Source organism: Dasypus novemcinctus, chromosome 17, assembly GCF_030445035.2.
Source record: "Dasypus novemcinctus isolate mDasNov1 chromosome 17, mDasNov1.1.hap2, whole genome shotgun sequence".
In the NCBI taxonomy this organism is placed as follows: domain Eukaryota; kingdom Metazoa; phylum Chordata; class Mammalia; order Cingulata; family Dasypodidae; genus Dasypus; species Dasypus novemcinctus.
The window spans coordinates 63933185-64000470 of NC_080689.1; the positions used below are offsets into that span (position 1 = coordinate 63933185).

Consider the following 67286-nt stretch of genomic DNA (forward strand, 5'->3'; position numbering starts at 1 on the left):
CAGTAGACTGATTTGCAAGATTTTAAACCTCCAAGTCTTTGTGACAAGTGCTTCTAGCCAGCAGTCATCTCTGGAGAGCAGGTGGAAGTATGGGAAACTCAAGCAGCATGAATGCTAGGTGGTTTCTAAGGTGGCTCAGTGACCCCCACCTCCTGGCCTTCACATCCTTACAGAATCCCTCCCGAGATGCCAGCAGGACCTGTGACTTGCTTCTAACCCATAGAATGTAGCAGAGGGAATGGGATGTCAATTCTGTGTAGGTTACATAAAATTCATCATCCTGTCACACTCTAGAGCCCGTTGGCTTGTATGCCTTGGTTAGTCCAGTGGTCATATTGGAAAGGCCGATGTGGCAAGGAACAGAGGGTGATTTCCAGCCATCAGACAGCTGGAATCAGAGGCCCTCAGCCACAGAGTCCCAGAGGAAGTGAGTTTTCCCATTTACAACTCCAGTCACCCCTTTAGACGAGACCCCAGCTAAGACTGACACCTTGAATTTTGCCTTGTGACAGATCTCAGAACAGAGGATGTAGCTAGACTGATCAAACGGACTCCTAACCCACAGCAGCTGAGATAAATCACATTGTTTTAAGCTGCTAAGATTGTGATTGATTTCAAAGTAGTAGCTAATCTTGCCTAGATCTGAGGGTGACAAGGCCCTACTCTGACTGGCCTTCCCCCAGAGCAGGCTGGAAGTGCTGGAGGAAGCCACATGCCCTGGGATCTGGCCAAGTTCAATGACGGTCAGGCTTAGTACACACCTGGCTTCCTCATCCCTGAGTGCTGAGGGGACAACGCTGGGGCACGTTCCACAGTGCCTCCCAGAGTTGCCCACAGCAGTAGCCTGCTCAGGTATACATCTTTGATGGGTTTTTCCTCCCTCTGCCCTGTTGGTGCTTCACGTAATAACTACTACTTAAAGCTCTGTCTCAGAGTCTGCATTTGAGGGAACTCAATTGAAGGTTAAGAAGGCTAGAAGTGTTAATGGGGGGTAGTATATGGGAACTCTTCAGCAGGATGTAAGCCTACAACTTCTCTAATAAGAGGCAAGACAGTGCTTTCAAACCAGACAGTGGCTAATTCTAAGTCTAGATGTCCTAGAGACACCACCCTCCCGATAAATGAACATTCAACCAACTCTGTGGTGAGGCCTGTGGAAAGAACAGAAAGTCCAGAGCCTGGAGCCCCAGACTCAGTCCCAGTGACTTTATGGCATAAGGAGAAAGGGGTAACAGTGCCTGCTCTCCTCCTATCCTACTCCCCAGCATTGTCATAAACTGGTACACCAAGTTCTTATGGTTTAATTACTAATTAAAGTGAGACAATGAGCAACTGTAACTCCAGCCATATCAGAGAAAAACCAACAGGCTCAGGGACAGGGGAGCGGGAGTAAGAACCCCCAGATCCCAATTGTCACCCTCATGGAAGCTCTAAATGTCAAGGGCTATAGCTAGAACTGTATTCAGCCTTCAAGATACAAAAGTCTCTCATGGCATTGGGAGTGGGATCTAGGCTAAGTCATTATTAGTTCCTCCTTCCCAGTCCTTTGGAAGCTACAGGAAGGTTTCAGAAAGGAGACTTTTCCAGTGATGACTTGCCCAGCAGGACTTACTATTCCAGAGCTGTTACTCTTGGAGTCAGTGTTGAGCCTTAGGGCTAATGCCTCCGAACAAAAGACCAGAGCATTTTGTTCCCAGGACTCTGGTTCTCTTAGTTCCCCAGTGCCCTCAGTAGCCTAGAACCAGCAGACTGGTCTCATTCCACAGATCCCACTTAGGGCATATGACGTCAGTAGGGGCCTCCTTGTCCTTGCCCTGAGACCCAGGGACACACAGTCCCATGATCAAAAGAACTCCCACTTTCAACACCTTGAGAAGTTTTGCAAGTCTTCATCCAGCTTAGTCTTATACCATCAGGAACCCCTAGCCTTCCTCCTCCCTTCCTTTCTTCCGTGGACAGCACCATTTCTTCTCTAATGAAGAAAATTGGCCTCTCACCAATCCTTCTTCCATTCTTTTCTGTTTCTATTCACTGCCCCCATGAAGACAAAGGCCCCAAATCCAATAGATAGAAAACCAAAAATCCCGCATTACAGGTAAGGCTGGAGGGAATGTTAAATTTAAGGCAACTGTAGGTATTGCCACAGATGATGCATTTGGAAATTTAAACAGGGGGTAGGTGTTATGAAATAAATTGCCACTTTATATATGACCTTGTGCAAGTCTTTCAGCATTTCTGTTACCATTCTGTACCCATTAAAGTCCCATCACTTTAATATATCCCGCTGCTGGCTAGGATGTGAGGAGGTCAGTAGCCTTTTGGTATTAGAAGGTGGTATCGTACATCAAGTCATAGGGCGTACCTACACCCCACGACTCAGGAGTTCCACTTCTCAGGATCTATCCTGAAAAACAAAAGTACACATGGAGTAAGGGCTAAACATGTCAAGTTATTTGCCATGTTTGAGAAGAAAACAAGCCAGTTTGAATGGCAGAGAACTGTCTATTTGGTGGACTTCTAAAATTTGTTAGCGAGGTTACATAAGTAGCCTCTGAACATGCCAATGATAAAAGAAAACAGGACACAATGTTATGTACCCTAAGAAAACTTAATTCTGTTGTATAGGGAAAAAACCAACATTTAGCATATTTCCATCAGTGGTTCTACCAGGGTGGTAAGATCACTGAGTCTTCTCAATTTTCTGAAATTTCAACTTGAAAAGTGAATCCATGACTAAAAGGACAGTCACTCAAATCATAATCAGGCAGTTCAGATATTGAAACCATGAAGAAACTCACTGATAACAGTCAAATGCTTTAACTCAAATTTTCTAGTCCACTAGTTTACACTGAGGGTAGTTTGGCAGAATAAAGTGGTTCAAAGGTGTAACATGATGACCACATCCTCTACCCAACACATCACTGACTCTCATTCCAGCCTCCGTGTACAAATACTCATCACTGGAGTGAGGAAAGAGAGAGGATGCTTAAGAGGCAAAGAACCCCCACAAGGATTCAGACATCGAGTTTAAATCCTGAACATGGTTCTTTATTTACTCAAAGATGATGGGCCTTAAAGGGGCAAGATAGAGGTTCCTATCATCTGAATTATGAGGGTTTATTAGGGAACTCATTGACAAGCTGAGGATGGTACAGAAAATAAAGTTACATTTCTTCCCATCTAAGTCATGTTCATAGCTGACAATCCTGCTTTGGGTGCATGAAAGTCCAGCAGGAACCAGAGACCAAAACCAGGCATTGTGGCCACAGCCAGGCCTTCGCACATCCAGAGGGAAAGTCTCACAAATGATCCTTCCCCAAACCCGTCATAACAAGTAGGCATTTGGCCACCAAGCCTGATAGAGCCTTAGTCTCTTCCTGAGGTCCCGGTCCAGATCTCACAATGCTGGGGGACTCTGCCACTTGGTTCCTCTTCCCCCAAGTCTCCCCAACAAAGCAGATGCCCCAGGCCTGTCTTCCACACCTGATTTGCCTGAAGGACACATTCCAAAAGGGAAAAGTGGGAAGAATACTTGGCTCAAAGGATAGAGCGTCCACCTACCACATAGGCGGTCCAGGGTTCAAACCCCGGGCCTCCTAACCTTGTGGTGAACTGGCCCATGTGCAGTGCTGATGCCCACAAGGAGTGCAAACCATAAAGAGAGCTGCCCTATGCAAAGAAAGCGCAGCCCGCCCAGGTGTGGCCCTGCACACATGGAGATCTGACGCAGCAAGATGACAGAACAAAGAGAGACAGAGGTTCCCGGTGCCGCTGACAAGAATACAAGCGGACACAGAAGAACATATAGCAAATGGATACAGAGAGCAGACAACAGGATAGGGGGAGAGAAATAAAATAAAATAAATAAACCTTTTATTAAAAAAAAAAAAAGGGAAAATCTTTCCAAAGAGAAAGGAAGTGATACAAAGAAGACCAGAAGAGTCCCTAAAAGAACCTACTTTTTATAAACCCCTTCTCCTCTCATTAAAAGATCTGCCATTAACATGGTCCATGGAGCCATTTTGTCCCTGATCTGTCCTGGACACCACAGCTATACCAAATGAGACATGCCTTTTATAAAGCCTCTCCTAGTGTCTCCTAGAAACATTTCCTCTAGAAGCCACTAGGATGGATGAGGACTAACTTCAGTCAACTTAACCACCAGGCCCAGGATGTCAGAAATAGAATTTTTGGCTCTTTTGAATTATGCTCAGCTCACTGACAAGCTTGGGCAGCACACACCACTTAGAGTTCTTGTCCAACATGCTAAACTTCATACCATAAACAGACTCCACAATGATTTCAATTTTTCCCCATAGAAAAATGAGTTCCAACAAAGGGAATCTCCCTCTCAGGTTCAAGAGATAGAAGCCTGTGTTCCCTCTGACATTTTCTTATCTCAGTCAGATTCAGCCTTAAGAGTCTCCCTTGGGTGTCTGGTTTCATCGCTTGCTCAGTGGCACCAGCCTGGAGAATCCACCATTGGAAGGGGCATCACTCCAAGGTTACTTCCATCCCATCTACCTGCTCTGGATCCCCCACCTTTTCAAACTGCCAGACAACTTCCAGAGCACATACCACCCCAGCACCAGCCCTTACACCACCCCCAAGGATTGAGAAACAGTCAAGTCTCAGAGCCCAGTGAACCACTTCCCTCTGAGCCCTAACGTCTTTAGTCCAGGGCACAAAGTTAGATATCTGAACAAGTTAGAATGGGCTAGTGAGATATAATAAGGGGTGCGTGGGGACTCTGACAAGCCAGAGAACATCTCCATCAAAACAAAATTCAGTTTGGAGTACTCTTCTACCCAAACTCCTCAGAATATGCCCTGTGAGCCTCCCATGGTCAGAGATTCTTAACTTTTCCTGTTCCATGGACCCCTTTGCTAGTCAGGTGAAAACCACAGACCCCTTACGAAGTCCACACTATACTGTGTACTATTTAATAAATATATCACACCCACACTGACATATCCCCACAGGAAGGTTTGAGGTTCAAGTTCTCAGGCCCCTTGTTAAGAAGCCCTGCCCTGAGGGAACGCTGGAGCAGATGAGACACTCCCCAAGCAGAAGCCTAGGGCAGCTTCAGTGGGGAAATTCTCCTGTCACAAGTAGCTCCTACCTGGGGAAAATGAGAGACAAGAAGGCTTTGGGGTATTTCCAGGGTGCTAATAAGTTTATCCCAACTATCTAGGCCATCTCATTTCAGAGCTTAAAATGTTAAAGGAAGTTTCCCAAGTGATCAGTTTTATGCACCGATGATCACAACCTGAGGAGGGGGTTAGTGGGACTCCAGCACCCACAGAGCAGCCTTCTCTCAGCAGCTTTCCAAGGAAGCTCCTGTGACATGCCAACCCTTCAATCTTTGACTCTGCCTTATCCAGGCCCCACACATGGTCTTCACCCATATGTGCCCCCCAGCTCTCATGGCATCTCACTCCAAAACTGATAGGTTTTATTTATTTATTTTTGTTGAGATTTATTTCTCCCCACTCCCACACTGTTTGCACTTGTTGTGTGCTGTGTCTTTAGAAGGCACACAGGAACTGAACCCGGGACTTCCGGTATGGGAAGGCAGTGCCTACTCTCTTGAGCCACCTCCATTCCCTGCTTTGTCTCTCTTAATGTTTTTTCTTCTTGTGTATCTTGTTGCATCATCTCATTGCATCAGCTTGCTGTGCCCACCAGTCACGTCATCTTGTTATCTTGCTCATTTTCTTTAGAGGCAAAGGGAATCTCTGCTCCAAGATTTTGTTGTGTCTTTTGTTATGTTTTTTTCTTCTTATATCTCTTGTTGCATCATCTTGTTATGTCAGCCAGCCCCGCCTATCCATCACACCAATTCCTGGTATTCTGCAGTGAACTACAGACCTCCCATGTGGTAGGCAGGGCTCAGTTGCCTGGGCCACATCCACTTCCCACGTGTCCCTTTTCCAGAGACACAGCCTCAGCAATATCACAGACAATTCTGAACAAAAGATTCACACTCTTGAATGATGAGAAATACCCATGTCATAGCCGTGCACGACAAAGAAAAACAAAGTGAGGCAGCAAACACCTTTACCACCCAGCAATACCCAACCCCTACATGGCAAAAGCCTCCATCCTGAAACTCCACCAGTTCTACATGAGCCTCTCCTGGACTTTTTTAAATTCCCATCTCTAGCAAAACCACATGCTGTGGTTACACACAGCTCTAGTCCCTCTATCAGGACACATCCTTGCCAATTCAATCGCCAAGTGAACCTGCTCTGGCCACACAAGTCAATCTCTATCCCTGCCATCAGTAAATTCTAATATACTTTAAGGACTTTGCATTCCAGGGATGTTGATTTTGTACTACCTGTTTTTACCCCCAGCCTCCCAAAATAAATTCCCATCCTTGCCAGCACCAGGATTCTACTTCCCAGATCCTCTCCAATGACAGGAAGAGGAAACTACTCTGCAAACTGCCTCCCAAATCTTAGGCCCTTCTGCACACCAGCATTCAGTCCAATGTGTCATATCAGCTGGCACTGGGTCTCCAGTTAGGGTATCTGACCAGGATCCTGAAAACCTTACATAGCCACCCCCTTTGGATAAGCTGGACAGGACTCTAACCAGAGCCAGGAACCTTTAGTCAAATAAAGGGCAGCCAGAGAATTGTGGGAAGATGGCGAAGCAGGAAGCTTCTGGGAACTATTAGACAGTAACTGTCTCAATCAACTATTTCAAAACTCTGGAGTCCAGTAGAATACCATACAGCATCTAGGGAACAATAGGGAGAAAATTCTGGTACATGGAAATAAATGCCAGAGAATCACATTTACAGCACAGCTGTTACAACTACCCAACCCCCAATCTCGTGGCAGGCAACAGCGGGGTCCAGCCCTTGGCATAATTTGTTGGTGCCAGAAGGGGACAAAAGCTAGTTCAAAGATCCAGGGGTTGGGAGGAAGAGAATGGACCAAATGCTCCTTTGGAGGGCGGTGGACTTGGCCCAGTGTTTAGGGCATCCATCTACCACATGGGAGGTCCGCAGTTCAAACCTAGGCCTCCTTGACCCGTGTGGAGCTGTCCCATGCACAGTGCTGATGCGCGAAAGGGGTGCCCTGCAACACCGATTGTTCCCCGCATAGGGGAGCCTCATGTGCAAGGAGTGCACCCTGTAAGGAGAGCCGCCCAGTGTGAAAGAAAGTGCAGCCTGCCCAGGAATGCTGCCGCACACACGGAGAACACACAAGATGACGCAAGAAAAAGAAACACAGATTTCCTTGCCTCTGACAACAACAGAAGCGGACAAAGAAGACGCAGCAAACAGACACAGAGAACAGACAACCGGGGTCGGGGAGGGGGAAGGGGAGAGAAATAAATAAATAAATCTTTAAAAACAAAAAAGAAATGCTCCTTTGGATTAGCTACTTCAAACTGCTGGGCATCCAGTGCTGAGAGCTGCCAATGTTCTAACCCACGTTGGACAGAAGCAGTAAAAGAGACTTGAAAGACGACATACTTCTTCAGAGCTGCGGGAAGACAGTGGAGGGGATGCATTTGGTAGGCAAATGCCAAGTCAAGAAAGCACAGCTTTGGGGAGCCATAGAAGCAGCTGAAGGCACCCAACCTGGCTGCCCCCTCAGGGCAGTTTGGAGCCAGCCAGTGCTCCCTTCCAGGGGCCCTGGCCTTGCTCCAGCTGGGAAAGACTAAATTAGGAAATTCCTCTCTGGTGTTTCCCTACCTCTTCCCAGAATGTGCCCCCCAGGGAAAAGCAACTGGAGACTACAAAGGCAGTGAGAGAAACCATGGAGGCCAGTGGCTGGGGCAAAGGCTGCCAAGGCTGGCCTGCTTTACCCCCTGCAGGGGAACACCAGGGAGAGGGAGGATGTCTGTGGCCTGAGAAGTAGAGGACAGGGAGCTTTCACACTCCATAAACAGGGAACCCCTAACACCACTAGCAAGCACAAGCCCAGCACAAGACACAGGCCAGAAGAGACAGGGAGGCCCCTGCACTTTGCATTCACCACGGGCTGACCTCCCTGATAAGAAGACTCACCCCTGCAGAGAGTCCAGCCAATGCATATCCAGTTTGCAAACTGCTGAAAGGGTTTCTGCTAAGGTTTATTTGGTTTTCTTAGCTCCTGACACACAAGAAAACCTGTCCTATCATGAGTTGGATAGAAACTCAAGAAACAGGTCAAGGAATAAGACTGAGCTAACATTAATATATGAGTATGTATAGTATGCCATGAGAAATCAAAGAAACTGGAAACAATGATCCATTCAAAGAAAAGAGATACAAATCCAGAAGACAATGAAGGTGACCTGACTGTGGATGTACTAGACAGACTTGAAGTGATCTTCAGTTTGCTCAAGGAGATGAAGTTGGCTGGGGGGGGGGGGGGGGGAGGAAGGAATGAAAGGTTTTCAGGGATTTAAAAAAAAAAATGAGCATGGGAATCTCAAAGAGCCAGAAATTTTAAAAAGGAACCAAACAGAACTACTGAAGACCACAATAATGAATATGAAAAATTCCCAGGAGGCTTTCAATAGCAGATCAGAGCTGGCTGAAGAATGAATCAATGAACCTAAACACAAGACAAGTGAGTCAGGTGGAGAAGAATTCAAAATAAAAAATAGTCCAAGAGACCTCTGGGATACCATCAGGCATACCAATATTTGCATTCTGGGGGTCCCAGCAGAAGAGGGGAGAAGGAATGTTCAAAGAAACAACAACTTCCTAAGCTCAGCAAGAGATGTTAATATGAACATCCAAGAAGCTCAGAGAATACCAAGCAGGATCAAGTGGAAGAAATACACCCTGTCAAATCCTGATCAAACTGTTGAAATACTTAGCGGGCTGCAAGATGACAAATGCCAACCAAGAATTTTATATTCAAAAATGAGGGAGAAAATAAGATTTCCAGATAAACAAAAGCTGAGGGAATTCACCCCCACTAGACCTGTCCTACAGGCAATGCTAAAGGGAGCTATTTAGAGTAAAAGGGAAGGACATTAGACAGTGGTTCAAAGCGGCATAGAGAAATAGAGACTCCTGGTAGAGGTAAGCATAGGGGCAGTTACTCCAGTAGTGTTGTATTTTATGGTAGGCAACTCTAAATCTTACCGCGGCAGCTAAAATGCAAATTAATAAGGACAGAGTGGGAAGTGGACTTGGCCCAGTGGTCATGGCATCCTCCTACCACATGGGAGGTCCACGGTTCAAACCCCGGGCCTGCTTGACCCATGTGGAGGAGGCCTATGCGCAGTGCTGATGCGCGCAAGGAGTGCTGTGCCATGCAGGGGTGTCCCGTGTAGGGGAGCCCGACGCGCAAGGAGTGTGCCCCGTAAGGAGAGACACCCATCCCGAAAGTAAGTGGAGCCTAAGAATGGCACCGCCCACATGGAGAGCTGACACAAGATGACTCTACAAAAAGAAACACAGATTCCCATGCCACTGACAACAACAGAAGCGGACAAAGAAGTAGACACTGCAAATAGACACAGAGAACAGACAACTGGGGTGGGGGATGGGGGAAGGGGACAGAAATACATAAATTAATAAATCTTTAAAAAACAGTAAGGACAGAGATCTAGAAGATAGATACAGGAATGGTACATGCGGATGTTATTGAAGTAGGTACCAAATTAAATGATTGATAGGGTTAAGATGCTAAATTTCAGCTCCACAGGTAATCACCAAGTAAGCAAATGGAAAATATCTTCAAAGAAATGTTTTTCAAAATGGCGTAGTACCGAAAGCCAAATATGAGAGTAGGAATTAAAAGAATTGAGGGTCAAAAAAGTATATATATATAAAACTTGCAAATTCAAAATAGAAAAATGGCAAAAGAAAGTTCTGCATTATCAGCAGTTACTTTAAATGTAAGTAGATTCAACTCCCCAGTCAAAAGGCAGATTGGCAAAAGTGGATAAAGTATTACCTAACTATATGATATCTACAAAAGACTCATCTTAAATTCAAAAGTCATGAATAGGTTAAAAGTAAAGTGACAGAGGAAAATATATGCCATGAAAGTAGTAATATAAAAAAAGGGGGAGGGAGGAAAATATACGTGATTCAAGTGGTTGACCACCTGCTTTCCACATGGGAGGCCCCAGGTTCAGTACCCAGTACCTCTTAAAACAAACTAAAACTCAAGCAAAACAAAAAGTCAACTCAGGATAGCCAATGAAGCTCACTGGTTGAACACCGGCTTCCCACATACAAGATCCTGGGTTCAATCTCTGATACCTCAAGAAAAAACCAAAAAACAAAAAACAAAAAAAACAGAGCTGGTATAACTATACTAATAACATAAAATAGACCTTAAGTCAAAAGCAGTTATGAGGGACAAAGATGGCCATTAGATACTGGTAAAGGGGTCAACGCAACTAGACAGGTATAAATACATACATACACTTAGCAGCAGACTCCTAAAATATATTCAGCAAATTTTGACAGATTTGAAGGGAGAAATAAACAAAATAAGCAATTCTACATTAGGAAATTTCAATATACCACTTTCAATAATGTCTAGAACATCTAGATGGAAGACCAATAAGGAAATAGAAGAATTGAACTATACTCTCAACCAACTAGACCGAACACACATACAGAGAACACTTCATCCAACATCAGAATATACATTCTTCTCAGATACAAATGGATTATTCTCCAGGGCAGGCCATATCTTAGGTCATAAAAGAAGTCTCATTCAAAAATATTCAAGTCATACAAGGTATCTTCTGTGAACATAATGGAATGATACTAGAAATATCCGAGGAAGAAATGGCAAATTCACAAATGTAGAAATTAAAAACCAATGGGTTGAGCAGCCTGCCCAGGAATGGCGCCGCCCACACTTCCCGTGCCGCTGACGACAACAGAAGCGGACAAAGAAACAAGACGCAGCAAATAGACACCAAGAACAGACAACCAGGGGAGGGGGGGAAATTAAATAAATAAATAAATCTTTAAAAAAAAAAAAAAAAAAAAACCAATGGGTTAAAAAAGAAGTCACAAGGAAAGTTAGGAAGTATTTTGATGTGAATGAAAGAGAACGCATGACATACAAAAACTTAAGGGATGCAAAGGCAGGGCTGAGGGAAATCTTTAGCTCTAAATGCTTAAATATGAAGAAAGGTCTTAAATCAGAGAACTTACCTCAAACTCGAGATCTAGAAAAACAACTAATCTCAAAACAAGGAAAAGGAAGGAAATAGACATTAGAGTGGAGTATATGAGAATTAAATAGAAATCAACAAGAAGTTGGTTATCTGAAAAAAAAACCCAAAAAAACATTTATCTATAAGGGGGAGGGTAAGGGGGCAGAAAGGGGTGGAAAGAGGGAAAGAGGGGAAGAAAATCTGAAATGAAAAAATACCACTAGCCCACAGAAATGAATAGTAATACCTAGATGAAATGAACGAAGTCCTAGAACACAAACTACCAACACTGACTCAAGAAGAAATAGATAGCAGTGAACCAATAACTAGTAAAGAAATCAGATCAGTAAGCATCTCACAAAGAAGAGCCTAGGAGCAGGTGGTTTCAGGGGAATTTTACCAGTGTTCCAGAACAATGAACACCAAACCTGCTCAAACTCTTCCGCAACCCCCCCCCAAAAAAGTGAAGAGGAAGGAACACTCCCTAACACATTGGAAGCCAGTATCATCCTCATATCAAAGCCAGATAAAGATACTGTAAGAGAAAACTATAGACCAATATCCCTTATTAATACTGATGCGGAAATCCTCAAAATACTAGCAAGCTGAATCCAACAGCATATTAAAACAATTATACAGCATGACCAAGTGGGATTCCTACCAAGTATGCAAGGGTGGGTCAACATAAGAAAATTAATTGAATATACCACATTAACAGAATAAAGGGGGGGAAAGCTAAGTGATCATCTTAATTGATGCAGAAAAGGCATTTGGTAAAATCCAGCACTCCTACTTCATAAGCACACTCAAAATTAGGAACAGAAGAAAACTGTGACACAAAAGGAGGCACCCATGAAAAACTCACAGCTAATATAATTAATGGTGAAAGACTGAGAGCTTTTTCCCCTCTAAGATCAGGAACAAGACAAGGATGTCCACTTTCCCACCTGTTAATTCAACATTGTACTGGAAATTTTAGCCAGAGCAATTGGGCCTTAGAAAGAAAGGCCGTCTAAGTTGAGAAGGAAAAATTAACTTTCCTGATTTGTAGATTTCATTATCCTATATAAAAAAAAAAAAAAAGCTGGGGGGGACAGGGGAGGGAAGAACCATAGAGCTGCTAGAACCAATAAATGAATTCAGCAAAGTAGTAGGGTGCAAGATAAATATGCAAAAGGCAATAGTGATTATATCCACTAGTAATGAACAATCATTCAATAGCAGCCACAAAAATCAAATATCTATGGGAAAGGAAAAAAAAATATCTAACCGAGGATGTAAAGGATTTATACAGAAAACTTTAAGACACTGCTAAAAAATCCAAAACGGCCAATGGAAGGGCATTCTGCGTTCATGCATTTGAAGACTAAATGTCATTAATATGTCAATTTTACACAAAGAAATTTACAGATTCAAGGCAACCCCAGTCAATTTCAACAGACTTCTTTGTAGACATGGAAAAGCCAATCGCCAAATTTATATACGAGGGTAAAGGCCCCTGAATAGACAAAACCATCTTGAAGAACCACCAAGTTGGAGGACTCACAGTTTCGAATTTTAAAATTTATTACAAAGCTACAGTCATCAAAGCATCATGTTATTTACAAGAATAAAGACTATGGAATCTAACCCAGTTCAGAAATTAACCCTCACATCTATGATCAACTAATTTGACAAGGATGCCAAGTCCTGTCAATGAGGAAAGAAGAGCCTCTTCAACAAATGATTCTGGGAAACCAGGATGTCCATGTGCAAGAGAATGAAAGTTCACCCCAATACCTCATACCATATACAAAAAAAACTCAAAATGGACCACAGACCTAATATAAGAGCCAGAACTACAGAACCCCTAGTAGGAAACATAAGAAAGCATCTTCAGGACTTTGTGTTAGACGAAAGTTTCTTAGACTTTACACTCAAAGTACTAAAAGATAAATGGAACTTCATCAAAATTAGTTTTTGTAGAAAGGACTTTATCATGAAAGTAAAAATATAAACTAGTCAGGGGATAAAATATTTAGAAGCCACATATCTATCCAACAAGCGTTTAATATCTAGAATATATAAAGAAATCCTACAACTAAAAAAGACAACCAATTTTTAAAATGGGCAAACTACTTGAATAGACATTTCTCCAAGAAAATATACGAGCGATCACAAAGCACATGAGATATTTAACATCAGCCATTAGGAAAATGCAAAGCAAAACCATAATGACATACCATTTCATACCCATTAGAATAGCTACTATTAGAAAAAAGGAAAACTAAAAGTATTGATGATTGGAAAGAGGAAAAAATTAATTCATTGCTGGTGGGAATGTAAAACGGTGCAGCCACTGTGGAAGGCAACTGGTAGTTCCTCAAATTACAGAGCTACCATGTGACCCAGCAATCTCACTTCTGGTTCCATAACCAAAAGAAATGAAAGCAGGGACTCAGATATTTTCATACCCGTGTTCATAGTGGCATTATTTACACTTGCCCAGAGATGATAGCAACCCAAGCATCCATCCACAGATGAAGAAAAGGGGGTACATAAACAATGGATTATTCAGCCATAAAAAGGAAATTCAGATACATGACACACACGGATGGCCCCTGAAGACATCATTTTAAGTGAATAAGCCAGACACAAATGAATATTGAATGATCTCATGGATATGAAAAAATTAGAATAAAACTCAGTCAATCTAGAATATCATTTACCAGGGGATGGGGTGGGGGTAGGTAATACTAGGAGGCAATGCTCAAGATGTACTCATTTTCTCGTTGGGATCATGAGAAGTTTTGGTAATGGATGGTGGTGATTGTAGTAATTAGAGCACAACATTGTGGACATAACTACATACTTGAATAATTAATAGGAAACTTAAAAATTAAAGAATAAAAATTTTTAAATTTATTGGACTTACCACACTCAGCTAAGATGGAGGTGAAGAAGGACAACCACCACACCATGGAGCCTAGAGTGATTACAACTGAAAATGGGAGGATTGCATCCAGCATCCAGGTGGAATCTGAGCCTCCTCTTGACATAAAGGTGCAATGGACACAACCAATCCAGTGTCCACATAGAAGAGGTGGCATTGGATTGGGAAAAGTGGACATAATGGACAAAGGGTATGGGGAAAGGCAGGAAGAGATGAGAGGTGGAGGCGTCTTCGGGACATGGAGCTGCCCTGGATGGTGCTTCAGAGGTAATCACCGGACATTGTAAATCCTCACAGGGCCTACATGATGGAATAGAGGAGAGTATGGGCCATGATGTGAACCAATGTATATGAGGTGCAGAGGTGCCCAAAGATGTACTTACCAAATCCAATGGATGTGTCATGATGATGGGAACGAGTGTTGTTGGGGGGGGGGAGAGGGGGGGTGGGGGGGTGGGGTTGAATGGGACCTCACATATATATTTTTAATGTAATATTATTACAAAGTCAATAAAAAAAAAAAAAAAAAGGAGACGTTTTAGGTTATATGCATGTTACTAGAATAAGAATTTTTTAAAATCCAAGGAACACAGTGAACCCCAAGTGAAATCATGAACTACGGCAAGTAGAACAATAACATAGGTGTGCTTTCATCTATTTTAAATGGATCACACCAATGCAAGGTGTGAACAGCATGGTAAATTTTCACAAAATTGTTGTAATGTTTTAGCATGGAAATAGCCACACTTCAAGTTATAGATGTTGACACCTAGATGACTTTAAGAAGGAACACTTGACCAGTCTCCTGATGGGGGAGATAACTCTAGTTGTAGGCAGTATGCTCTGGTAACAAGTGCATGCTGAGTCACCACTGCCACCCTCTGCCCAGAGCCTGTTCTCGTTTTTCAAGCACACCATACAGCTGGCAGGCAGGGTGGTGCTTCTGGATGATTCTCTATGCACAGATTTATGGGGTGCAGAAGTATTGTTGCTATAGCTCAGATCATCTGGGTCTTGTTTCTAGAAACCATATTTGGTATCAAACAGTATAATTTGAGAGACTTTGGCGATTTAAATCAATATATCTCAGATGTTTAACTGACCAAGTTTCATTAAGTAGTTAGGGTGATGTTGAAGGTATGGAGAGAAAAGTATTACCCAGTCGACTATAAACTTACGATCTTCTATACTGGGCAACTAAATATTACGGCAGAGGAAAATCTTAATTGCTCTGTCTTTAAGCAGAAAAAAAAAATCATTTCTGTTGCACAAAACACAAGGAAAACCTAAGGCAGCCACCTGCACAAGTCTAAACACTATGTCTACACCACAACCCAACCATTCACTTTGGCCAATAGACAATCCATCCCCATTGCAGGACGTGTCCTCCCAGCACCACCTGACCAGTACTGGGGGACAAGCAGAAGGAAAGAACCAATTCAGCAATACATTGTACACCTGGCTGTTTCTGCCCTAACTTGACATACTATTTCTCTTCTCTTCTCTCTCTCTCCTCATCTGTCTTTAAATACAAACCTATGACCTTCACTTGATCTGACGGCTTTTCTCTTGCTTCCATTCTTTTGATCCCTCTTCTAACAGACTTGCAGGTTGACTGGAACTTGAACTTTGTGACTTCTCTCTGTTTGGACACCAAATCTTTACCAATAATAGTCCCTCAACCTTCTCCCTACAAGTTGACTTCCAGCCCACTCCTCTACTATCAAATGCTGAATCTGGTTGCTTCCTCAGCACCCCTGTAGCTTCTCACAGCTTCCCATGGTGGCCAAAACTCCTCCTTGATCTTTTGACCCCACCTTAGCTCCTCTGCCTTCTTTCTCATGGCTCCTCCGTCCTCTAGCCAACAGGTGTTCCCTGGGGCTCACTTCTAAGGTCTCTCTTCTTCCCTTTATTGATTCATTTTCACACCTTCTGTGGAACAAGCCCATAAAACCAGCCCAGCCTTCCAATGCCTTTTGGACACTTCTGAGCTATGCCACCCTGATAATGGCGGTAATCCCAGGGATTTCATTTTGCAAAGCAGGCTCTCTACATGCCAAGGTTCAGTTAAATATTTAGCAGTTATCATCCAGGTGCCCTGGCAGTGACAAGAGCCAAGTATACAGATGGTTAGGAATGTGATCAAAGCTCATGTAAACCTGGATTCAAATCCCAGCCTTGACATTTCTTAGCTCTGTGGGCTTAATTTTAGTTGCTCCTTCTATAAAACAGGCATTGGAACTAGCTGACGGGATCATCAGACATGAACTGGAAGTATACATCAAGTACCAGGCACACAAAAAAGGCTCATTAGATGATAGCTAGTGACATTCTGAATTCTTAAGCCTTTACCTCAGCATCTTTGGCTCCTTCCAACACATCACTGAGAATTTGTATGTATTCAGTTGCCCCTATAAGGATATCAACTTTGCTAGGCTTCCTGCTTTGTGGAGGAATGGCACAAGTGCCTTCAGTTTGGCAAAACCACAACTGAGATTTTTTTATCTAGTAAACAAAAAGGTACAGTGACACAGAGAAGCTAATTTGTACATATACCTCCCCAAACAACGGAAAGGGCTTGTGAAGCTCATTTCTACAGCCCTTTTATCTAGCTGGCGAATCTAAGCAGGCGTATTCTGAAGAGCAGTAGTTCCACTGGCAGAAACTTTCAGGGCAAAAGGAGCAGCAAAACTCAGCACTGTGGGTGAACCAGGGGGTACGTCTACATCGTCCCTTGACCGTCCCCCACCCACTGGAGAGTGCACCCGCTGCACTGTAGCGCTGCACTGTAGTAGAGAAGCACTAGGAAGTCTTTGTTAAAAACTCCAAGTCAACTACACCAGGATGGAAAACCCCCTCCCCCATTCACTACCTTTATAAAGCCTGTAGGGTATTTAATCACTCAGCCTCAGGTTGTTTATCTGCAAAGTGGAGAACACCAACCCTGTAGCTTTTTGTGGTGAACAATGTAATGGACACACAAAAACACCTCACTAAGCATCACACACTTAAAAGTCATCAGTAAATGGTACTGATGACTAAAATGGACACACACTTGTCTACTCAAACACTGTGCCACCAACCCATCAAGCTTTTCTAGCTGAGCTAATATTATAGTGGCCAAAGAATCTCTAGTTGATGACACTTGAAACCTAGCATGAGGTGCCTCATTTTTTTGTCAGACAGGTCCGAGGCCCTGGGCTACCAGCACCTCATTTCTCTGGATTGTGACACCTCACCACCCTCTTTCCCAGCTCTAAAGTCCTCAAACTCTGACGACCTTGCCCCTGGAGGATACAGGCCTTAGAAGAACTGGCTCCCTGTGGACACCACCAGGAGCTGCTTTGACACCGAGTTGTGGAGGAAAAGGTGGAAGGGGGCGTCCTTTGCGACCTGAGCACTGGACCAGCCCACAGGGCCGAGAAACTGAGGCTCAACGCACGTGCACTAATGAGCTCTATAAAAGCACCTGTCGGTGGAGACATTTTTGCAGCTGTCGGGAGCCTCAGCTGTCCCCCTTCAGGACCCGGTTCCCGCGAAAGCCCAGGCGGTGAGGAGCCCACACGCGGGGCGCACAAAAAGCAGCCGGCTATGGTAAGGGCACCAAAGCCACCATCACTCCCCTGTCAACCAGGCGCAGGAGGCGGACCTCAGGAGGTCCAAAGCCGCGGGGAGCGCGGCCGCCCGGGGAGGCTGAGAGGGCAGGGCCAGCCCGCCCGCGGGAAGGGGTCGGAGGCGGCGGAGCAGCGAAGGCCCTGGACGCCCGCGCTCCTTGGCCTTGGCCCCGCGCCGCTGCTCCAGCACCAAGTGCACGTCCCGGGTCGCCGAGGAGTCGCCGAGGTCAGACGCCTGAGCCGGCAGGTGGCAGCCAGCTGGGCAGCGGCCCGAACTGCTCCCGCAGCACGTCCTGCAGCACCTCGGCCTCCGGGGCGTCCAGGAAGGCGGCGGCGCCGGGCTGGGCCCTGACGGCTCAGGCGCAGCGTCCATGGCTGAGCGCGAGGCCGGGCCCGCCCCCCACAGCCCCTGCCCTGCTGGGCAGAGGAGAGGCCGCGCTCAGGGAGAATTGGGCCGCCAGGGTTCAAGGCAGGAATCGGTTTTTAACTAGCTCCACCTGTGATTACCATGAGCCTTGACTAACAGCACTGGTTCCCGACCTTGACTGCACCTGCCATCCCCCGGCGGGGGGCGGGAGGAGGGAGGGAAGCAAGTCCAAAATAGACGATTCCAGCCCTATTTCTACATGTGTATTCAAAAAGACACCGGTACATATGCATAAATTCACATACATGTGCACGTATGCAGAGATGCAAATTGACTGCATATGCAAATTTTTAAAAATCCATTTTCAAATAAATGTTGTAGAAAAGGTGAAAGAATAATAACAAAGAGCTCCTGCCTCCACTTCTCTCTACTATTTAATCACATTTGCTCCATCACCCTTTTCTATGAATAGTCCCATTTTCATTATTCTTTTTCTGGACTATTTTAGTTGCAGAAATGATGTTCCAACAGGGAGGGAGGAAGGAAGAGGAAGAAGAAATTCTCATTGTGTCTGGCCTATGCTGATTCCAGAAATTCATGGGCCCATACTGATACGAATTGGAGAAGGGAAAGTACTCTCTCACTATAGAATGCCACCAATTTGGCCACCATCAGGGAGTCAACACGGACACCAAGGAGTTGCTCCTCACGAAATAGTTCTCAATGACAAAAGGAAAACTAGTCAGTTTAGGGTGAAACCACCTGGCAGGCACCCCTTTGACCAGGTGATCAAGGTTAGCATCAGCAGTGGGGGCACAGGTAACATCGTGCAACTCCTGATGAGATGCACGGAGAAAAGCCGAGCACCGTTTCTATGGGATCCCTGCCAAGAAGGCCTGACCTAAGTCTCCACATGAGGAAACACTGGGCAGATTCAGCCAACAGAAGGCTTGTGTACTTACCCGTATACACTTATATCTACATCTATGTGTGTGCATATCTTATGCATGTGTTTATTTTTAAAGCCATGAGTGCACATTAATAATTTCAGTTCCAACCCAACACCTCAGATTTCTCTCTAGTCTTCCCCCTTTCCTTATTTTTAATTCCCTTTTCCAACAGTGAGAATCCTGACACCCATTATCCTCAATATATTGATTTATTGGCCCAGTCGCTGTGCATAGCCAATTTCCTAAGCACACCAGCCACTCCCTTGGCTCCCTGCCATCTACTTGGCCCCACCTCCTGCCCAGCTCCCAGCCATGCCACTCTCTAAGGGAAGGGCAAAGGAAAAAGAAGAAGACACACCAAATTGTAAACCATAGTTCCTGAGCAGTGAGTCTGGGAGTGAGGTATGATCTGTGTGTCATGTCTTTTACATTGTTCACATTTTTCACAGTAAACATCAGGCACTTTTGTAAAAAAAAGGATTTAAGAAAAACAAGTTTGTTTGGCCTAGGTACATTTGATGTTATCTTCTGGTACGCAGATAGAAGACAGCAAGAACCATTTATGTAGGAATGAAGCTTAGAATGGAGACAGTTCAGCTATTCACTTAGTTTTCCTTGACAACAGCAAAAATATCATTATTCTATTTTATTACCAAACCCTTGAGTGGGCAACCTAGTGTACATCAGGAGTCCAGTGTAAGAACTCCAGACTTTACTCATTCTTCTTTTCTGTTTTTGAGATTTATGTACTAATTTCTCCCTTCCCCCATTGTTTTTGCATTCACTATCTGCCTTCTGTGTCCATTGGGTGTGTGTTCTTCTGTGTCTGCTTGTCTTCTCTTTAGGCCGCACCGGGAACCAATCCTGGGACCGTCCAGAATGGTAGAGGGTTGCTCAATCTCTTGTACCACCTCAGCTCCCTGTCCTGCTGCATCTTTTATTGTCTCACCTCTGTGTCTCTTTTTCTTGCATCATCTTGCTTGCATCAGCTCTCCTTGTGGGCCTGCTCGTGCCAGCTCACCACACAAACAGCTTACCTTCAGCAAGAGACCCCAGGAATGGATCCCTGGACCTCCTATATGGTACACGGGAGCCCAATTGCTTGAGCCACATCCCTTCCTTTACTCCTTCCTCCTGAAGCAACCTCAGATCTCTTCCTGGCCTCTGTGTGTTAGCCATTTGTTCTGAAGAAAAGCAATCATGAACTCATTTGAGCTAACATGTTAAACCTGAGAGTGATTTGGTGTTGATTCCTTGACACTACATAGCATTTACTTGGCAAAAATTTTCATCTGTGTCAATCTCATTGGTTCCTCATAACCCTGTGTTAAAGGGAGAAGTATAGTTACTACTAATGTATTCATTCACTCAAATATATTCATTGATGACTCATATGACAGATATTGTCTTAGGACCTGGGACATAAAGGACTATTAACTTACTCTTGAAGAGTTTGAGATCAGAGGGAGCCCACTCGCCAAATGATAATAACCCTCTGATATGATGCAATCTCCTAGAGACATGAACAAGGAAAGAAGGGACTGATATCCTCTGTGATTAAAAAAAATATCATTCAAAATCCATGGTGGGTAAGAACTGAGACACAGGAGTCTGACACTAGCCATGTGACCTTGGGCAAGTCACATACTCTCGCTGAGCCTCAACTTCCTCTTCTGAAAATTAAAACCTACTCCACAGGCATTTGTGGGACAATGAATGAGAAAGCAAATGCACGTATGATGCTTGCAGTGAAACATGGGGAAACAAGAACCTGCTTGTTCAGGCAAAATCTTTCACTTTTTTGCCACAACTACCCTGCCCCCATAATAGGTATTTGTTGAGTGAAGGAATGAAGGAATGAATGATTAGGCAGATGAGTGAATTAGACATACCTATGAAATACTGGGGGGTAAGTATCCTCTTCCAGCCTGACAACATCACTTGGCTGAGGTACACAGCTCCTATCCCAGTTGCACTCATCTCGCACTGATCTAATGGCCTACCAAAGCTTTTCTCCTTTCCAGACTGCCTGAAGTATCTGAGCACCTCTGCACCTCAGAATACATTGCTTTCACTGGGTTTGCTCCTGCCTCCAGCCCTTCCTTTTGGGTCCAAACTAATGCCATGCTCAAGTACTGCCATTTTCCATGAATCCTAAATTCCTTGCTGTCCTTTTAAATGCTCATTTACTAGAATCAGTCCTTGGGATAAGGACAGACCCACACAGCTATCTTAGTGTACGGTGCCACTGCAGACAAGGAAGGGCTGCCTAGTTGGCTGATGGTGCAGGTGCCGGGTCTTGGGGCAAAGGGGAGAAGGGTGGGAAGCTGAGGCCAAAACTTTTACCTCTTTCTGATTGGACAGAGTTGCTCTGTTTCAAAAATCAGAGTGTCCACTTGTTCCAAATCATGCTTCTTATGCCCGCTCCTGGGATATGATAGGTAGGGGTACAACTTCTCCTGTGTGTTTCCACTGCTCACTCCTGTGTGTTTCCACTGCTGCTGCCAACTTTGTCTTTTCCTCTGTCTTCCTAGCTACTTGAGAGGGAAATGAGAAGACCTTGAAGCAGGTGCCATTTTAAACAGAGTGCCCCTAGTAGGCACTTTCCAAGATACATTTTTTTTTTCCATTTAAAGCTAAGAAAGGGAGAGTTAGGCAGGCAGCAAGAAGTAACCCCTGCCTCTCCAGGGGTGAGATGCGCTGGGACTTGACACATGGTAAGCAGTAAAAAATGCTGTCGTCATGGCCAATGTTTCTCTTCCCAGATGGGCCTGCGGACATCTAAAGGAAGGTCAGGGCTGCTCTCCTTACTCAGGAACAAATAACCAGCATTTCTCATGCCTCCCCAGGCACTGCCCTGGAAAGAGGACTTGTGCTCTGGGTAGAGGATTCCATCAGGTGAGAGAAGCAGAAGCTTTGAACAATTGGGGAACTGAACACCTGGATTTGGAGAATTTGCATTTTGGTGATTGGGTTTTTTATTTCTGTTTCCCTTCGGCTTTCAAAATCTGTGGCCTATAATCAGTCAGAATGGACATCATCCCAAATCTGTCAAAACTGAGTGATGGAGAACAGGTGTGGCTCAACTATTGGGCTCCCATGTACCATATAGGAGGTCCTGGGTTCAATGCCCAGGGCTTCCTGGTGAAGGAAAACTGGCCCTGTCGAGTGCCAGCCCACGTGGGATTGCAGCCCCACACAGGAGTGCCAGCTAATGCGGAGAGCTGATGCAGCAAAATGATGCAACAAGAGACAGAGGAGAGAAAATAAGAAGACCAAGCAGAATAGTGAGATGGGTGGCACAAGAGAGTAATCACATCTCTCCCATTCCAGAAGGTCCCAGAGCCACCAATGATAATACAAGCAGACACAGAAAACACACAGCAAATGGACACACAGAGTAGACAATAGGGGGACAGGTGGGGACTGAGGGTAGAAATATAAATCTTTTTCAAAAAATCAATTAAAAAAATGACTGAGCAATGAACAAAAAGGGCTGATGGGGGAAGTGTTGACTAAACCAGATGTCCTGTTATTGCAGCTATCTTATGTTAACTGAGTAATTTTCAAAGTTACATAAAAATAAAATTTTAAAATTATAGGCTATTTTATTTGTACATAAGGGACAATGGACTCTATCCCAAATCCCAGGAGTGGGGTGACCATGTCGAGCAGAGGGAGATTATCCCAGGGTTTGGTTTTCTTTCAGGCAGAGCCTCCTTAATGGACCCCACCTTCTTCCCACCTGGAGCCCCTACCCCAGGTGTCCCCACCTCCCCAGCACTTGGAGAAGGGGTTGAGACGTCCATGAGGTGATTGGGGGCCATTTCTAAACCTGGAGCTGTCCCCCTAGAGGGCCTCCTGCCACCCAACAGCAAAGGCTTCAGCCACTCATCCCAGCTGAGGGTCGATGCAGGATCAGAACCTAGTCTGGCTATTCCAAGCAGATTCCAAGAGCTTTCGAAGGGCTTTTGGTGCTCACTCATGGGGAGGGAGGAGGTGCTGGCTCCTGCAAGACCCGGCCCTTGGATCAGCCCCACAACACCAGCCAACTGACCTGCCCTGGAGCACCTGTCTGTGATGCTGTCACTGGAGCTCTGAGCTCAAGGACATACCACCAACGCTGCGCTCCAGGTTCAGGAAGCTTCTGCCACTACAGCTGCCACCTGACACCCACAAAGCTGATGAGCGGATAAGGGAAACTTCACATCTCCAGCACCTTGCTGGTCCACAGAAAATAGACAAAAAGGCAGGAAGATGAGTCCTCCCTGGATTCCACCACCTCCTCAGTCTCACACAACTGCTTCTACTTAAATCATCTTGATTGGTGTCCAGAATCCTGGACACAAGGGATTCTGGGAAATGAAACTGAGCCTTCCTGCCTCTGCAGTGCAGAAAAACACCTTAGAGCGGGCTAAGGGGCCTGAGCCACATCCTACTCCTCTTGGAGACTCAGCGGAATTGGCTCTTCTCCTGCGCATGCCTCAGGGTATCCACCTCCTGTGTCTTTCCTCCATCCTTTGCCCTGCGGCCCAGCTGGGAGGACCAATTCCCTCAGGGGGCCACCCCCTCCCACTGATCAGCTTTGGCTCAGACACAGGTCTGGTTCTCTCCTCTTATCAGGGAAGTCATGAAAGAGTTTCCATGAAGCAGACTTAGTAAGAGAAGCAAAGAGTGATGTAAAGAAAGGATCAAGGGGAGCAGCTGTGGCTCAAGCAACTGAGCTCCTGTTTACCACATGGAGGATCAGGCTTCGACCCCAGGACCTCCTGGGTAAAAAAAATAAAGATTTCCCAGACCTGCATAGAGAGTCACAGGCTTCTGTGCAGCGAAGTGACAGAGCAAAAGAAGATGAGGCAACAAGATTTTTATAAATTAAAAAAAAAAAAAAAGTCCAGAATACCTATCTAGGTCTAGAACTCAGGTCTGTGCCTCCACTGAGGTTCTTTTCCCAGGAGGTGTGAGGGGCCTCCCCCCAAGACTGCTCCCCCAGCCCCACATTCCTGGTCCCCCCAGCCCTGCAGGCCATCCTGCTTCCAGGCTCCATATTTCACTTCCCCCAGGGCCCCTCCCACCCCGCCCCCACAGGATGAGCCAGGGTTATTGTCTTGGTGGCACCAGCAGAGTCAACTGGAGGTCAAACGTGCCTCTCGCCAAAACCAGAGAAGAACAGCAGACTTGCAGGCGCTCCTATAGGCCATTGTCCCAGGAAACCGAGAAAAGCTCAATCCCCACAGAGACTCTCAGGTCCAGACCTTCCTGTTGCTACAGCAGCCAGGAGGCCTCGAGCCCTGCCAGGATGCAGAAAGCTAACTGGCCACCCCAGGAAGGGGCAGGGGGCCGCTTACAGCCTGGAGCCTGCGTGGCCTAGAAGAAGAGCAGATGCTTAAGCAGGGTCTGGGGGCTATAGGCAGAGAGTGGACCCCTTCGCGGTCAGAGGGGAAAGAGCGTTTGCAGCACAGGGTTTCATATGCCCTTTGAGCAAGTCATCCAAATTAGTGGCCTCAGCTTCCCATCTGTAAAATGGGGTTCTAATAGAACTTTCCTCAGAGAGTCATAGCAGAGTCAATTAAACCATCAAATGAAAACAGCTAACACTTATTCAGGGGATGTATGTGCCAGGCTCTGTTCCAGACTCATCATATAATTAACTTTCTTAATCTTTACAACCCCATGAGGGAGGAACTATGCTTATCCCCATTTCCCAGAAGAGAAAACTGAGGTAGGCAGGTCAAATGACTGGCTTTTCCAGCCAGTAAGAGACAAAGCTGGGACTGGACACGAACAGTCAAACCACGGAGCCTGGGTCCATGACCGTCCACCTCCCCTGCTCACAGAAATCCCACCATATTGTAAGTGACGGCACAATGGTAATGAGGGTTAATCAGCCACATAGAAAGCCCAGAAACTCATCTATTGTACTGAGAAATCCTAGAGGACATCAGAGCTGGTTAAGGGGACACTGAGGTGCAGGGCTCAGTTCCAATAGCCCCCATAGAAAAAATAGAGCCACCTTGAAAAGGGCCTGGCATCCCAGCTCCAGAACTGGGATTGGGAAAGGCATGTCAAATCGAAAAAGGCAAGATTGCAACAAAAACAGGGCTTTGGGGGCAGATTCGAATTAGTGGCGTACAGATTGGGGTGGGGAAGACAGGGGAACCTAAGAGACAGAGCCTTGCTGTGTACACGCTGCTGCTTGGGGCCTTCTCCTGCAGAAGGAGGCTGGCATGGCCTCATGTGAGACCCAACTACAGGACCCTCTTCTATCCTAAATCGCATGGGCCCTCACACCTCAAGAGTATCCCAGGCCTCCTCAGGATTCTGTGATTCTCACCAGGGCTTGGGACTTACCATGAGTTAGGTCTCTGTGGTTGCTTGGCTTTGAACTGCATCAAGAATTGCTGGCAGTAGAGATACAGCCACCTGGCTGTTGTAAGTGAGTGCAACACGAAGACCTACAAAAAGGATTCATGCCAGTTTCCTTGGCTGCCTGGAATTTGCTCAGGTCCAAGGGTGGGTATAAGTGTTGTAAGAATTTTAGAGCACCAGAGAGCTGGGGCATTAGCTGGTAGAAGATACTCAAGGTGGCTGACTATAAGCATGTGCAGAGTTCCCTCTAAGCTAGTGATTTCCCTCATACTCAAAATGCTGTTATATCTTTCTCCAGAGTGTGTTTACTTTCTTTCCTTAGAAAGTGCTTCCCAGGCCTAGAAAACCAGGCCCAAGAGGCCATTTCTGTGCAACCATAAGTCTATGCCATCCTTCCCCGACATGAGGGTCGGGCTCTCCACTAAATCACAATGTGTGGAACTCCAACCTTCAGGTTGGGTCATCACACCCAGAAAGACTGAAAAACATAGGTCTGGGAGAAGAGGCTGTGGACACCAGGGTGGTGGCCATTGTCCATCCAGCAATCCAGAGTCATGAAGGGTGACAGCTGTGCAGGCTTCCCACAGAGGAGGCAGATGGAGCAGGCATTCCACAGTGACAAACTGACAGACTTCCCTCCAGGTCAACTGTGAAGTCACTGTCTCCTCAGACAGCTCTAGTCAGTCTACAGAGAACTTAATTCTGCCTTTCTGACATCCTCTTGGGGAATTTTCAGCATTCTTCAGAAGGAGGGAAGGGGTCAGTCCAGGCCTGAGCAGTGGCCCTGGGCCTTAGCAGGTTGGGGGTGGGGCTGGCGTCCCTCAGGCCGGCCTGCCTCTGTCCACCACCTCTCCTGGTATCTTTGGAGAGCCCCAGGCTAAGGGGGCTGGATTAATGATGCAAGCTGCCTGCTCCTCCAGACTGTCACACCCCCAGATTTCCAGCTCCACAGGCCTCCTTCCTGCGGCTCTGAGGAGGGACTGGAGCTGCTCACTACCTCGCCTCCTTATGAAACACGGGCTTCATTGGGGGCGGGGCTTTTTATCTGTTTGGTTCACTGATGAATCCCTGAAACCTAGAAGAGTGTTTGCTACATAGTAGGGGTACAATAAATATTCCTTGAATGAATGCATATTGGTTAAAAAGTAGAATTCATGAGTGCAGATGTAGCTCAGTGGTTGAGCCCATGCTTCCCATGTACGAGGTCCTGGGTTCAAACTCTGGTACCTCCTAAAAAGAATAAAGACGTCTTTAGATTTAGTGGTTATAAATCTTTACATATTAAATAGTAGCACTGAAATATATACAGCAGAATGTATTAGAAATATAAGGAGCAAGTGGCAAAATGATCATTATATTGTGAGAGTTAAAAAAAAATCCTCAGAGAAATTGATAGGTTCAGTAGACAAAACATAAATTTTATGGTAGTCTGTTTGAATAAAAATTACAATCCTAATTAATAAATATTTAGCCTATGGAGCATTTTTAGAAAATGAACATGCACTAAGCCACAAAGAAAATCTCAGTAAATGTCAAAAAGGTGGGACATGTTACTTAATGCTGGCTTCAAATGATGCAAAGCAAGAAAACCCTGAAACAAAGAAAAGAAATACAGGCCAAGAAATCAATAAACGCATCTCACTTATGGCTATTATGATGTTAGCCATGGGTGGGAGGCTGTTTATCTCTTCGAAGATAACCTGAGTTGTGCCTGTGAGAGAGTGAGAAGCTGCAGCCCTGCCCTTGGTACCCATGGCAATGACTCCAGTCCCGGGAAACAATTTAGCAATGCAAACTCTGTATACATACCAGTAAGTCCAGAAAGATTCTGAAAATAGTGATGCCAAATCTTCAATAAACTTAAACTTGGCCTCAAGGGGAAATATAATATAGCCTGTGCATGAATTCAAAATTATCTAATTCTGTAACCACAAGTGCATAGAAAACCAGTGAAGTAAGACATACACTGTAGACTTGGAATGTTCAGAAGGGATGTGTATTCAAGGGTGCATCAAGTTCGAATGTGGGTGATATGTTAGTTCAAAACCTATCTGGTACTCAGGCAAACACTTAGCTAACAAAGAAAGTCTTTTCCTTTCATAAAAGCACCATTTGTCTCCCCATCCTGTATAAAAGGAACTTGAAAACCTTGTTCAGAGCTCTGGTTTTGAACAGAAATGTCCTGAGTCCAGCCGGCCAAAAATAAATCTTTTTCCTTCCCAAGACCATTCGAGTCCTGGTCTTTCTATATGCAAATAATTGAACCTCTCTCCACTTCTACAATATTTTGGGGGGCTTGTCTGGAATTGCAAATGAAGGCCCGAGATGGTAGCATTTCACTACCCCATCTGGATCCCTGAGGAAGCTGGTAGGACTCAGGAGAACCCCAAATCTGGGTGCCCCTGGGTTAAATTTAGTACAGAAAAGATGTGGGCTCCACTGGAATTTTCCTGATGAAAATTAAGGGCAATGGAAGGTCTGAAGAAAATTCTGGGAACGAAAAAGTCTCCAAACATGGAAGTAAGTAAGACTCCCCGGGGGAGCTTAGTCAGGAAAATCATGGCTTTAATTGCTAAGTAGTGGAACCTGATCACCTGAGAGACAGCCCCAGTACCTCCGGAAATGTAGGGGGAAGCCATTCTCTTTAGGTCTGAAAAAAAAAAAGGAAAAAAGCATGGTGTTTGGGTTTTGCCTAACTGCATGTTAGAATATGGTACTGGTCTTGTCTCCACTGAGGTAACAAAGGCTTAATTATAATAGGAAGCGATGTTTATAGGTTCGAGTCCCAACATACTGGAACTTGGTCTGGATTTTGAAAAACTTGGTTACAGGAAAATGAATCGGCCCTTTTTTTAGTGACACTTGGTCTGGGTGTAAAATTAAACAGTGGAAAAGGTCTAGCTAGAAACTTTTGATATGGTACTGAATTGCAAATGAATTCGCTTTTTATCAGATGTTAATGTTAGGTGTTCTCTCTTTCTAAAGTTTGTAATGGCTGTGGGGCAGCCATGCTGAAGAAGATATATATAGAACTTATGGGTCAGATTAATGAGGTTTGTGCTTCTGTCTGTGTCAGCTCAGTGCTGGTGTTGGAGTTGTGTGGTTATGTAAAGTGGAATCTGGTTGAGCTGGAGCCCTCCCTTGCCGTTGGTGGACGAGTGAAACGATTGTAGCTTGTGAAGCAAAACCGCATGCAGAACCAGGTTCTTTTGGGCTAATTTTAGCAACTGGAGCTCACCACCACGATCTTCTCTCCCCTGGTCCCTGGGAAGGGGGAGCAGCTTGCCCCTTTCCAGTCAGTCCACACCTTCTATTCATAACCAACATTCCTATCAAGTCACTGACCAACTTGGAAGGGGGGAGGTAGGGGAAATATCTCTCTTTGTAAGTCTATGCTTTGAAATGTTTAAACTCTAAATGGGTAAAATACCTTGGTCTAAAGAAGGAGGTTATTGCCTGAAAACGATAAACCTTTAATCACTTGATAGCCCTTTTGAAGGTTTGGATAAAAGCAGTCAGCAGTAAGGGTTGTAAAACTGCAGGGGGAAAAAAAGGGATAAACCTCAAATTTAAAATCTGTATTGGACTTTTGTCAGTTGCTTGTACCAAAGAATTCAAGGTAAAAGGTAGTTTAAAAATGAATGGTTAGATGCCAGTACTCTGGTGTTGCTGGTAAATTAAATGCATCACTCGCATATGAGAATTTGTTCTGTTACTAGGAAAAGGCAGAACTTCACAGAATTATTACTGATAAAATTCTTGTAACTTAATAAAGGTGTCCAATTTGCCTTAAGGTTAAAACATAATGAAAACTGTAACTAACAATTAAGATCATTTATAGATACATTTATATTATAAAACAGTATAAGGATAATAACTGAAATTATAACTGGGTGAATTTAGCCTGAACCTACTATTCTAAGTGTAAATTCTAAACTAACCATACCTTCATTTATGATCACTTCAAGCCTAGCCTCACCCCTTCCCTTTGCTTATGGTTATTTCATACCAGCTTCTGCCCCAAAAGTCCAGGGAAAAGCAGGTATGAGACATGCCTGTCTCCTGTCCTGCTGGTATTAGTAACCCTGCTTTCTCTCATGACTCCAAGGGTGAACTAAATTGCTGCCTGGTGGAATTCTTGACCCTCGGGGTTGAGTGTCCACTGGGGTCTTTTGATCTTCTTCCTTGACTGTCAGGGCTCCTAAGAGTGGTGATTCATGAGAGAAACCAGTCTCCATGAAGCTCCAATAGCCTCTGTGACTATACATAGAATCAGTCTTGCTCATCCAAGAAATCTACTAAGTCAAAGTAAAATAGAAAGTTCTGAAACAAAAGAAAATTGTATTAAAGCATTGGGAACATTCTGGTCACAACCATTAGTTAAGAGGCAAAATTCTTGTGCAAAACTGCATGATCATAGTGCAAATTTAGAAAAAACTTTTCAGGAGCCTTTGATTTCTTTTGCAGTCACACTTAGTTTGTAAAAATATGAAAGTTTTAAAGTGACTAAGTTGTATTTCTGTGTCAAACTATTCATGTCTGCCTATTTGCTCCAATTGTTGGGGTTAAATATGCAGTTATATAAGTAATATGTATTTCTAAAACCCAAGTTAAACTAAACAGTATATATTGTAAATTATAAGTAACATCAATGATTTGTGTTGTATGCCTAACTCTATTTGGGTCTGCCTTATTTGCTCAGTGTACATCTTCATACATCGGGATAATAATATCAAATTAACAAATGAAAATTCTGAAAAGAGCTCTATTCAAATGGTTAAAAATTAAGTATGCAGTTATATATATGACTAAATATTCCTGGAGTCCAAATTAGACTAAGCAGGATGGAAAGATCATATAGAAATCTGAGTGTAGGAACTATTGGGAAAGGGCCATCTCTTTGCAAGAGTTTTGAGGGCAGGACTATGTGTGGCAGATAAAAATTATATTCTAAGCTGGGGAATTAAGAATTGGTTTGCCCTGTAATTCCCCAGTTTAAACCTTTTAACAGCCTTAAAATAAGGGTGGTTAATAATTCTATTACTAAATCTGAGTAAGTAAAAGAAAGTCCATAAAAGTTATGGAAAGATCTCTGCTAAATTATGATTAAACAAATTAAGCAATTACAATATATTTTGGAACCTAGTAGTCATAATGCCTTTAAAATTATTCACAGCTTCAGAACTTAAACAAAGAAAAGAGGTTTTAGCCTCCTGTAAAGAAAAGAAAGAGAACATTCCTTGTATAAATTGTAAGAGTTTCAATTTTATTCAGCTTGGGCATAATCTCCCTTAGTTTATAAATTACTCATTAAATAAATTAACATTATATGTACAAAACCTTTGGGGTAATGAAAATTGTTAAGTTCATGTGAACAAAATTAAGATAAAGAAAATTGTAGATATGCTCTCTTAAATGAATAGAGTAAACTTCTTTGGTTGGTATTTGTAATTTAATAAGTGTATTTAAATGTAAGATAACTAGTCTATATGGTTGTGATTAATTGCAAAAAAGTTTGTAAAAACATCTTCCAAACTGAAATATCTAAATGGTTCTAGTTCTAGAAGTCATTGGAACTAAAAACCTAGATTGATATTGATGGCAAAAAGTAACCTGGTGGTAATAAAACCTGTCTGAAAGTCACCGCAAGGCGCATATTTAAGTAAATGGTAATGGAAAGTTATCTTGATTCCATCAGGAATCTTCCATTTTCATTTTAACAATGAAAAATAGTTTTTTCCTTTATTACTACGGTACAATACCTACTATTTTCTTCATGGTAAAATTGAATAAGTAGACAAATTCATTTGATATATGATATATAGATCAGCAGATCTAAGCATCTGTTCCTGGGCCTCTTGGCTACCAGAGGTGAGGCCCTGCCAGTGGAGTCCAAGACTGCTTAAACAGCGGGGGGCGCCTCCCCGTCGTCCACCCCAGGGGTCCACTCTCTGAAGCCTCAGAATCCCGGAGAAGCCCCCAACGCTGTTAGAAAGAAATCTTCTTCGGGAAGAAAATAAGGCTCACCCGATTGTGGAGAAGAAAAGAATTTATTCTCAATCTTGCAAGAAGGGGCGCACAACCAGAAAACGTGGCTGGTGCACCAAGCAAACAAAAATGCCACAATTTATACCCCTAGGCCTAGCACGCAAGCCCTTCCTCTGTTTCTCCAGATTGGATACTTCAGAAGTGACAGCCTATCCGAGAAGATCCAACTTGCCCGTGCAAAAGTTTGTGATTCACCGCTTCCGCCATCACATTCCAACCATTTTAGTTTTTACCTGCTCCCCTTTGCCAAATAAGGAGTGGAATTTAGTTCCGAATTGGTATTGACTTAGCTCTTTCTTGGGCATCTTTTTGACTGCCTGTAGGACTGGCTTAAGCTGGTTTCCTTTGTTCCTGCTTAACCCGGGAGTGGGAGACTGAGGCAGTAGGCTGCCAGGTTACATTAAAAAATATTTTCTTCATGTGGAAACTAAACTAATCTTCATTTCTTACATTAGGTAATGACTACAACCCATGGCCAGCAGGAAGCAGTTATAGAGAAGAGAGCATCTCCCTTCAGCACCTCTTTAAGACTAAAGGTATAAACTCTTTAAGGGTAAAATAAAATTAATAGATGGATCTGGAGCGACAAGAAATCAGTGGGCTCTGGGTGGGAGGCTGTTTATCTCTTTGTAGATAACCTGAGTTGTCCCTATGGGACAGTGAGAAGCTGCAGTCCTGCCCTTGGTAACCACGGCAATGACTCCAGTCCCAGGAAACAATTTAGCAATGCAAACTCTATATACATATCAGTCAGTCCAGAGAGATTCTGAAAATAGTGATGCCAAATCTTCAATAAACTTAAACTTGGCCTCAAGGGGAAATATAATATAGCCTGTGCATGAATTCAAAATTATCTAATTCTGTATCCAACTGTGCCTAGAAATCCAATTAAGTATTATAGGCCCTTTATTTATTTTTTTTTTTAATTTTTTTATTTTTTATTGACTTTGTAATAATATTACATTAAAAATATATATGTGAGGTCCCATTCAACCCCATCCCCCCACCCCCTCTCTCCCCCCCCCCCAACAACACTCGTTCCCATCATCATGACACATCCATTGGATTTGGTAAGTACATCTTTGGGCACCTCTGCACCTCATATACATTGGTTCACATCATGGCCCATACTCTCCTCTATTCCATCAAGTGGGCCCTGTGAGGATTTACAATGTCCGGTGATTACCTCTGAAGCACCATCCAGGGCAGCTCCATGTCCCGAAGACGCCTCCACCTCTCATCTCTTCCTGCCTTTCCCCATACCCTTTGTCCATTATGTCCACTTTTCCCAATCCAATGCCACCTCTTCTATGTGGACATTGGATTGGTTGTGTATTATAGGCCCTTTAGACACTGAATGTTCAGAAAGGATGTGTATTCAAGGTTGCATCCAGACAGAATGGGGGCGATATGTTAACTCAAAACCTATCTGGTACTCAGGCAAACACTTAACTAACAAAGAAAGTCATTTTCTTTCATACAAGCACCATTTGACTCCCCACCAAGATTTTAAAAGGAACTTGAAAACCTTGTTGGGGCTCAGGGTTTGAACAGAAAGCTCTGAAGTCCACTGGTGTAAAAAAATGTTTTTCCTTCCCAAGATCATTCCAGAGACCTGGCCTTTCTATATGCAAATTATTGAATCTCTCTCCACTTCTACAACAATAAATGAAAAAACAAAAAACAGGAATGACTAAACTATCAGGAATTCAAATCCAGCAGCATACTAAAAGAATAATATACCATAACCAAATAGGTTGCTATTCAAGAATTGCAAGGATAATTCATCACTATGAAATTATTAATGTGATCAAGTATGTTCACAGAGTAAAGGATAAAGATTATTATTTTCGTAGACATTGAAAAACCATTTGGTACAATTCAACATTCAATCCTAATTTTAAAAATACACTCTTATTGATTTGGAACTGAAGGGAATTTTCTTTACTTTAAAAGGGGTAATTATCCAAAATCAACAACAAGCAATAAGCAATAGTGCAAAACTAGAAACAGCCACATTAATGGAAGGAAGGAGACAGGAAGGTCTGCTCTCTCTGCTGCCAGGCAACACTGTTCTGGAAGCTTTACCAATGCAACAGCAAAAGGAAAAGGTCTAAATTCTCAAAAAGAACAATCATCATTATCATTGTTGGCATAGAATTTTATTTATAAAGAAAACTCAATGCAATTAACTAGAAACAAATAAGAGAATGAATAAGAAATATGATGTCTATATTGGTTAAAGTGCCTACATATGAGATACACAAAAATCACTAGCTTTCCCTAGTATCCTAATATCTTATTATAAAATATCATGAATTTCCAGTTAAAAGGGCTAGATTAAATATATACTTCGTACCTGCTTCCTCCCAGAAACAATTATAATGACAGTAAAGGAATAAAGAAGAGAATACCCCATAATGATGAAGACAATGGGAGAGGAAACAACAGCAGACAAGAAATGGCAACAAAAGTTTGGAGGCTAGCAATGGGTAAATGAATGGTAAGTGATTTAGCAGTAATGGGGGGAGTGAGTAAAAAGTGGGACAATCCATGCTGTAGAACACTGGCAAGCTCACAACTCACAAGTACCCAATTCCTCTAAAGGCAGGGTAGGCTGAAAACAGGAAAACTCTAAGAGTTTTATGGAGACCATTGAGACATACCCATCCCCTCCTCTACCTCCCATAACCAGGCATTAGCCCCTTACAGAAGAGAAAGGAGGTTTATACCAGGAGAGGTTTGCACAGCCAGGCTGAAAGCAGAGGGATTCAGGAGACATCTCTATACCAAACAGTAAAATGCCATGTCTCCTTACCCCACTAGGCCAGTAGAAGACTGGCAGCTGAGCTTCTATCTTTCTAGCAAAAGACTGGAGGACTCCTTTGTGATGAAACTGACAGACTTAAGAAAAAGGAGCAATAAAGAATCACATATAGGAATGTTCCAGCCAGCCACCTGTGGCCCTTCAGTGAAATTCAGCAGTCACCAAGACCTAAACCCCAGTGGAATCTAAGCCTCCTCTTGACATAGATGTGCAATGGACACAACCAATCCAAGGTCCACAGAGAAAATGTGGCATTGGTGTGGGAAGTGGCCGTGGTGGCTCCTGGGTGTGGGGAATGGGAGGAAGAGATGAGATGTGGAGGTGTTTTTGGAACTTGGAGTTGTACTGGGTGGTGCTTCAGGGACAATTACGGGACATTGTAGATCCTCCCAGGGCCCACTGGATGGAACGTGGGAGAGTATGGGCTATGATGTGGACCATTGACCATGAGGTGCAGCGATGCCCAGAGATATACTTACCAAATGCAATGGATGTGTCCTGATGATGGGAGAGAGTGTTGCTGTGGGGGGAGTGGTGGGGTGGGGGCGGTGGGGTTGAATGGGACCTCATATTTTTTGAATGTAATATTTTTTAAAAATGAATTTAAAAATTAAAAAAAAAAATAAAGAATACTTTAAGAACAAAAAAAAAGGACCTAAACCCCAAACAGAGCTAGAAAGTTTTGAAAAAGCCAAAGGGGCTTGCCCCAGGTGATAACAAAACATAAAGCTACGATAATGAAAATAGTGTGGTTCCAATAAAGAAAAAGTGAGCTCAGTGAAATGCAGTCAAGAATCCAGAAACAAGCTCATGCATTTCATATTAGATAGAGTTGGTGTTGGAGAAAAACAGTGCTCACTGGGACACGGAGACTGATATGACCACAGGCAGAGAATTTACAGAGGAGCTCTCCCATCGGAGGGGGTCTGAAGAACAGACTTGAGCCCCAAAACCACCATGTTGGGGGTCTGAAGAGAGACTTGAGCCCACTCCTGGAAGGGGGGGAGTTGAATTTTTTAATTGATACAGAACTTTCCTAGGTGGGGAAATGATGGTCAGTAGGAGAGGGTTGAGGGACACAGTGAGGTGCAGGGGTCAATAGGAAGCCTAGAGGTGAAGATTTTCCCTTGTATGGCTAGAGGGTAGTGGCATAGGGAGTTAGGTTTTATTGGAAAGCTGGAGGACTGGCTGTTTCTTAGATCTGTAGGGAGTAAAGGGTTTCTTTATCTCCCTTTGACATGCAGGCACTGAAGGTTTTCATCTCCCTCTCACATGCACATCGCCAAGATCTCTGTCTCCCTTACTCCCACCTCTACCTGGTTTCTTTGTTTAACCTGTGGGGAAGTGCCGTGCCCTTAGACACACAGGCTTATGGGGAGGGGGGTAGCCTTTCCCCAGTGCATATGAGGGTAAATGAGCTACAGCTTGTTAATTACTGCAAACCTCTAACAGTTGGCTTTCCAAATGAGTGTAGAACAGGTTATGATTTAATGATATTTGAGAAAAAGTAGATGACAATCTCACAATAGTCTCAAAAACAAATTCCAGGTGATTAACCATATAAAGGCAAAAATAAACAAATAAACACTTAAGTAAAGGTACTAGAAGAAATATAGCAAAGTGTTATTTCAAACCTGGGACAGAAGACGAGTTCCTAAGATTGATAAAAGAAAAATCCAAGAAGCCATAAAGTAAAAGATTGATAAACATGAATACCATAGAATTAAGTTTCTGTTCATCAAAAGATATCGTAAAAGACAGAATAAATTTCCACTCCTGGTTATGGTGGAGTAATTGAACTAGCCCATTTGCTGTGAGCAACTAGGAACTAGACAAAACAGATGAAATAATTGTTTTTGGACATTGAACAGAAAGAGCAAAACTGAGACAAGGAAGCCTTCCAACCCCCTGCATTTCTTCCTGGAGGCCCTTTCTGGATCAGGTCATGCAAGAAGGGGGTTTTCAAATGGGGCATGACAGTCTCCCCGAGCTGAGGCAAGGGCCAAGTGGGATGGGAGCTTCAGGAGACTGAGAGCAGTGGAAGTTTACAGAGGAGGAACGCTGCAAAGGCTTGTCTCCAGAATTCTGCTCAGTGTTCCCTGTGCATGCACACAATGGCTATAAGAGAGAAACAAGCAAAAGCCACGGGGAGGAGCTAGAATCTGGAAGTCTATAGAAGCTGCAAGACAAAGGAGAGAGCATCTCCAAAAGATCAGAAAACCAAGGAACTTGAGGACTGTCAGCCAGCCAGAGTGCTGCTGACCCCGGAGGAAGCAAGCCTTCTAACCTCTTTTACTAGAAGTAGTGAGAAGTTCAAAATGCTGATGCATCTGCTTCCAAGTGAGCCTTTTACCTAGACAAGGTGAGAATGTCACCTGAGTTCAACCCCAAGTTTTATCCCACTCAGAACTCTGCCCTAAGCAATGGAAACAAGGCAGTGATTTAGGGGGAGCATAGCCACTTTTTCTGGGTGTCTATCAAAGACTTGTGTTTGGAACAAAAAATGATCCTTCTTTTATCAGAATAAAGTACCATGTCCTGTCAGAGATGTGCAATGTCTGCATCAACAATAATGAAATGAAAACAAGAAAAACTGCATTTTCAGTAAGGACCCAAATGTTTTATCATGTCTTTTCTTTCTTTTTTTTTTTAAAAGATTTATTTATTTATTTAATTCCCGCCCCCCCCTCCCCCCGGTTGTCTGTTCTCTGTGTCTATTTGCTGCGTCTTGTTTCTTTGTCCGCTTCTGTTGTCGTCAGTGGCACGGGAAGTGTGTGCGGCGCCATTCCTGGGCAGGCTGCACTTTCTTCTCGCTGGGCGGCTCTCCTTACGGGGCGCACTTCTTGCGCGTGGGGCTCCCCTACGCGGGTGACACCCCTGCGTGGCAGGGCACACCTTGCGTGCATCAGCACTGCGCATGGGCCAGCTCCACACAGGTCAAGGAGGCCCAGGGTTTGAACCGCGGACCTCCCATGTGGTAGACGGACGCCCTAAACACTGGGCCATGTCTGTTTCCCGATCATGTCTTTTCTAATAAAGAGAAATAGAATCAAAAATAAACAAACATGCAAAGGGCTTTCATTCATTCATCAAGTGTTTACTGAGGACCTGCTGTGTGACAGCCTGTGCTGGTTGTGGAGGTGGACCTGAGGAGCACACCAGGGCACACCATTGGTCCCCCTGCTTACATGGCGTCAATGCCTTGAAAGTGTGATCAGAGCCAGTATCGACGTCCTAAGCTTCTTCTCGAGAAAGAATTCAAGGATGAGCCACAAATTAATCAGGCAAGCAAAAAATTTATTGGGGTGAAGCAAAAGAAGGTAAGTGCACCTGCAGGGATGCAGGCAAAGGGGTGAAATGTGATGTTCTGCCCTGGGGTCCCATGATATATGGGGGTACAGGACTCCAGTTGTGCCCTGATTGGCATACTTGAGACACAGCAGGGGAACTCTACTGGGTGATCCGATTCCCTTAGCAGGTTAGGGGCTGGTTAGGGGATGCTGGTGGGTGGTGACTGGCTTCTGGCTGTTGTTCCCGAGCTCTGCAGGCTGTGCTGACCACGGGTGATCGGCCTCTGGTCACTGTCCACGAGGCAAGAAGTAACCTGAAAGTGGGTGGGGGTGAGGTGCTGCCCCCATCGCCCTGTCCCTCTTTCCGCCATGTAATGAGGTTGCCTCCTGATCACAGAGCCGCTGGGTGTGTGCTGTGTGCTGTAAGCTGCAGGCTGTGTGCTTGTCAGCTGCCCCTTCCTAATTTGCCCGTGTGCTCAGCACATTCATGCTAGCCAGCAGGCCAATGCCTGAGTTTCTCTTGCCAGGCTTGTTAGGTTTTTCTGCCCCTTCCTCCTTAGGTCCCTATTCTATCCTGACTCCAAAGGGTTAAACAACAGTTCAAGGCAGGACACCCAGGAGGCCAAGTGGAAGCCCCAGGGAGCAAGCAGAGGCCAGAGGCTCACAGGCAGCACGGAGGAGGCCCAGAGCTGGCCACTGGGAGGGACCCCTCGGCTCTGCTCTGCACTCAGGCCACTTCGTGACCCACGGATTTCTTGCAGAATCACTGGTAGGTGGCATCACATTATATGTCATTCCACATCTGCTGAGGATGGACACAGTCCTCCGTGTGCCCATTCCCATTGTCCAGTTGTCCAGCTGGTCCTTGCTCAAAAACCTGGAAACAGAGGGACGTTATTCAGCTAGACACAGGCAGTGGCCCTTGTCCCTGCTGTGGCACATGGAGCTAAAGTGACACAGCTCCCCAGTCCCCTTGCAGCCCCAGAAAAGGGACAGAGCTGCGATGCCTGCAGGCCTGGGTCTGCTGAGGACATCCTGAGTCACTGATGATCCAAGGATGGGGAGGGTGTCTGTGAAGCGGCAAGTTGGGGAGAGGAGAGGGAAGGGCCTTTCAACTTCCACCCCTGAATCACACTCAGATCCCTATCAGATAGGGCCCCTTTAGATTGACCTGCACCCCTGTGGAACAGGGAGTGTGTGGGGGGGTGCTGGTGCCACCCGGACACTGCACACTGGCCCATTTTGCTCTCAGTGCAGAAATTCCCAGGCAAGTATGAGCAGATAACAGCAGAAAACAGTGCTGGAACGCGGGACTCGGCAGTTTTGCACAGGAAGCTTTGGGACATGTTGTTTCCTCTAGTCTTCTCAAAGTTGGGACAAAACTGAACAAATGAGATGAGCTGGGTGCTTCAGAAAGTGCAAAGGCTACTAGTGAACTCTATTCTCCTCTATCAGGAGAAGCAAAAGAAATTTATGAAGTTGTTGCAGAAAATCCAGGACTTGTCAACAAATCTTGTTACCCAGGTGGTTTGCTGATCAAGAAGACACTGAGTAAACTTCAGAACTTGTTCAACTAAGGAATGAAAGAGCATTTGAGGAATATGTAAAATCTATGTAGGAATGAAAATGAACTAATCTGAAGCAACTTAATCCAGAATAGTTATTTTAAATTGTGGTGGATAGAGATTTAAAATGGCAACTTGTAGCAATATCAATGGAAAAGCTACATGTTGCAGCTACATTATTGAAATAAACTTTCAAATGATTGAAGATAAACATAATACAGGGTGTTTCTTTTTTTTTTTTCACAGCACTCTGTGACTTAGGCTACAGTCTAGTTATTATATTCACAATTCACAATATGACCTGAAAACAAAAAATCCTTCTGAAAATTATGTAATTTAAGGGTAACACTGTTATCATAAGCCTTATATAATATTATAACTATTGCTTATTATCCTACTAATAGAACATTCAACTTCTTCATTTAAAAAAGTCAAGACTGGGAAAGCAGGTGTGGCTCAATCAGTTGAGCTTCCATCTACCATATGGGAGGCCCTGGGTTCGTGTCCTGGGGCCTCCTTGTGAAGGCAGGCTCACCCACACATCACAGAGAGCCACTGGCCTACAAGCGCTACGGAGAGCCGACTCAGCAAGGTGACACAGCAAAAAGGGAGGCAAGTAAAAACACAGAAAAGCATGCAGCAAATGGACACAGAGAGCAGACAACAAGCAAGCCTCAAGGATGGGGTGGGATAAATTAAAAAATGAATACAGAGACACAGAAGAATGCACAGCGAATACACACAGAGCAGACGGCAAGCAAGCCTCAAGGGGGGGGGGGGCGCCGGATAAAAAAAAATCAAGCCTGATGACTGGAGAGGAAACCCAAAGGGACCTGAGGGGCTGAGGGAAAAGCATGCTCCCTCACGCTCTCAGGGTGCCGCCCTGCCACCCGCCTCTCCCTGCCCTGCTGCTGGCATCTGTCAACCTCCGGGAATCTCCCCCACTCATTGAGGACAGTGGGGTTTGTTGTCCAGGTTTCCGCCTCCAGTGCAAGGTGCTCAGAGGAATTCAATATTGTTCCCTGCCTGACAGGAGACATGAAGGTTATGGGCTGTGCCCTCCACTAGAGTAGGAAGGTCAAAGCACAAAAGTCCCTTGTCACACACCAACCCTGCCAGAACCACCCCAAGCCCCCAGCTCTGACCTGCTCTTCCTCAGAGGACACCGATGCCAGGTGAGCTCCTTGGGATGCACAGAACTGCTCAGCCTCCTCCGAACACTTCTTGTCATCAAAAAAGTAATGCAAGCACCGACAGTAGAACTTACAGCAATCCTGGAGAAACTGGACATACTGAGCTGCAGCAGAGGTGGGAAGAGAGGGAACCAGGGGCTGATGGTGGATGTCCCAGAGCTGGCCTTCCTGAACCCGCCAGCAGCTGGCCACTGAGGCCCACGTCCTTGAGGCTCAGTTCCCCAAGGGCAAGTGCTGCTGAGACCACGCCCCAGTCCCACTACCCAATTCCCCAGGGAGCTGCAGCTCAAGACTCCTGGCTCAGTACTCCTGGGACACTTGGCTCTGCTACCCAGAAAAACTCTCTGCTGAGACATGTGCTTTCTGTCACTTTATTTCCCATCTCACTGCTGCCACCATACAGTCCTAACATCTCAATTCCCACCATCTCTCGAGGAAGTTGTCCATCCATCCAGAGTCTCCCTTACTTCCTTGACTTGATCTCCATCCACTCTGGCTGCCCACACCCAGGACTATCCCAGGACTTCCTCATCACCTGCTCTACCTGCCCTCACAGGTGTCACACACTAAGAGCTCATCCTGTCACCAGGAGCCCCAAGTCTCAGCTCTTTCCTCCCTCCTTGTCACCACATCCTGCTCTTTAGTATCATCTCTACCGCAGCTATTGAAATGGAGCCACAACACTCATTTCTTCATCCATATCTTCAACATTCATACATTCATTGTTCAACATTCCTTAGCTTCTATGAGCCAGGGACTGTTATAAAAAGACCAATAAGACACAATTCATGCGCACAAGGAATTTACAGTCTTGTGAAATGAGACAGATGTAAGAAGGGGACAGACAAATAACTAATTAAATGCCACCTGCAGGTTAGAATAGAGGCATGAAAGAGGGTGTCGTCTCTGTCACCTGGCCTGGGGGGGCTTGGCAAGGGAATCTGGGATGAGATGTTCCTTGAGATGAGTCTTTAAAAAAAAACTGAGGGGGTGGGGGATGGGGAATTAATACTTATTTGGTAAAGTTTCAGTTTGGGGCCAAGGAAAGCTTCCAGCCAGAAAAGATGATGATGGTCGCACAATGTTGTGAATGTATATACTGAAACAGTTAAAATGGGAGCTTTTATGTTATATATATGTTACCACAATAAAAAATTTTTTAAGAAAACATAAAACTGTACAATACAAAGAGTGAAGCCTACTCTAAACTATGGAGTACAGTTAATCATATGATTATAATAATATTGGTTCATTGATTGTAACAAAAGTACCCACTAAGGGAAAACATTAATCATGGTCAAAGCTCTCTACCTTCTGCAGGATTTTTCTGTAAACCTACAGCTGCTCTAACATTTTTAAAAATTTCAATTAGAAAAACTCTAAAAAAAAAAAAAAAAAAAAAAAAACAACTGAGGAAGAGTTTGCCAGGGGATCAGGTCCAAGAAAAGCCTTCCAGACAGGGGAATGGCAGATGCAAAGGCAGGCAGGCATGAAACGGCATGGCACGAGCTGATCTGTGCAAAACCTGGGGTGTGGCCAGTATGCAAGGGGTGGGGGAAGAGCCTGGAGAGGCTTCCAGCGCTACATCTTATGCCCATGACAAGGAATTTGGATTTTTCCCTGTGAGCAATGGGAGGCTCTGAAGGGTTTTATGGATGGTGCAGATTTGCACTGTAAATATTTCAATGTGGTGAATGTGAAGATACAACAGGGAAAAAAGACCACCCTGCTTGGACCAGAAACATCCATCAGAACCCAACTACAAAGATCTCAGGAAGGGAAACGGACTTTGGCCCAGTGGTTAGGGCGTCCGTCTACCATATGGGAGGTCGGCGGTTCAAACCCCGGCCTCCTTGACCCGTGTGGAGCTGGCCATGCGCAGTGCTGATGCGCGCAAGGAGTGCCTTGCCACGCAAGGGTGTCCCCCGCGTGGGGGAGCCCCACGCACAAGGAGTGCGCCCGTGAGGAGAGCCGCCCAGCGTGAAAAGAAAGAGCAGCCTGCCCAGGAATGGTGCCGCCCACACTTCCCGTGCCGCTGACGACAACAGAAGCGGACAAAGAAACAAGATGCAGCAAACAGACACCAAGAACAGACAAAGGGGGGGGGGTAAGGAATTAAATAAATAAATAAATCTTTAAAAAAAAAAAAGATCTCAGGAAGAGCCAGGCCGTGTGGACCAGGTGTTCTCAAAGTGTATTCCCTGGAACAGCAGCATCGCGCCAACTGGGAACTTGGTAGAAAAGCCCCTTCTCAGGCCCAGCGCAGACCCGCTTTTCCAGAAATTGTATGTGAACAGTCTGTGTTTTAACAAGGCCGCGTGTGATTCTTATGTTCTCAGAAGCCTCAGAACCAGTAGTCTAAACCCGGGGAAGATCAATTATGGCCCAACACCACCCTCTTTTTATAAACAGTGTCACTGGAGCAGCCACACCCATTCATTTACACGTTCTCTTTGGCTGCTTCAGCAGTGCAAGATGACAGCGCTGAGGAGCCCTGACAGAGACTGTGGCCCACAGGTCTCAATTTTACTATTTGGCCCTTTAAGAAAAAGTTAAATAATACTCCACTCTGACTGCCCATGCTTTAAAACTTCGTGGTGCTGAGGCTGCATCCCAGTCCAAAATCCGTAAGATTTTGTACATGAGCCCCAGGCATGTACTTGGGTGACCCCAATACGCAGTCAGGATGGAGCACCTCTCAGTCCATACTAAAGCAGGAGGGCAGCAGTGGGGCTCGAGGAGAGGCAGGAAGGAGGAAAGACTTCCAGGCACTGGTCTGCATGGCCAGTGATTCCTTAGACTCAATTGGAAACATGGGCAAAGAGCAGGGGCTTGGCACTGCCTGCCAAGTCCTCATTTGGCAGCCCCCATCTCTGCAGCAGCTTCTCCCAACCATCCCTTCTCTCCCCAGCTCCCTACAGGCATCCTCCTCCTTAGCAAGTGACCTCCTATGCCACCCAGAAACAGATGTGGTTAACAGCAGCTCTCACAGTCTCGTGTTCCCACATCTGCACAGTAGGGTGGACACCGACTTCCACACCTGCTCAGAGATTCAAGTACCATCCCAACCTCCTTTAAGGCCAATCACTCATCGTGCATTTCACTCTCCTCCCTCTCTCCTCCCCTATCTTCGGCCTCTACCTCTTTGCTGTTTCCTTTCTGTAAACCTCAGCTGAAGCCTATGCGATTCTAGAAACACTCTCTCAAGTTCACCAAAATATTACCAGGGGGTTCACATGGAAGTCGTGCAAATTTTCATGGCAATACAGATGCTTGTTTTGTCATCTTGCAATTTTTCCATATTTGCCACACTGTTTATAATTAATAGAAACATGTTGTAATGGAGAAATAGATGATGTGCATTGTTTTTTACTCTTCCCCTCGTCTCTCCTTCCCTGTCAGCTCTGTTCCTTGACAGACTCATATCCTGATCGATTCATGCAGAACAGCAGTGGTCTGGCTTCCACTGAAACTTCATTCTAATGACTTATTAATTGCTCAGCCTCAGGGGATGCTTTTCAGTTCTGATTTTACATGGCCTCTCTGGCATGTGCCAGAACTAACCGCTCACATTTGGAATTTCTTTCCTCTTTTGGCTTTCCCATATGCACATCTCCCAATTCTCCTGTCCTCAGTTGGTTCACACACACATCTTTCCCTTCTTGCCTCCTGAAGGTTGATTCCTGGCCCCACCGTCAGCCCTCTTCTGCATTTTGTCTCATGGAAACCCTCACACCCACTGCTGCAACCAGAACCCACATACCCAGGGCACCCAAGCCTATGTCTACAGCCCTGGCCTCTCTCCTCAACTCCAGACAGCCTGCAGGTGACGTCCACTTGGATGTCCTCCAAAGCACCACAGCCAGCATGTCCAAATCTTGCTGTTCCTCTTCCTCCTTTATTCCTCAGTTGGGGACCCCTCCGTTCAGTCACCCAAGTCAGAACCTCAGGGTTCTCCTTAAAACCCTTCAGTGGCTCCTCATTTTCTGGAAGATGAAAGCCAAGCTCACTCAGAGGCCTTCCCATCTAGCGTGTGTCTCTCCAGCCCTGGCCACCCCTCTACCCAGTGTTTTTCAAACTGCAATTGCTGACCCATTAGTGGGTCATAAATTTGGTTTTTCAGCTTTGACAAGCTTTGCTCTTTTTTTTAAAGACTAGAATATAAAATGTCTGAGTGAGTTCATGCAGTTAAGGTTTTGCTTTTTAAACTTGCATAGATAGATTACATAGATGATTAGATAGATGACAGATAAGTAGATTTCCTCCCCCCTTCCACAAAAGGTCCCTTCTCCCCTTTCTATTTGCCTCCCGCCTCTCAGTTCCCAGTACTTGCTTCTAACTTCACACCTCTTTCACCAATCTGTGTGACTTTGCTTACAGGTTTGTTTCCATCTTGCATCTTGTAACCTTCTCAAGAGCAGGCATCATGTCTTATTCATCTTTAACCCCTGACACATGGGAGATGTTCATGAAAGTTTTCTCAGATACATGTTCGAATGCTGCCTACTAGCTTAAGTGCGTTACCTGTGTTGATTCATTTGATCCTCCCTGTGAAGCAAATTCTATTGCCCCCATTTTGCAAGTGATACTCAGAAAAGGTAAGCAACTTGTTCTGGTTCACACCGTTTGTGATAGCTGGAAGTCACAAACAGGTTGTCTACTCCCACAAGCACACTCTGCCATTACCACACACCTCATCACAAAGATCTGCTTTGCCAAAGGAGAAATTTTGTGGAGAGATTATAAGCCACCTGAGAGCAAGGACATAGATTCTCACATCTTCTGTGCTACGGCCTGGGCACAGAGGAGCTGCTTTTATTGGATTTGTCCTCTCTCCACCACCCTTGCTCTTTCCCAGAAGGGACACATGCTTGAGGCTAAAGGGGCAGAAACATCCCAACAACTCCGCCCTCCCCATGGTGGACCCTCCCTACCACTTACTTTGGGTCCTTTGTAGCTGCTCCTGTGAAGTACAGGCTGTGCGGAGGGTCTCCAGGCTGCTCTCCTGCTCCTGGATTTTCACATTTAGTGAGTTGGTATTACTCACATTAACTTTTAGCCTCTGGATCTCGTCCTGTGCCTCCTTCAGTCTCTTTTCTAACATCTGGGTCTGGGAATTAAAGGCAGCACCCTTCATTCATTGTTTTAGGGTCTCTAAAGCTCTCTTAGCATTTTCCAACTCTGCTCTTACTCCTGGGGGCTCAGCTTTTGTCTGCTCCATCCCGCCCTTTGCCATTTGAGTCTGGGCAACGGCAGTTTCCAAATATCTTTTTAACACCTGAAACACTTCACTACCCTGTCCAACAGACCTCTTAATAACTGGATCTCAAAAATGCTGCTGTCTACACTGCCTTTTATACAGGGTTGGGTCTGCGAATTGAAAGCACTTGCATTTCCCAGAGCTCCCCAGAGCCTCTGGATCTCAGCATTGGGCCCTTCCAAACTGCTGCTTAACACCTGGTGCTGGGTCCTTAAAACTTTGACACTCCCCAGATTGCCTTTCAAAAGTTGGGTCTGAACACTGGCATTCTGTAAGCTCATATTTGCCAAGTGTAAACCTACCTTTAACAGCTGAATTTCAGCGTTGGCATTTTCTAGGTCTTGGCATAACATGTGGAGTGCAAAGCTGGTGTTTTCTGAACTGCTTTGTAAGAAATCTTGGGTCTGGGAATTCAACATGTTTGCCTTTTCCAGAGCTCTCCTTAGGCCCTGGATCTCAGCAACAGCCTCCTCCAAGGAAATCCTTAACATCTGGGTCTGGATATGGCAGGTGCCAGCATCTTCTAGAACTCCTTTGACTTTCCGGATGTCAGCACTGGTGTTTTCCATGTGGCTGCTGAGCGTCTGGATCTGAGAACAGACATTGTCCACCTTGTACTTCAGCATCTGCATCTCCACAGCCCAGGTGCTAGAATGTTCTTTAAACAGCTGGAGAGCTTCCTTATCTCGGCCACCACGCCAAAATGGTAGGGATCTGCAGTGGAGGAAATGCAGAGGTCAGCCAAAGAGGCCCATTTCATGGGGAAGCATAAAGATCTACCAGCGTATTCTGAAGATTTCCGTGGGGAGATGCCACACCATAGCCCTGAGAGCACCCCTAGTGGTCTGTGGCCCCCTGACCTTGGACCAAACAATAGCCAAAGACCTAATTAGCCATCACACATGAACTAACAGATTGAAAGAATTGAAATTCTTGCTTACTGTAAACTACCTACCCCAAAGTCATGCTGGTGAGACTTGGATTCTTTTGCCATTGTAACTGAACTTGAGAATAACTCATTATACAATTTAGAGCTGTGGAAGTTTAATTCCACAGAAATTTCACCATTAGAAGAGTCATTGAGGAAAAGAAGATATGAATAAGGCCCCTGTTTTGTCCTGAGCTATATTTGTAAACCAACCATTGAGCCTCTTGATTCATCATTGTTACTCGATAAAACCATAGAGACCACAAACATAAATTTTCTGATTACAAATTCCAGAGGGGGAAAAAACCATAGGAACAAAATAGGTGCTCCTGGCAGAAGGCCCCTCTTCAATCCACAGTGCTATGATGCAGGTGTGCCACACCTTCAGCTCACCTAGGGCCTCTGAGCTGAAATCGCCTGTGAAAGGGCTGGGCACCCCTACAGAAAACAGAGGACAAGAGTCCCTTCAGAGCAATTTGGGGATATGAGGGCCCTGAGTGAGAGATCTTGGCCACCAGGGCCATTTAAGGAAACTGCAGCCCTTTCCTCTGCAGGGTCTTTCCCAGCAAGCCCACCTGCCACTGCCCCTGGTCTTGCCATCACCCTTGGCTCTCCTCATGAGCGAGGACTCAATTTCACACATCCATGGTCACCTCCTGGTTCCATCCTCCCCTCAGGACCCCTCCCCTATTCCTCAAGCCCTGGCTAGGGGAAGTGGGAGACCACCTGGCCTTTGGGAGGCGTGAGAAGAACAGAAAGGAAGTCCAGGTTGATCTTCAACAAAGAAGCAAAGGCAATTCAGTGGAGAAAGCATAATCCTTTCAACAGATGGTGCTGAAACAATTTAATAGTAATATTCAAACAAATAAAAATGAACTTCAGGGAAGAGGCCTTGGCCCAACAGATAGGGTGTCCACCTACCACACAGGAGGTCCACGGTTCAAACCCCGGGCCTCCTTGACCCATGTGGAGCTGGCCCATGCTCAGTGCTGCTGCGCGCAATGAGTGCCGTGCCCCGTAGGGGAGCACCACGTGTAAGGAGTACACCCCATAAAGAGAGCCACCCAGTATGAAAGAAAGTACAGTCTACCCTGGGGTGGTGCCACCCACACACACAGAGCTGACACAACAAGATGATGCAACAAAAAGAAACAGATTCCTAGAGCCGCTGATAAAGACAGAACCTAGTCACAGAAGAACACGCAGTGAATCGACACAGAGACAGACAACTGGGAAGGTGAAGGGGGGCGGGGGGAAGGGGAAATAAATAAATAAAATAAATCTTGAAAAAAAACACAAAAAACTTCACTCCACACCTCACACCTTTGCACAAACACTAACTCAAAATGAAAATTTGACCTAAACTTTAAAATCTCTGGAAGAAAATGGGAGAATATCTTCATGACCTTGGGTAAGGCAAGCAGACTGAGAGAAGATATTTGCAAATCACACATTTGATGAAGGACTTGTGTCTAGAATACATAAAGAACTCTCAATATTCAAAAAAGATGACATACCCATTTTTTAATTAGATAAGAGTTTGAACAGATAAATCTTTTTTGATGAAGTATTTAACTACATGAAATAAAATGCTCAAAATCATTAGTAATTAGAGAAATGCAAACTAAAACCACTGTGAGATATCACTACATACCTACTTATTAGCCTGGCTGAAATGAAAAAAACCCATCATCCCAGGTGTTGAAAAGGATGTGAAGGAGAAGGAACTCTCATCTCCGTAGGTGGCACCATAAATCCTACAACCACTTTGCAACTTGGCAGTTTCTTAAAAAGTTAAACATGCACATACCCTGTGACCCAGCCATTCTACTTCTAGATGTTTACCCATGATAAAATAAAGATTATTCAATAAAAGGACTTATAGATGAATGTCCACAGCAGCTTTCTTTGAAATCAAAAACTGGAAACAATCCAAATTCCGTCAACAGCTAAGTGGGTAAGTCGTGGCGTAGCCATAAAATGGAACCCAGCTCAGCAATAAAAAGGAATGAACTACTGTGCACGTCACGGCAAGGGTGAAACTCAGGATAATTATGCTGAGTGGAAGAAGCCAGAGGAGGAAAAAAGAGTATGTCCAGTTGATCCCTTATATGTCTATAAGGAGAAAATGCAAACTAATCCACAGAGACAGAAAGTAGAGCCGCAGTTGCCTGGGGAGAATGGAAAATGGAGTAGAGGGATTACAGAGGGTTAAAAACTTTGGTGGGGGGAGGGCAGGTGGTGAATGTGTTCAGCATCTTGACTGTGGTGATGGTTTCATGGGTGTACACGTATCAAAACAGGTTGTGCACTTTATGTGCACTTTGTGATGCTCATTACACTCAATATACCTACACTGAAAAAAAAAGATGATGCCCTCCTCTCAAGAGGTCAGACCCACTGAGGGGCCTGCGGATGGCAGGGGAGAGGCTTGTCCTGGGTCCTGGGCCTCCCGACACCGGCTCCCTTCAGGCCCTCCCTCCCTCCACTGTGGCTACTCACTGTCTGGTTCCACAGGTGGTGGCCAGGTGGTGTCTCCCAGGTGGGACTGAAACTCCTGGAATGAGGGATCTGCCCGAGGTTGTTGAACTGAAAGACCCCACTCCTGGGTCAACACCACCTCTCACCTGGGGCCTGGGGACAGGTGCACACACCCCCTAGCGGTTGGATTCCAGAAGGGGGGAGTTGGCTCCAAGCCCCTCTCAGGGTCTTCCCTCATGAGCTTTGGTTCTGGAGAGGAGCCTCCCCCTTGGATGGTGGCCTCTGTCTGGTCCCAGGAAGCATCTGGCCCAGACCTGGGGCTGGAGGTGGAGTGCCCCTCTGGGTGCATTCGGGGTCCCTAGAGGGCTTTGTGCAGGACGAGGAGGAAGAGCCACTGGGGTTCAGATGCGCGAGGGGCTCGCCCACAACAAGGAGAGCCACGAGGGGGGAGAGCACGGCCACCACCGCCAACACCAGCGTGGCCTCAACTCGACTCCTCATCTTGGGGCCACAGAAACCACTGCCGCGGGGCCCGTCCCTGCGGGAGAAGCCAGTGTCCAGCACTAGCGTGTGCTCCGTACTCCTGTCCCCTCAGTCTCCCTGTCTGTCCTGTGGGTGAGAACAATGGCAATGCTTATCACACTGGGATTCTGAAGAAGAAGGAGGAGCACCTGAGACGAGAGGGGCACCTGGGGCATTGTGGCATCACACAGCCAGGTAGTCCAGCTGGGAGCACAGCACCCAGAAATGGAGGAGGATGGCGGGGGCGGGGGGACCCACAGAAGAGGAGTTCTGCAAGCCTGTCGGAAGGAAGGATGGAGCAAACGAACAAACAGGAGCAAAGCTGCTTCACGGGTCCTGCCCACAGCAAGCTCACACCCTGTGGGGCTGCCACCACCCCACACCCCGGCACGGGGTCCCTGGATCCTGAGAAAGAGCCTCTGCCTCAGAGTGTCAGCCCTAGAGCCTCCCTGCTGGAGGTCACAATGCCCCCTGGGTTGTGAGATGGGCCGGGCCTGCAGCTCCAGCTTCAGAATAAAGCGTGTTCAGGGAAACCTGCTAAGGGTGGAGAGTGAGCAAGTCCCAGGACCCTGCTGAGGTGAGCAGCTGTGATTTAAAACCAGGTCCATCAAGTTTACAGTTCACCCCCTTCCTCTAACCAGGGTGTCATCCCCAAGGGAAAGGTTCTGGGGATTGGGTGTGTGCTCCAGGGTCCTCGGCCTGACCCTGTTTATTCTTCAGGCCAGAAGAGCAACAAGCCAAGCTCTGACAAGCCAGGGAGGGGCTCAGAGAAATGGCAGCAGGCTGGGGACACCCCAAACCATGGAACAGGCTTGTGAAGCTCATGTCTACAGCCCTTTTATCTGGCTGGCGAATCTAAGCAGGCACATTCTGAAGAGCAGTAGTTCCTTCCACTGGCAGAGACTTTCAGGGCAAAAGGAGCAGCAAAACTCAGCACTGTGGGTGAACCAGGGGGTACGTCTACATCGTCCCTTGACCGTCCCGCACCCACTGGAGAGGGGCACCCACTGCACTGTGGTAGAGAAGCACTAGGAAGTCTTTGTTAAAAACTCCAAGTCAGCTACACCCAGATGGAAAACCCCCTCCCCCATTCACTACCTTATAAAGCCTGTAGGGTGTTTAATCACTCAGCCTCAGGTTGTTTATCTGCAAAGTGGAGGACACCAACCTTGCAGCTTTTTGTGGTGAACAATGTAATGGACACATAGAAATACCTCACCAAGCATGGCACACTTAGAAAGTAATCAATAAATGGCACTGATGACTAAAATGGACACACACTTGTCTACTCAAGCACTGTGCCACCAACCCTTCAAACTTTTCCAGCTGAGCTAATGTTACAGTGGTCAAAGAATCTCTAGTTGATGACACTTGAAACGTAGAGTGAGGTGAATCATTTTTTTGTCAGACAGGCCAGAAGCCCTGGGCTACCAGCACCTCATTTCTCTGGAGTGTGACACCTCACCATCCTCTTGTCCAGCTCTAAAGTCCTGGAACTCTGATGACCTTGCCCCTGGAGGACACAGGCCCTAGAAGAACTGGCTCCCCCTGGGAACCATGCAGCCAAGATCCTTATTTATACTGATCCCCTTCCACCCCGGAGTGGTAAAGTGGGCAGTGGGTATAGTCAACTAACAGAACACAAGGACCGCACAAGGATATACGAAAATATTTAAGTTAAATCAAAGTACTACAAACTAAAACAGAAACTAGATGCCATTTTGTGTCTACCAAGCTGGCAACATTTTTAAAATCATACCCAACATTGGGGAGAGAATGAAAAAGGAACAGTCTTCTTCCTATAAGAGGGTATATCAATTGTTATGTCTTTCTAGAAAGCAATCGGGCAACTTGTATCCAAAAAAAAAAAATCAGATGAGTGTACATGTTCCATGTCCCCGTAATTTTTCACTTCTAGCATTTTATTCTAAGGCAGCAATCTAACATGCACAGGTGGATGTTCCAGTAAAGAGCTGCAGGTGACACATATGCCCAACAAGGTACTGGATAAGTTACAGTCCATCTATATGACAGACTATGCAATCAAAAGCTGTTCTTTGAAGGAAAACCTTAAGAATGAAGAAATGCTCTCGATAATCTTATGTGAAAAAAAGTTAAAGATGTATGGGATATTACACTTTTACACACAACTAGAAGGAAAAAGACTAGAAGGATACACAGAAATGGTTTGGGGTAGTTCCATCTGGGTTATGTGTCTCAGGTCCCTCTTCAGTCATGTCCATATTTCCCAGGTGATTTAATTTTGTTATAAAGAATAAATGTCACTAATTTAAAAGCCATGGCTAAAACCAGGGCTGAAATTTCTTCAGAGTGATAAGGCCCACTTAAAACAAAATATTAGATCTGAATCTCCTTTTAGAGGTACCAGGTCAGATAACAGGATTCTTTTCATCAAGGGTCTAGTGCCTGGTCAAAGCAGGCGGCCCCAGCCTTGCAATTTTCCCCACTTTCCCTCAAGTCTGCTCCTCTTTTCACAAGCCTTTCTCCTCACACCTTTTCCCAAAGGCAAGCTCCTGGTTCGCTCCCAGGCCACGTTTCTAAAGGCCTGGGGTCTTCAGGAACAGCTCCCAGCAGAACTTCTCCAAGCCCGGCCCCAAAGTCACGCACCCCTCCCTGGGCCACCGGGATGCGCCCCTGCAGCACCAAACCCAAAGACTGCAGAGGCGGGAATGAGACCAGATTTGACCTGCCAGCGAGGGTAAACCAGACCCAGGTGGCACTCGAGGAGAAAGACGCGACAATAAAAGCTACCAGTAGATGCCGCTCCAACAGCAGCCCATGGAGCACTGCGTTCAATGACCGCGAGCACCCACAGGTGGTGGAGGGGAGCCTGGTGCACGCAGGCGCGTGCGCTCCTTACTCAAAGGAACCGCCCGCGGCTCTCCTCCCACCGGGATTTGCTTTGAGACCGAGATGCGGAGAAAAGGTGGAAAGGGGCGTCCTTTGCCACCTGAGCACTGGGCCAGCACACACGGCCGGGAAACTGAGGCTCCGCGTACCTGCACTAATGATCTCTTTAAAAGCACCTTTCGGCGGGAGATATTTTTGCAGCTGTCACGAGCCTCAGCTGTCCTCATCCCGGAACCGGTCCCGAGCAAGCCCACGTGGTGAGGAGGTCACCCGCGTGGCGCGCAAAACCAGCCCGGCGACGGTAGGGGCTGCAAAGCCACCGTCACTGCCCCGCCAACCAGGCGCACGAGGGGGACCTCAGAAGGTCTGAAGCCGCGGGGAGCGAGGCCGCCCGGGTAGGCTGAGAGGGCAGGGCCAGCCCGCCCGCGTAAAGGGGTCGGAGGCGGCGGAGCAGCGACGGCCCTTGACGCCCGCGCTCCTTGGCCTTGGCCCCGCGCCGCTGCTCCAGCGCCAACTGCACGTCCTGGGTCGCCGAGTAGTCGCCGAGGGCAGACGCCTGAGCCGGCAGATGGCAGCCAGCTGGGCAGCGGCCCGAACTGCTCCCGCAGCACGTCCTGCAGCACCTCGGCCAGAGGTCGGGCCCGCCCGCCTTGAATCCCCATCGCTCGCACCGCCCCCCACAGCCCCTGCCCTGCTGGGTCAGAAGAGAGGCCGGGCTCATGGAAAATTGGGCAGCTTGGGTTAAGGGCAGAAATCCGTGTTTTTGTTTTTTAAGATTTTTATTTATTAATTTATTTATTTACTTCCTCCCCCCCCCCCCCCCCCGCGGCTTGTTCCATTCTTTTGCTGTCTCCACTCTGTGGCCATTCACTGCGCGTCTTTTGTTTTTTCTGTATCTGCTTGTCTCCCTCTGCTGCTCCTCTTGCTGCCCCAGCTCTCTGCAGCCCCCAGCAGGCACCTCTCCAGCGCACAGGCCAGCTCGCCCTCACACAGAGGCCCTGATGGACATGAACCCGAGGCCTCCCATATGGTAGGCGGGAGCCCAACTAGTTGAGCCACAGCCACTTCCCAGCTTTGCCTTTTTCTATGTCTTCCTAGATGCTTGAGAGGGAAATGAGAAGACCTTGAGGCAGGTGTCATTTTAAACAGAGTTCCCCTAGTAGGGACTTTAAATGATACTTTTTTTTTCATTTAAAGCTAAGAAAGGGAGAATTAAGCAGGCAGCAAGAAGTAACACCCTGAGAAGCAGATCTGATTCAACTGATAGAGCATCCGCCTCCCATATGGGAGGTCCAGGGTTCAAACCCAGGGCCTCCTGACCCATGTGGTCAGCTGGCTCACACGCAGTGCTGATGTGTGCAAGGAGTGCCGTGCCACACAGGGATGTCCCCCGCGTACGGGAGTCCCACGCAAAGGAGTGCACCTCTCAAGGAGAGCTGACCCACGCGAAAATAGTGCAGCCTACCTGGGAGTGGCACCATACACACAGAGAGCTGATGCAACAAGATGATGCAACAAAAAGAGACACAGTTTCCCAGTGCCAGAGGATAATGCAAGCACACACAGAAAAACACACAGCCAGTGGACAAAGAGAGCAGACAATGAGGGTGTGGCTAAGTCACTGTGGTTGAGGGAAATAAACCACCATTTGGCTAAGTCACTGTGGTTGGGTTTCTGCTTCAGGTAGCTGGATGCAATCTTTAACCAACATAGAGTGTTAGACAAAAATTACCCTGTTCAATATGTTTGGCAATTAATGGGGTAAAAACAAATCTTCATTAGAGGACCTCTGCAAGCCTTTTTATCTGAGATGCTCAGTGACAGTCCAAGAGAAGGGTACAGTGTTGCCCAATTTCTTTTGACTATGGAAGCTTTTATTTCACATTACCTTTCTTGGGACCAGTGTCCTACCCAATATACTTTGGGGAACAGTGTTTTGGGTGCTTTGTCTAGCTCTCTCTCCTGGGCCCAGTGAAACAACATGTCTTTGTAGGACATAAGCATAAGTTCTTAGTAAAAGTTTTAATGTAAAACTTGATTGCAGACTCTTAAAATCATTTTAACTTTTTCCAGCCCAGGGATGAGAACTTGGGTCAGCACCAAGGTCTGGTTGCCCAGAGAGCCTGTCTGTTCCCCACCCATCTCCTCTGCCATGTCTTATTCTTTCTTTCTCTTTACCGTGAAAACAAATAACATCTTAAATTCTGACATTAAACAAGGGAGAAATTGACATTAAAAAGAAAAGCCCTGAAGAGGCACTTTTCAGAAACCCTGCATTTGGCATTAGTTACCTGCCTGGCCTGGGGTCAGAGCCCTGGGCCTTTGTGCACTGAAAGTTCTAAATGAGAGGACTGATTCTTTAGATAGGGCCGTGTTAGAAATTACTAACACAAAAATGAGTGTAACTCTCTCTTACCCTTAAGAGAAATTTACATATAGAATTAGGTAAATTATTCACATTATAAAACATGTCTTTAAGAACAAATTTACTAAAGATTTCCTTTGAAGTAAACAGCATCAAGTATTTTCTTAACCTGCTCTTCTCCAACCTAAACCCAAGTGTCTTTAAACTTTCTTCATATGAACTAGTTTCTACCTGCTTGACCATTTAGGATGCTTATTCCTGAACCCCTGGCATTTCTCATCATCTTTATAAGCATGATGACTAACAAAGAGCACAATAGCCTCAGAGTGGCTGAACACAAAAGAAAATTATGATAGAAGAGGAAAACAATATTGGAGCTTGAATGTCATTTCTCAGTATATCCCACAAGTTACAGAATATGCAGTGATGTTGTGAGAAATAAAAGAATCACTGGTTTTTGCAAGTAGACAGTGTCTTAGGAGGGTGCATTACAATACTGTAATTAGACATAAATGTTTTTAATGTCTTAAATGCATACAGACCTTGTCAAAAAATGGTTTGAGGAAGCCACAGTGAGTATAAATTCTAACAGGCACACCCTTTGGATATTTGCCTGTGGGCATTTTCAATGTAATTTGCATTTAGCAAGGATACAGATGACTTAAAATATGATACTGGCTCCCTAATCTCAAAGTATATCAATAACACTAGTGACTATTTTATTTTTAACAAAGGAGAAAAAGAAACCAAAAGAATGAATTGGGGTTAAGTCATAAACCATAGGTAGGTGTTATCTAGTTATAAGTTAAAATTTATTCTTTATAGAACCCACAAATATTTATTGCCTGTGTGTCCATGTTTCTCACACAAAAGAGATTAATAATAGCATCTAGTTCATGGGGTTTTTATTATTAGACTTTAAATGTATATAAATTTTAAAAATCTATCATTAGCAAACAGCTGAACATACAGGAAGTAATCAACATCTGCCACTGCTGTGATTATGGAGCAAGTGGAAACACCAGGGGTATGTTTGGGTCACTGAGACAACAAAACTTACTGATGGATTGGATGGTAGAGTGAAGGAAAGAGAGAAACCAAGGACAACACCAAGATTTTGGCTTAAGTGACTGGGATGCTGAGGTAAGGAAAATGCAGAAGAAGGAGCTAGGAAGAAAGAAGCCAGGAGCTCTAACTGGGCCTTGGTCATCTGGTTCTGAGATGCCGACAAGATGTCCATGTGAATATGTAAAGGAGGCAGTTGGATATAAAAGTCTGCAGCCTCACAAACTCAAAGTAGGATCTAAGGATCAGTAGCAGCAACTGGGAGCTTCTTAGAAATGCAGAATTTCAAGCCCTGTCCCAACCCAGCAAATTCTCCATTCCCCCCACATTAAAATTCCCTATTAAAACTTGACAACCCATGGACTAGAGTTCTTGGGAGATAGATCGTGGACTATTAGCATACAAAGGGAGTCTAATGCCAGATTAAATGAGCTCTCCCAGACAGAGGCTGTAGTGAAAGTAAGTGACCCTGGGCAGAGTCATTGGCCTTCCCACACCTACAGGTCTAGAGAAAGAGAAGGGAACCACAAAGATGATCAACAGCCAGTGAGGCCAAGGGAAAACCAGCAGAATGAGGTACCCCAGAAGGCAAGAGACCTGAATGTTTCAAGAAGTGGTCAATTATGTTAAATGCTGCTGATGGCGTGAGTAAGGAAAAAACAGAAAAGAGGTCATTAGACATGGCAATGTAGGGGTCATCAATGACCTTAACAAGAGCAGGGGATAGAAGCCCAAGAGCAGACAGCAGGAAGAGCAGTTCAGACAGTGAACAAGGGCAACTCTTTCAAGGAGTTGTGTTGGGAAGATAGAGAAATGGGGACCGTAGCTGGAATTATGTAGGTAAGCAATATTAGAATATGGCTGAATGCCAATGGGAAAATTACAAGAGAGAGGGGGGGATGGGAAGAGGGAGGACAAGAGAGAATGGAACTGATGCAGGAAGGAGCAGGACCAAGTCCTGGAGTAGTGTTTGAGAAGGTGACAAAGAAGGGGCCCAGAGCCCAGGAGGAATGATGGCCTCTGATAGAAGGCAGGCCACCTGACCCAAAGCAAGAGGTGGGAAAGCAGGGACAGATGCAGGGAGGCTGGTAGATTTAGCAGTAAGAAGATAAGGGAGCACCTGGCTCATTGCTTTAATATTTCTTAATCATGTCAAAGGCAAGAACATCAGCAGGGAGAGAGGAAATGGGAAGGGAAAGAGATTTGGAGAAGAGGGAGTAGTCCTTTTGGAGAGTGTGAAACTGAACAACCTCAGAAAAGCCAGGTAGTGTGGGGTATTCAGATTCTGGGCCATGGATATTATTTTTCAATCCATGTTATCCTCTATCATGTTTCATTCCTCAGGAAGTGTTCTGTTCCAAGGCATACATACACAAATCACTAGAAAATACTGCATCTTCCCATCAATCCTCATTATTCCTATAATTATTTTATTACATTCAAGGTCACCATGAGAACAGAGATGGACAAGGGAGTCATCTTGGAGCCACAGCAAGATGATGATAAGAAAGGAGAGATTCCTTCTGTCATCGCCATGAGATTTCTGGCTGAGGCTGGAAGGATACACGAATTAGTGACATGAGAACAGATGCCTCAAGAAAGGGAGTTTTTCTCCTCTTCTTACAGTTCACAAGAACTGCTAGGAGGTCCTTCATGAGACTGAAACTTCGGAAACAATACCAGATACCGTTAATTGCTTTTAATAGAGTTTTGAATGACCCCAAACTCAGTAATGCCTCCTTGGGTACCTTCATTTCTGCTTGGAAACCAATCTCATTGAACAATCATGTAATGCTGTGCAGCACCCCCTAATCCAGCTATGTAAAGCCCATTTACGTGATCCAAAATTCAAGTCTCTCTAGCCAGGCTCACCACGGCACACTGTTCCCTACAAGCACTGTCCTGTGGCAGCTGGCTCACCTCCCACATCCCACATGCCCTAGGACCGGGAAAAGGGTACATAACCTCCTTGGGCCTTACAGCCACCTCCATCCTCTTCTCCTTCAAAAACCCCCATCATCTTGGAAGCACCCATCCTCAAACTTGAACTCCCATCACCCCTCCTTCTTCCACAGCAGCCTCAGCGACGCCTCCCCGTGGTCATATTACCTAGATCTCGCCATCACCAAGAAGATCACCACTTCCAAAGTCTGGATTTTGACGTCCTACTTTCCCTGACCAACCCCTTCCAGCCCATGTACTCTGGCTGCTCCACTCCAGCAATTCTCCCATGCCTGAGAGACTTACTACTCTTTTCCTTCTCTCCCCACAACCTCCACTCTTTGCATCCCTCCTCATCTAACTTAAATCAAGCAGTCCTTGCAAAACACATCTAATTCCTCTACTCCTCTCTCCCTCCACTCTTCCCACCCCACAGAGTCCTCAACTTCGTTAACCCAACATCAACTTGCTCCCGGCCTGCATCTGAGCACTTGACACTTGCATACAACTGTGCTGACTGACTCACTTCAAAATTACCTCTGTCCACTTCAGAGGATTTCACGTTGCCAGACAATCTGCCCTTCCCTGGTATAGACACTTCAGGAGGACCATTTTCCACCTTCCCACCTCCTCCTCAAATCTCATCACCCTCCTTATCCCCACTCAGCCCATGATGTCATCTCAAATCACATCATGAAAATGGCTGCAGTTGGCCACACTACCTAATCCTCTGACCCAATCCCACCAACCCACCTGAGTCAACTCAATGCTACCTCCCAAGAGAGGCCTTCCCTGGCCACCCTGCTAAAGCACCCTCCTGTAATCACTCCTTCATGTTACCTGAATATTTCTTTTTAACAGGGGTCAGTGATTAGCATGTTGCTGTGTTTGCACAAGTAGCATCTGCCTCCCTGCTCCTGGCATCCAACACTGCCCGCCCCCGCCCCCCCACCATTGGGAACAGTAACTGCACTTAGGGGGTGTTTAGGAAGCTGTCTGCTTAAACCATACAGAAGTGCCCGCTATACGTGATACTTTACTCATTGTTGCTAGTATATCTCAATTTTTGAAAGTTTTCATGGATATGTTTTATGGGATCTTTCTTTACCCTTCCCAGCAGAATTAACTGTAGGGCTTCTATCTGGGCAAGTTTATTTTTGTTTAAGAAACAAAAAGTTTAAATAAAACTTTGTTTTTGACATTTTGCTTTTCAGCACATTAATAGGTGTTACCCTGCATGTACAGTGGCAAGGCAATCTCGTCCATTCCTTCCTTAGTGTTTACATCCTTTTTTTCTAAATTTGACTTCTAAAAAGTTTTAGATCACAGTAAAGTCACATATACAATTTAGGAACACCCGTATACCAAACATCAAACCTTTTTCCCACTTCCCCAGCAATGATTTTATGATATTTTTCATTTTTAAATACCCCAACTTATTTTTTACTTTCCGTTTTTCTAAATTATTATGTATTCTATTTCTAAATGAAACCTGTCACTGCTATTTCATTTTCCTGGTAATTGAATTTGTCAATATATTAGGCTTCATTTTTGAGGAAGTTTTTGATTACAGAGGGGTTCAACTGTGGCACAGGAGGAGCGCTGAAGTGGGTTGTCATTGGTGGGGGATGCATGGGTGGGAGGGAGTTCTTCAGGGCATACATATAGGGTATAGATATGTTCAGATGTTCATTGGGTCTTGTCATAGTGGATAGAGCTATACATGACAACTAAGGGACTGCTGAGTTTCCGTCCAGGGGAGCTCTGTTGCATTCCCCTGGGGAAGAACAACAATCCCCCAAGTGCAAGGACAAAGACAGTGAAGAAGAATGGTCCATGATGGGCCCTTGATACTGATAACTATGCTTATGAGCCTGTGTGCTTGAAATTTCAACTAGGCCTAGAGCTGCAGGGTGCCTAAGAATTACCTCCTGAGAGCCTCCATGTTGCTCAAATGTGGCCACTCTCTAAGCCAAATTCAGTATGTAAAGGGATGACCTTCCCCCAAGTGTGGGACAGGACTCCTGGGTATGAGCCTCCCTGGCACCGAGGGATTACTACCATCACCAGCTGGTGATCCAACTAGAGAAAGACCTTGACTAAAAGGGGGAAACGGTAAAGAGAAATTAGTTTATATGGCTAAGAGACTTCAAAATTAGTCAGGAAGTCATCAGAGGGGTCACGCTTATGCATATCTGAGCAGGATCCCAGAGACAGTCAATGAAGATACAACCCCAGGAAGTGGTGCTCCTGAGAGCTATGAGACACACAGGTTCTGTGGTCATAACAGATGACTCCATAGAGTTCACTGCCTTAAGTGGGTCCTTCTGCAATTTGTGCTCCGGATTGTGATGGGGTTGGACTCAGATGTATCCTCTCTACACATGCCTCATTTGTCACTTTTACTGAAACTCTGACTTGTGCTGGGGTTTATGTATATGCAGGAGACTTGAATCTCTGAACTGTCCATGTGCCAGCTGGGCCCTGAGCCTCAGCAGAGTTGCAACAGCTGCTCTCCAGTTCATTGGACATACCTAGGTCAGCTGATGGGCAGGTGAGAATGGTCAACCACAACACCAGGGAACTGAGAGTGTCTACAACTGCAAGGAGGAGAATCACATCCATCACCCATGTGGGGCCTAAGTCTCCTCTCGATTTAGAGGTGGAGTGGGCATCACCATCCCAGGGTCCACAAGATGGAAGAATATGGATTAGAGTGGACTTGCAGGTATTCTACTATAGAACTGTTGTGACGCTAGCAATGGAAGAAATTGTATCATTGATGTGGAGACGGTGGCCATGGGAGTTGCTGAGGGCAGGGAGAGGCAGGAAGAGGTGTGATATGGGGCATTTGGGAACTTGAAGTTGTTCTGAATGATATTGCGGGGAAAGATGCAGGACACTGTTTATCCTGCCATGACCCACTGGATGAACTGGGGGAGAGTGTGAACTACAATGCAAACTATGGTCCATGAGCTGTGGCAGTGCTCCAGGGTGTATTCACCAAATGCAACGAATGTGCCTTACTGATGAAAGGGGATGTTGATGTGGGGGGAGCAGGATTGGGGAGTCGGGAGTGGGATATATGGGAACCTCATGTTTTTTAATGTAACATTTTGTGTGACCTATTTCTCCATTAAAAAAAAAGCCAATAAAAATATTTTTTAAAAATATATAAATAAATAAAACCATCCCTCAAAAGAAAAAAAAATTTACAGTGGGAGCAGGTGTGGCTCAGGCACTTGAGCCCCTGCCTCTCACATGGGAGGTCCTGGGGCTCCCAGTGCCTCCTGTAAGATACAAAAACAAACAACAAGCATAACAAATTAAAAAAAACAACTCAGGGGAGACAATGTGGCTCAGTGGTTGACCACCAGCTTTCCAGATGTGAGGTCTGAGGTCCAATCCCTGGCCCAAAATTTATAGAAAAAAAGAAAAACAAAAAACACAAAATTTACTAAACTAAAGGTATAAAGTTCACAAATCAGAATAAGCAAAAAAAAAAAAAAAAGGAATCAATATTATAGCTCATTTCCCTTCCTCCCTCTCTCCCTTCTTCCCACTCTCCCTGAGGAAACAGCCCCCTCATTATGCAAACCACAGAATTTTCCAGAGAAGAACCCCAGAAGCAGCCTGAGCAGAACTCAGATGACCAAGCTCCCGCCTTCATCCCCTGAACATCACCTTTCCTTTGGCCTCTCTCCTCCACGCCCCCATGATGGCCTCCAGGGCTGCACCTGCTCCCATTCTCAGACTAAGGACACAAACACCCTTCCCCTGTTTGCTGCCACTTAAAACACCAACAGACAACTAAGAAGAGATATTGTGGAATGAAGCCCATGAAAAGATGCTCAGCATCATTCAGCATAGGGAAATGCAAATTAAAAATGACACACTGCCCCACCCCAATGTGATTTAATTTTTAAAAGACAAAAACAACTAGAATTCTCATACATTGCTGATGGTGACACAAAATGGTACATTTTGGAAAGAGTTTGGCAGTGCCTTGTAAAGTTATGCGTACACAAAAGACAGCCCGCTGCAATCCCATTCCTAGGTATTGATCCAAGAAAACTGAAATCTTACGTCCACACACAAGTCTTTATGCCAATTTACACTGCAGCTCTAGTGATAATTGTCAACTACTGGAAACAACTCCAAATGTCCTTCAATGATGAGTGGTTAAATAAAGTGTATCCATACGTAATCCAAACACATGGATCCGTCGTATATATGTAGTACACCCAATAGGTAATGTAGTACATCCATAGTAATCTGAATGAATCTCAAGCATTGTCCTCAGTGAAAGCAGACAGACACAAAAGCATATATTAGATGATTCCATTATATGCCTTTCTGGAGAAGATGAAACTCTAGGGACCGGTGGCTGCAGGGGCTGGGGGTGGAGGGAGAGGATCCACGACAAAGGGGCACAGGGAACTGTTCTATGTCTTAACATTGGTGGAGGTCATATGACTGTGTTTGTCAAAATTAATAAGACTATAAATCTAAAAAAATGTGGATTGTGCTGTATGTATATCTCAATAAGCTTGCCTTAAATAAGTAAGCAAATAGAAAAGCAGTCTGGATTTTTTTCCCTCAGGAAAGAACAAAATGATAACATGATTTTTCTGGGCTTACATCCACCTGTGCATAAATCTCTATGTGAAGCAGAAGTGGCTCACGCAATTGGGCTCCCATCTACCATATAGGAGGTCCAGGGTTTGATACCCAGGGCCTCCTAGTGAAGGCAAGCTGGCCCTTGTGGTGAGCTGGCCCATGTGGAGAGCTGGCCTGTGCAGGAGTGCCAGCCAAGGTGGAAAGCTGACACAGCAACATGACGCAACAAAAAGAGACACAGAGGAGAGACACTAAGAGACTTAGTAAACCAGGGAGCTGAGGTGGTACAAGACAATAATCACCTCTCTCCCACTCCAGAAGGCTCCATGATCGGTTCCTGGAGCCACCTAATGAGAATACAAACAGACACAGAAGAACCACAGCAAATGGACAGGGAGAGCAGACAATGGAGGGAGGGGGGAGAAAGAAATAAATCTTCAAAATAAAGAAAGTATGAACCCAATTTGCAATACTAAAGAAAAAGCTCTTTTGCATAAACTGGAGCTAAAGATCTGTTTCGATACATTGTCAAGTTAATTAGTACTTCTTGCATGTCGCACTTGCAGGATCCATAGATTTTTATCCCATTATAAATTGACTAAATAGATTTGTCCTTTAACTATATTCTCTAGGTATTTTGATTTTGTGTTTGAAGTTAATTTTTAACATCATGGTTCAGGAGGATAGTCTCCCATTTCAAGAAGACAGCAGACAATGCAAAACAGACTTTTTTGCAGCTCCATGGATTTTCTTTCATTATGGAAAGTTTTTAATTATGAAAACTTTTGAACCTATGAAAAATTAGAGAGAATACTATAATGAATCCCCAAGTACCAATCATCCAGTTTCAGACTGGTTGGAGTGTGCCAGTTTAGATGATAATTCATCTCTAATTTATCACTCCCCCCAAAAATATTCTTTTGAAACAAATCCTAGATATTTCATTTTCATCTCTAAATACTTTTTTTAAAGGATTTTAATTATTTGACACCCTTCACCTTGATGTCTTCAATTCAGAACCAAATATAAATTCAAGCTTCAAAACAACAGTTTGACAGCCTATAACTTAAAAAGAATTTTAAATATATATATATATATATCAGGAACCCAAAATCCATCTTTGGTCTTAGTGATCATTGCTAAAGTTGAAAAATTAGGCAACTTAGATGGAAACAGAGACAACTGAAGTATGAAGTATGAATATGAAGATGCATAGAAACTCCAGACTTACTTTCTGAACACACATCCCTTCTAGTCCAGGTGAAAACAGGCAGCTGCCGCTCCCCCATCATATGTGAGTTCACTGAGACAATTCCTTAGTCTCCTGGTCTAAATCAAGTGTTGGCAACCCTGACCAATATCTTCCATAGCACTCGGGCAAAAGCTACCATCTGGGCTCCCAGGAGAAGTTTTCAGTTTCTCATTGCTCATTTTTACCCTATTCCCTCTTAGAGGACTAGCCAAACTTATTTTTATTTTGCCCCCTTCTACTTTGCTGGAGTCTCTGAAGAGAAATAATTGAACTTGTTAAGAGTTTTATGTAAACCAAATGTCATTAACCTTTGAGTGGAAGGTTGAAGAAGGTGGGTCAAAGTGTCTAGACTATTCCAGATCAGAGAACGTGCTGGAGCTGACTTGACAGGTCCTGCTGCAATTTGAAGACATTCATAACAGAGAAAAGTCAACTTCTGCTAGGCCTTGAATTTAAATCATGGCCATGCCAATGGTCTGCTTTATTGCTACGCATGGCTCAATTAAAAATTAAGGCCCCTGGCTTCCAATTCAAGATGGCAGGCCTATTCCACCAATCCCTTACGTCTTCTGACCCTAGACCCCACAAAATTGGTCATAAGGAAATAAAAATATATAATCCTGCAATAACAATGAAAAATTGGATCATCACTAACAGAGATGTTTCTGGAGGGAGAAAAGCAGATGGTAGGCTGGTGACCAATATTTGAGCAGCCTCAGTCTAGATTTCAGACAAAGGATGCTGAGCCAAGGAGGCAGTTGATTTGTCTGGCAGAGCCCTGAAGATGTCTGGAACTTCAGGTGTCCTGGGGAGCAGACCAGCCCCCTGTCACACCCCCTCCCACTCCAGGGGCCTACAGTTAGGCACTGGCTGAGTGGTCTTCTCTAGAGAAGCAGCACACACTGCAGGGGGAGAACCACAGCAGCTCGGTTGACGATGGTGCCCCAGCCTAAAGTCCTTCTCAGTCAGTCACTCAGGGAACCCGAGCCTAAAACCCATTTGAACTTCATCCCGTAAAGCTTTCCACTTAGTGACTGAAGGACTGAGAGACTGGAGCCCCTGAGAAGGATATGAAATCCTAGCAAGCACATTATTTATCAGGCAATGAACAGTTTCAACCCAGTCAGATAATGAACTGTTTTCAGCTTTTGGAATCACCCACAGACAAAGCACAGAAACTCAGCCATGTTTATGAAACAGAGTGAACACCTTCTCAACTCCGATGATGGAAAAGAAATAAATGTACGGCTAGCAGGAAGGAGCAAGCAGGCAAGGAGATGGATCAAAGTTAAACTCAGAAACTGCAGTATTTGCATATTATTTTTGAGATATTGAGATAACTATAGCAGAATGAAAAACATAGCTAAAATAGGATGCCTGTAAATAAGGGATTGGGGTGCGGCAGGGATTGTCGTCATTAGAATTGTTCAGTGCTATTGATGAACTGTGCACATGCATTAACTTAAAACTAAAAATTGGGGGACAGGAGAAGAAAATGGCAGTAAGAGAAAGGAAATCTCACATTATGGTAGAGACAGCATCAAACGGGTTAAGCTGGACACTGCATAACTATGGTAACAGAGGTAGCTAATTTGGGACACAAATGAGGGTGTTGGAAGGATCTAAGAGAAAGGTGGTGGTAAGCAGGAAGGAAAATAAATTCTAAATAAAGGAATACTGAGACAATCAGTACAGATGCTCTGCCATCTAACACAAGGAAAGGAGGAAAGTACTGAACCCACCTTCACTTTTCCTGTGTCTTTTCACCATGGATTTTGAAGAGTGAAAGCGAAGAGATTCTCATCTGAGCTCCTTGCCGTGTAGAGAAAGCAAACACGACAGAACTCATACTCAATAAAATAACGTGGGCAGAAAACCGTGCCTGCTGCTTAATGAAATTCTATCTTCATAAAGTTCCCATGCATTTCAAAGTTTAATGAGCTATAGTTTGGACCACTGACCATGAGGTGCAGCGGTGCTCAGAGATGTATTCACCAAGTGCAATGAATGTCTCATGATGATGGAGGAGGTTGTTGTTATGGGGGAAGGAGTGGGGTGAGGGGGGTGGGGGTATATGGGGACTTCATATGTTTTGAATGTAATATTTTAAAAATTAATAAAGACAAAAAATATCCATTAAATAAATTAATATTTTTTTAAAAATTTAATAAGCTCACTTGTTCAAGAAAAATAACTTTGGTGACAAATGTAATTCTATTGACTTTTCCTTACAATGATTCGCATTTGAGCACAAGCATTTAACTACCCCTTCCAAAATTCCACAGAAAATTGCCAAAGGAATATAAAGGTAGGAATAAACTTGCCTCACTTCTGGTTACCAGGAGGGCAGCATCCACGTGAGAGAAACTGTGAGAATCGACAACTGCAACATCGGCTTTTCCCACCCAGGAATGTATTCTATTTCTTGAGTAAATATTGGCACTTCATATTTTCAGTGAAAACTGGCCATTCTGTCAAGCTTTTCACACATGCTAGGATACGATAATGCATGGTCTTACAGTTTCAGGTCTCTGCTCCCCTTCACTCTGCATGCCATTTCCAATATTGATTTTTTTCTTTTTTATCTTAAACACATTTGCCAAAAGTTTGTCTATTTTATTGGTTTTCCAAAAGAAGCAACTTGGAGGACAAAAAGTGGGGAGAAAGCACGTGAGACAGCGGAAGGAACCCGAGGAAGGCAGGAGGCTGGCTGCACACGGTCGGGAAGGACAATGAGCCTCAGTCTGTGCCCAGGACAGAGCGTGAAGGAAGAGGTAACGCAGGAGAGGTGGGTGAGGAGCTGGAGTTTTATCCGTAGGGGAGGGGAGGGACAGATTAGATTTTTGTTTCAGGAAGACCACTCTGGAGGGAGAGAGGTCAGGCTAGAAGCAGGCAGGAGAACTGGTCTGCTCTGGAGCTGCTCTCTACCAGCCATCCCCGCCTCAAGCTTGTCTAAAACTGGCCACTGTCCTGCACAACCTCTTTCCCTCAGCTGTGCTGTTGCATCAGCCACAGTCAGACCAGCTGAGCCGAGGGAACCAGCAAAGGGCTCCGAAGGCTTATGATGAATTTGATAAAAGTAGTCATCATGGAGCAGTTAAAGTCATAACCCTGAGCAAGACAAACTACAATTCCAATTTCATGAAGTTTCAAAGAAACAAGTCTGATCTACAGAGCACAAAACTACAAATGCAAGGAAATGATGACCATAAAGGCAGGCAGGTGGAGGCTTGAAAACAGGAACTCAGTTACATGCACGCCCATGTTCACAGCGGCATTATTCACCACAGCCAACAGGGGGAGCCAGTGTCCAAAGATGCACAGAGACCCGAGCCACAGCCCTACAAGCTATTATTCAACCATAAGAAGTAGTGGCGCTGCCACATGCCACAACGTGAATGAACCTTGAAATCATTACGCTCACTGAAATAGGCCAGGCACAAAAGGACAGATATTGTATGATTCCATTTAAATGAAATATCTGGAATAAGCAAATGCATAGAGACAAAGTTAATTTAAGCTGACCAGGAGCTGAGGGGAAGGGCAATGGGAATTACTACTTAATGGGTAAAGAATTTGTTTGGGCTGATGAAAAGGTTTTAGAAATGGGTGGTAGTTATGGGGGTATGATACTGTAAATATAATTAATGCCACTGAATTATACACCTAAAAATGTATGATGTA

General features: G+C 45.1%; 1 pseudogene; it reads right to left on the bottom strand.

The window, feature by feature from the left end:
- Positions 1–14827: 14827 nt before the first annotated feature.
- Positions 14828–53021, bottom strand: LOC101411212 (factor in the germline alpha-like; annotated as a pseudogene).
- Between the last annotated feature and the right edge of the window lie 14265 nt (positions 53022–67286).